The sequence below is a fragment of the Heterocephalus glaber genome, unplaced genomic scaffold (genome assembly GCF_053883595.1).
Source record: "Heterocephalus glaber isolate CG9 unplaced genomic scaffold, H.glaber_assembly_v1.0 deba00001461, whole genome shotgun sequence".
In the NCBI taxonomy this organism is placed as follows: Eukaryota; Metazoa; Chordata; class Mammalia; order Rodentia; family Bathyergidae; genus Heterocephalus; species Heterocephalus glaber.
In genome coordinates, this window is record NW_028258308.1 from 36,359,193 (window position 1) to 36,431,281 (window position 72,089).

The window sequence follows — 72,089 nt, forward strand, 5'->3', positions numbered from 1 at the left end:
CCCTGGAAGAATGATTCTTAACTGCCTCTCACCTGGGTTTTAGAAAAAGCAGAGGCCTGTCTTCCTTCGGGAATGGTCTGAATTACTTGTCCACTTGAGTGATGGTCCTAGCAAAATGTCTAATTGATTGAACTGCCTGGTGTTTATTATTCTAATAGTCCTGAAGAAAGTCTGGATGATTCTCCATTAACTCACAATGAAACTCTGGGGGAGCATTTCTACAGCACTTCAGAGCTTGTTAACCTAAAAGTAATTGGACATATAAATTTGGAGGGTCTTGTTTGTTCTGCCAGCATTAAGTGGAGGAAAAGAATGGACATATTTACCCTATTTAAATATTCCTTTCAAAGAAAATATGCTGAAATAATGTGAACTATCCTGAATCCTGAGAAGGAAAAGAGAGATTTTGGAAAGATACCACAGCTGTTATACTGCCCTTGTTCCATCACAAATGCCCATGTATCACTGGTTTGGCATTTGTATCCTTATATGTAATGACAAATGAAGCAACAAATGTATTAGTTATGTAAATAATATGCTGGGTCACTGTTTTACACAACATTAAGGCATTTCATATACTAAATGTAATATACACAGGGGATGGAATGCTTGGGAGAAAACATCACAACAGTAGGCATGCAAGTGTCAAGTCAGTAAAGAAAAGCATGTCAAGAACTAGGTAGACTAAGTGGGTAATGGTGTTATCAAGGAGGAGCGGGGAGATTCTTAGACTGGGGCAACCATAAAGAGAAACGAGAAAGGAAGGAGAATTGGGAACAGCAGAGTACTTGGCATTAGAAATGATTTGCCATGATTTCATCCAGATCAAACTCTGCTGATTAGTGGTAGTGTGATTGCTGTTGTATTTTTATTTTATTCATAGCTTGTGTTAGGCCTTTGCCTCACCTGAAAGTGTTCTAAATAGATGTAACCTTTTTGGTACAGGCTTCCTCTTTCCTTTCTGAGATGTTGCACACATCCTACAAGGACAATTACATAGGTGCACAGTGGTTCATACAGTTGAGCCCCTGATATGATTAATAAGTGTTTTGCTTGGTCTCACTGCTCAGAACTAATCGTGAGTGAGCCAGATTAGGTGTGAGCATGATGAAACTCACCTGTTATAGAAGACACTTCTAATATTTTACTTTAAACTTTGTTGACTTCATCTATTTCTGGGCCTTTTGGTCAAATTTTCCAGGTCCAGGCATCCTATGATGACAACTTTCTGTGGACTTGAATATCCTGTGCATATGTCTCCAAAGCTCTTTGATACATGCCTCCCACGTGTCCGTCAGTTCCACCCTGGAAGCTTCCCTGTTGATGCTAACAGATGAGATGTTGCAAGGTTGCCATGTACCTTGCTGTGTACCTCCTGTGTATGTGTAATCAGGAAGTATCACAGAGTTATTATCCCATGGGATAAGCTTTTGACTAATAGGAAATGGGTTCGAGTTGATGAATTTATTTTTCAATCTTCTTCAATGACAAGTACTTGAAGGATAACTATAGGTGGTAGAAAGTACTAAGGATAAAAGCTGTATTTACTGGAAAAAATAAAACCTGAAATTTGAAGTATAACATGGACTGGTGTTTTCTTCGCTTTTTCATTGCTGGGACAAAATAGCAGATACCCACAAAGTTAAAGGAGAAAAGATTTATTTTTTCTCATATTTTGTAGAGGTTTCAGTCTATAGTCTGCAAATGCCAAGGCAGGGAGACATGGCAGAAGGGCATCACAGAGGTGAAAGGGCCATGCCAGGGCAGAAAGGAAGGAGAAAGAGATCAAGGGAGGAGGAAGGCAGATAGATCCTTCCAGGTTATGTATCCCATGACCCACCTCCTCCAACCAGGCTTAATTTCCAACATCACATTTAGCTATAAACTCATCAGTGGGCTAATCCAGTGATGAGTGCCATGTCCCCAAGAGCTAACCCACTCAAAAAAGCCCCACCTAGGAGCACATGAGGCTACTGGGAAGGGGAGAAACTAGATATAAGCCATAACAATTGCCTTAGCAGAGCACTGGAGGGCATTGTGAAGCAATTCATGTCATCCTATTACAAAATGTTTCATCTTAAGTTATTTCAAATGTTTGCTTTTATTCTTTCAGATTTTAGAAACATTTATTAATATAACCTCTACAAAGATCTACAATAAGGTTTATTTGATACCAAGTAGAAGCTCCCTTGATAAAATACCTTACATTGACCCATTTCCATACTCTGCTTTACGTCTTTTTCTTCTTCACTTGCTCTCTAGAATTTCACTTTCTAATAAATTAGTAAGATAAAAGCCTTTGCCTCAGCACTACACTAAGTTACTAGGACACATTCATCAAGGTCTGCAAGGAAACTGGTAGAAGATCATCTTACCATGTATATTGCTGACTTAAGTAACTGGAAGATAACTCCAATGATGGGAAATGCTAGCCACAGAAACTATATTTACTGAGAAAAAAAAGAAAGTAAGAAACTTGAGGTAGCATCATAAGCTGGATTATTTTAACAGAATACTGCAGGGGGTTTCAGCTGATTTATATCTTCACATGAAGCAGAATATTTTGGGAATTGTCTTGGACTATATAAGTTATTTGCCTTTGTTGTTAGATAATTAGCAATGTGTATATGGTTTCTGGTTTAGAGGTTTCTAAAAGGGTATACAAGAAACAAAAGGCTGAGAAGTCCAATCCCATTCCATGCAAACCCTGAAGATTTATTGCAGAAGGATCACAGCTATCTCAGCTCTTTGATGCTCCAAGTAAAATGCCTCATTTTGTAGGAGGAAACTCATGAGGGCCAAGATGGTATTATGCTTCTGAGTTGAGAAAAAGAGGTATGATATATTCTGTGATATTTTTTCTCAGGATTCTTAGGATTTGGACTTTTTGAGTTTCTTTTTAATTTTTATTTTTTAATTGTAAATTGACAAATTATAGATGTATATATTGATGAAGTACAAACTGATATTATTTATGAATACAATGTGGAATAATGAAGTCAAGATAAGTAATATATCTATCATCTCAAATAGCTATCATTTTTCATGGTAGAAATTTAAAATTTACTGTGTTAGAGATTTTGAAGCATATAATATATTACTATTTATTATACTCTCGTGCTTTGTAATATATTTGAATCTAAAAAATATTCCTTCTCACTAATTGAGGCTTGGTATTTTAACTGCAATTGGCATTTTTCTAGCCTTTGGTCTCTTGTGACCACCATTCTATTTATTTGAGTTCAATTATTTTAGCTTCTACATATGAGAATGGAAGGTATTTGCCTTCTTGTGCCTGACGAACTTCACATAACATAATTTTTTCCAGTCCTATCCATGTTGTTGCAAATGACAAAATTTCTTTCTTTTTTTACTGTGGAATGATATTCCCTTAAATGTACATATATCATAGATTCATATCTTTTTTTATTTTTATTTTTGTACCAGGGATCGAACTCAGGACCTTGTGCTTACGAGGCAGGCCCCGGAACCACTGAGCTAAATCCCCAGCCCATAATTTCATCTCTTTGTACAATAGGTTGATTCCATACTTTGGCTAATGTAAATATCACTGCAATGAAACACAAGACTGCAGATATCTTTTCAACGTGCTCATTTCAAATTTGGGGGTGTGTACTCAAAAGTAGGATTGCTGAGTCATATTCTTATTTTAATTTTAGTTTTTCAAGGAACTTCCATGAAGTTTTCAATAAAGGCTATTCTACTAATTTACATTCCCATTTATAGTGTACAATATTTCCCTTTCCTCCAGAAGGCTTTTTGGCTTTTAGAGACAATTTATTATATAAATTACTGGTCATGTATTGTGTTACTTTGTAGCTGTTCAAAAAATTCAGTTGACATCATTTAAGATATTAAGCACATTTACCTTACTTTGGAGAATTCTGGAACCCTAAAATCATATACTGTGATAATATTCATGTTGAAGATGATCTCTAGGGAAGATCATCCAAGTCTGACTCTGGATTAACAGCAAAAGCATCCAAAAATTTTACACAGCTGGTTCATATATGGGAGTTATCATTACATACTTGGAGGCAAAGATTTCAAGGCAGACAATCATTCTCTGTGATAATGATTCCATAGCATTTGAATAAATAGAAACCCAGAAAGAAAATCAGCATGGCAGTCCTATTTGTGAACATTTAGAGTAGTTCAGAGTCAAGAATTATTTGTAAAGGTGATTTACTGGTATAAGTAACTTAATTTCTTGGATGTATGATAAATTTAAAGAAGTCATTACCCTTTAATCCTGCCTCCAGTTAATGTACCTTATCTAGGGAATGGTGTCAGATTAGGATATTGCCATATTAGCTTGATCTTTTCCCAAACATTCATCAAGAATTATTTAAGACTTTGGAAGTCAACATTGGGGTCATCTTAGGTAAAGATGATGTTGAAGACTCTCCTGAAAATATTTATCTCTTTGGAAAGGAGGTGGGGCATGTCAAAATAGGAGTTGCTGTAAAGTGGTACTTTTGTTCTTTATTTATATTTTGTTTTCTTATATAAGAGAAACAATGCATCATTTAAGCTTGTTTTTCTGATTTATTTCATTTAATATTATGATCTCAAGGCTCATCAATTCACCTACAAATGCCTGAACTTTGTCCATCTTTATGGCAGTGTAGTACTCCATTATGTATAAATGCCACATTTCTTAAACCATTCATCTGCTGATGGGCATAGAGGCTGTTTTTAAGTTTTAGCTATTACAAATATTCTACTGTAAATATAGGTATGCATATATCACTGCAATATGATGACATTAACTGGGGAAAATATCTAGAAGGGTAAGAACTAGGTTAAATGGAATTTCTACTGCTAGTGTTTTGAGGGATTCTCCATACTAATTTCCTACTGATTTATGCTCAACAATCACTTTCCATACTGATTTTGCTTGTTCTAGTTTACATTCCCACTGACAATTAGAAGGATTCCTTTTACCCCCTCACCCTCAATAGCAACTGTTTGTATTTGATTCCTTCTTTTTTTTTTTCTCCTGGTACCAGGAATTGAACTCAGAACCTTGTGGTGGCCAAGTAGATACAGCACCTCTGAGCTAAATCCCCAGCCCCTTCTTTGGTTTCTTGATGACTGACATACTTTCTGGAGTAAGATGGTATCTCAGTGTTTTAATTTGCTTTACTTGAATGCCCACCAATGTTGAAGATAGGTAATAGGAAGTAGGGAGATCTTTTCTCAACTGGGAAAAGCAACAAGAGATGGAAGGGAAGGGGAAGGAAAGAAGGGAAAGGGAGTGGGAAAAAAGAATTGAAGGAAAAAATGGAACTAGATCTTTTGCAAATGGGAAGAGTACCAAGCATTGGAAGGAGTAGGGAAGGATAGAAGGGGTAGGGAATGAATAAAGAATGAAGATGTGTTATGTACAAGTACCAACTCCCCACAATAATGTACTCATTATGTACTGCAAACACGCACTAATGCAAAAGTAGTACTTTTGGTTTCCTTAGTGACTGAGGGTGTAAGAAATGTCTGACCATGCTTTAGAAGCCTTAAGGGGTATAAAGCGAAAGCTAAAGATAATTAAGAAACAAAATATTAGGCACGAAGTAAAGTCAAGGAAGTATTGGATTTTCTTCAAGTCCTGATCAGTTATCCTGTTAACCAATTCTAAGATTATATTAGTGACTATTATCTGCTTTACTTAAAGATTACCGAAACCTCAACATTGCCTAATAAATTTCTAGATTTTTCAAAGTTAGTAGTTAAATAACTTTATATATTCATGACACCAGTACTTCCCTTTAATAGTACACATTTAGTTTCTAATTGACTTTCTTCAGTGAATATTTTCCACTAGATCATAATTTACATGAGTAGTTTGATAATGTCATTTTCATAAAGCCATACACTGGAAACGTTATTAACAAATATTTGTGGGATAAATTAATGAAGTAAATTAGTGTGCTATGGTAATTATCTTAAAGTTGGGTCATTAGAGAAATACAGTCTCATTGAGATTTAGAGTAGCTCTTTGTTTCCTCAATTTACCCATTTTGGTAATTTTTCAAATATTTGTTGAGAATTTTTTTGTTTTACTGAGTGTCATGTGAGGTTATAGGAATTCTTCTGGGAAACAAAACCAGCACACAAACCAAACACTGAAAAATTGTTCCTGACCTGAGCTTCCACTGTAGAATAACATGATTTTTGTATCATGAAACTTGAAAGGAACCCCAAAGAATTCAGTTATGACCAAGTTTAGAATATTCATTCACATGTCACTTCATAAATCCTGAAGACATTACTTAGGCTTTAGAAATTAAGAATCCAGTTATCCTTCAAAATATATTCTTCCTGTCCTTTAAGTATAACAACGGTCCTAATGTTTAGTAGATCTTGTGTTTGTTCAAAAGTAAGAGCTACCCTATCCTTTGCAATCAATCTGTACTCGTCTAGTAAAACAGTATGAATACAATGTGAAAAACTTTGAAAGCAAGGGGTATGCACTTCTCATGACCTGTTCCCTCTTCCTTATGTAGATAAAAGTAATGTGTTATGGAATCATGTGCAAAAAAGTGATATTGTGTAGATAGTGAAGCCCTAATTGAAACATAACTAATTTCTAAATCTGAGGAAGAAACTTTAAAAACAGAAAATCATGCACAAATATTCCTTATAAATATGTATGCAAGTATTCCTTACAAAATTATAAACAAACTTCAGCACTACATAGCAAGAATATTATGTCATGACCAAGTATCATGTATACCAGCAATGCAAGTTTCATTTAACATTTGAAAGGAAAAGCAATTAATGTAAATCACTGTATTAATAGAATAGGAGAAAGTAACATTTGTTGCAACAGATTTGGAAAAATGTACAGTACACAATTCATAAAATGATTGTATTTAAAACATGCAACAACATAGAAATACTAGAAAAAAATCTTCAAAATGGGAAAATTGAACTATAACAAATCTCTAGCTCATGCCACAATTAAAGATAAAAGAGAAAATGTGTTTTTCCAAATATTACAAATGGGGAAAAGCAACTTTTACCACTCCTAATCAGCATTGTGCTATAGGGACTAGCCTTGGCACTAAGGACTTACAGTGAAGTAAAAGGAAATTTAGAGATGAAAAAAGCATATTTGTGTTGTTTCCAGATGGCATAATTTTGGGGGCAGAAAATTTCAGAGAATTTGCAAGAGAGTTGATAGAACTAATACATGAATTTTATAAGGTTTCAGAAATATAAGATATAATGAAATATCAAATATATTCTTAGAGATTAGCAATAAATAATAGGAAATTTTAAAATAATTGCATAAGTAACCTAGTTCTACAAACTTTTAAAATATTTAGTACTCAATGTAATAATATGTGTCTGAAATATCAACAGGGATAATAAGGAAAAACATTTAAAACTAGATTGTTATACTGTGTTCATAGTGCAGTATCAAAAAAATTCAGTGGAAAATTAATGACTTTTCAACAATTCTTGCTGCAAACTGGTTATGAGCAGAATTACATGGATACTTAGCTAACTGGGTACATCAAAATTAACTGAAAATATATCAAAGTCACATATATAAATCTCAGCATCATACATTTTTTAGAAGAAAACAGGAGACAGATATTGTAAACCTGGGGAAGTTAATAAATTCTTAGAACAGAAAAAGTATGAACCATAAAAGAAATAAAAATACTAACTTGGACTTCATTCAACTTAAAAACTCTGTGCTTCAGAGGACATTAAGAAACAGAAAAAAAAAATAGACGAGCCACTGTTTTGAACAATGATAATATTTGTAAGATTACATCTAACAAAGGTCTTCCAACCAGAAGATGTAAAGAACTATTTTAACTCGACAAAAACAAAAACAATCTGAGAAAGAGTAAAAAGTTGATCAGATAAGTCACAAAAGTGTTTACAATCACCTAAAATGATGCTAAGTATCCTTAGTCATCAGATAAATGCAAATCAAACAAGTCACTACAGTAGTCACCCCTTGTCCTTTGGTTTTATAGTTCTGTTACCTATGATCAACAATGACCCAAGTATATTAAGTGAAAATTTTCAAAAATAAATAATTGTGTTTTAAATTCCATGTCATTTTGTGTAGCATGACCAAATCCTGGCCTGTCCCACTCCATCCTGCCCAGCACACGACACATTCCATCATTCAGCACTTTGGATATATACAATCACTCTCCTACTCATTTCTCAGTTTCCCTCTCACTTATAATATTAACTGTCATGCTATTGCCATGCTTGTGTTCAAGTAACCCTTAATTGTACTTAGCAATGGCTCCAAAATTCAAGATTAGTGATCCTGACACCTCAGATATGGTGACAGGAAGCACCAAAATTCTTCTAAAAACCCCAACATTTTCAACTTGCTAAGGAATGAAAAAAATGCATCCTGAAGTTGGTAAGATCTATGCCAGAGGTGACTAGGAACAAACAGTATGTGCAAAGTTTGGGATTCACAGCTTTAGCCATGCATTAGGGAACTTAGCACATATTCTCCAAGGATAAAGGGAGACTTCTGAGCACACATATTAGAATGGCTAAAATTTAAATAACTGACCATGACAAGTCTTGGTGAGAACTTGGAGTAACTAGAATTCATTTAATCCTCATGGAAATGTAAGCTAACCACTTTGGAAAAATAATTTGACAATGTCTTACAATTTACATACTTACTACTAAATCAGTTATTCTTTTTCTAGGTATCTACTCAAGAGAAATGATAGCATCTATCCACACAAAGACATCTATGAATGCTCTTAATTGTTTATTTTTAGTTGCCTCAAAATAGAAATAACCCAAATGTCCATTAAGAGTAAATGGATAAACAAATCATACTATTCCAATATTCTACAATCCTATACAACATTCAAAAGTAAAAAAAAATTCTAAAAGCACACAATGAATATTGAATCATTACCCTGCATAAAATTAGCTGGAATTAAAGACTGTATACAGTGATACAAATTTATATCTTTTGTTGTTTAAGGGTGAGAATGAGTGAAGGGGTAGATGAAGAATTTCCATAAGGGAATGTTTAGGGATAATGTCAGTGTTACTATACGTACTTTAGTGATGAAGTCACATTTTAGTGATATGTCAAAACATAAAATTATGACACATATATATGTACATGAGCTGAAATCTCAATAAAGTTGTAATATTGTGGTAAGAGTAATGAAATCACAAAGCAAAGGAATATAGCACTTTTGAGAAATTAAGGAAGTATTTCTAGATGAGGCAGTGTGTTTATGTTTAACGTAAAAAGCCCTATATTTTTAGAAAATTGTAGTTGAGTTAGTGTTTGTTGTCGTGGTTGGTATTGTTGTTTTTGTTTTCTGGGCACCACACTTCTAAAAGATATAAAAGTAGGTAAATAAAATCTATCCTGGTTTCTGGGGTGAGCCAGGAGGAAAAGGAAAAACTATGTGGCTGCAGATCCATAGATGAGCCAGGCTTAAGAGAATCATTTCATTTCTTTCCAATTTCAGATCTAAGAAGAGATGATGAGACAAGACCTCACAGATCCATCAGAGGCACTGATGAGGCATAGATGTAGCTTCTTGCTGGACAGCTCAATGAGGTGAGGACAAATACCTAACGTCACTGGGTTCATATGGTTAAGTATACCTGAACATCTCATCACATTAAGGGCTTTCCTTAGGTTTTCTTATTAAAGAGTTTAAATACCTCTCTGAAATCTGAAATAATAATAATAAATATCAGGGCACTTCAAGTTTAGATCCCCACATGGCCTTCCTCTCCCGTGTGCTCTCTCAGCTCTGGACTTCCTTTTTTTTTTAACTTTTTTTTTTTTTTTTGTACCTGGGATCAAACTCAGGACCTTGAACTTGCGAGGCAGGCGGCAGAACAACTGTGCTAAACCCCAGCCCTCAGCTCTGGACTTTCACCAGGTTCCTGCAGCGCTCTAGTTGGTGGAGAGCCAAGGCTGGCATCCAGTGGGGAGATGCCAGCTTCTTGCTACCTACTGAGGTTACCGTGATCTTGCTGGATATTGAAAGTATCACCACCCTGATTTCTTTTCTGAAGGACATTGTAGTTCTTTACATCAAAGAACATTTTAAAGAGCATCTGCAGAGAGTCTGGGAAGGAAAGGAGTGGCAGGAGAATGTCAAATTTTTGAGGAAATAGACTGAGGGTGTGCACCCGGAAGGAGCTGTTCCCATCCGTGCAGGGCCTGAGAATGGAATGAACGACCTCCTCCCGACCCCGGCTTGGGGCAGGCAGTGGATGCTGGCAGGTGTCTCTCTCTGAAAGGCTGCAGCGCTCAACAGCTTCAGGGCCACATGTGGAGGGCAGCATCGGAGCTAGGTGCAGTTCTGGTTTCATCAGTGAGGAAACAGAGAAGGGGGGATAAGCGGTGAGGGCGACCCTTTCAGAGACCAAGTGCCCAAACTTCAATCCCAAATCCATTTATTCATAGAAAAGTACCAACACTGCAATTAAACCCAAATGCTGAGGTTTTAGTTTAGAAAAAAACACAAAAAAATCTCATACATTAAGAGCTTTTGTCTTAGAATACAGTAACACATGTAGGGAGTGGAGAGGCATGGAAACTTTTATTTGGGGATTCTACACTTCATTGATTGCTCATTTTAATACCAAGATTGCACAAAAGGTGGAGAGTGATTACAAACAGCATCTTGTTTTTGACAGATGTTTCTTGTGGGGCCAGTGCTGCTGAGGAAGCACATAGGCCTGCAACCTTGGGGGTGACCTGGAAGTGCAGGGTGAGAAGATGAGGAGAAAACTCACTATCACCTCATGGCCTCTTTCAGTGATCTGTACCTGCTTTCCTCCACGTAGAGGGGGGGTTTCTAGGAAACATAGAGTGTGGTCCACTGGGTGTCCAGTTTTATGCTAATGGTAAAAGTAACTTATACATACACACATATATACATGCGAGCATATGTATGGGTACACAAACTAATTTCCAGGGCCATATAAGTAAAAAAAGTCTTAACGAAGATAAATTTCATGATAATAAACTTATTTATTTTATTGAAAATAATAGTTATTTCAATAGTTTTATATGTAGAAATTATTTAAGGGCAAAATGTATAGCTAGAAAAAAATACTAAAGTAGAGATCTAATATGTTAGATTTATCAAGTCATACACCAAAATTGAAAGCTCGTTTTGAGAAATTATTCAGAAGCCTTTTCACTTTAAAAACTGGACAAAATATATATATATTGTGTGTATATATTTACACATGTATGTATATGTATACACTTCAGGAAAAGAAAAATTTATATAAATATTTTAATACTAAATTTTTGAGATATCATGAGATTAATACAAATTACTTTGGGGCTCTACAATTACAAAAGGTGCTCAGAGTGGTGCCCATTAGCTTCCGGACATTTATTAATAGGGTGAACTGCTGCAGATTGTTACATATGCAATTTCAATTTCTCCTCTAAGGGCACGTGTTATAATAGGATTTCTGTGATACACAACATCCTCTAGGGTCCTCCATACAAGGGTATCACCATCTGTTGACAAATCATCGTTGTATTTTTCTTTTTCTGAAGTGTGTATACATTATTTTGGCTGGATACTTATTCACATTACCTCCAAGTACAATTGTATTTCTTCCTTTTTGGTGTGACTGTCACTTCTAATGTTATGCTAATAGAAGTCATGAACATGGGTAACTTATTTTTTTGATGATCTTTGTAGAAATGATTTACCTTTTCTCCCACAAATATGATGTTGACTATGACTTTGTCATATATGACCTTTACTGTGTTGAAGTACAATCCCATTTTTCCTAATTTGCTGAGAGTTTTTAATAAAGATATGTTGAGTTTGATTGATTACTGTTTTCTTCATCTAGTGTGATTTTGTCCTTCATTTTGCTAATGACACACACTACATTTGAACATTGCATAGTGTTGAATAATCCTCACATCTTAAGGATACACCTCGCCTGATCATGGAACATGGTCATTTCGGGGTACAGGTGAATTTAGCTTGGAAGTATTTTCTTGAGGAGTTCTACAACTGCAGTATCTTTTTCAGGGTTTGATTTCACAGTAATATTGGCCTCTTCATATAAATTTCCAAGAATTTATTCATCTTAAAATTTTTTTAAGAATTTGAAAAGAATTGATGTTATTTATTTTTAAATATATGGTAGAATTTATCCTTAAAACCATATGGCCCCAAGCTTTTATTTGAGGGAATTTCTGTGTTTGCTTGTTCTGTTGTTTTTGTTTTTAATGGTTTGATATCTTTATTCATGATTTGCCTGTTCATATTTTGTATTTCCTCAAGATTCACTCTTGGTAGGTTGTATGTTTCTAAGTATTTATCCACATCTTCTAGGCTGGTCAAGTTTGGATTATATATTTGTTCATAATATTTTCTTATGATATTTTATATTTCTTTGATCTCACTTTGATCTCAATTTTCTCTATCATTTATAAATTTTAGTGTTCTTTTTTTCTAAATGTCAGTTTTCTTTGTCATTTCAAAAATCAAATTCTTTGTTTCTTTGTTCTTTTCTAGTGCCTTCTAGTCTCTGTCTCAATATTGTTTTGATCTTTTCATTTATTTTATGCTACTAACCAGGAAATTTGTCCATAGATTTTCTAGTTCCTTGCATTACAATCTAGGTTGCGTATTCAAGATCTTTAATTTTTCTTAATGGAGTTCCTTATTGCTATAATTTTTCCTCTTAAAACTGATTTTCTGAATCCCATAAGTTTTGATATTTTGCATTTCTATTTTCAGTAATCTTAAAATAGTTTTTACTTTCCTTTTGATCACTTTTTGATGTATTGTTTGTTCAAGAGTATTTAATTTTCAACCAGGTTTGCAATTTCCCTGTAAAATGATTTATAAATTCTTCTCATTGTAGTCAGGAATGATATTTGATATGAATTCAATCTTAAATTTGTTAAAACTTCTTTTGCGATTTTACATACCATCTGAAGGAATGAACCATATACCCTTGAAAGAATATGTTCTGCTGCTGTTAGAGGGAATGTTCCATATTTCTGTAAGATATATCTTGTCAATAATTTTGTTTAAGTTTGATATTTATTTTAATTTTCTTTGTAGATAATCTGTGTATTTATGAAATATATATCATTTGCAATTATTATGTCTTCTCTATTAACTCCTTTTCATTATTCAGTAAATTTCTGTGTCTCTGTTAACAGTTTTTGACTTAAAGTATTTAGTTTTCTATTAAAGCTAGCCACTTCTGCTTGGTTTTGGTTACCTTTTGTATGGAGTATCTATTTCTGTTCCTTTATTTTCAACATATGAGTATCTGTTACGGTTTAAATTTAAAAGTAGCTTCCAAAGCCTCATTTGTTTGGAAAGTATCTTAGTTACTTCCTTGTTACTGGGACAAAATGCCTGACACCCAAAAATTAAGTAAGGAAAGATTTATTTTATTCACAGTTTATAGAGGTTTCAGTCCAGAGTCAGCTGGCTCCAAGGCAGGGTGGCACATGGCAGAGGGGCCCGGTACATGAGAAACCATTCCAGGCAAGGCAAGCAGGAAGCAGTGAGTCACCTTTTCCTATTTATCCCATTCAGGCTACAAGCATTTTGGATGGTGCCACCCACACCCAGGATGGGCCTTCTCGTTACTCACACCCAGAACAATGCTAAACCAGTCAGTGAACTAATTTAGTTAGCACATCCTTAATCCACATTTACTCAACTTTAATCCATATTCACACACCCTAGAGCCAGTCGCCTACATACAGCCCCATGTATGAGCCAGGAGGCTTTGGGGAGACATCTAGATACTAACTACAAGAGAAGGTGATTAGATCATAGAGGCACTGTAGCTGACTTGTTGATTGAGAGTTGTTCAGAAGAGGTCTGTCTCTGGGGTACTTGGATCCATATGAACTGGATCCTTGGCCCACTGAAATGGACGCTGGGTCCACTGGAATCTGGGACTATGGCATGGATGTTGAACCTGGGTCTTTGGATAACAGCTTACATAAGTTGCCTCTTCTGTCTGGACATTCATGCCTGGCCTGGAACATAAGTGCGTGGATGATGACCTGATGCGTGAGGCTGTAGGACAGGGGCTGGGACTGTGGAGTGCAGCCTGGTCCTGAAGCCCCTTGCATAGGCCTAGTGCTAGTGCCCATGGGGGCCAGCCTGTCCTGTCAATGGTCTCATAATCTGAGTCTGCAGGAGCTGTCCGGAGCCACAAGGGTCAACCAGGTGGCAGGGGTCTCTGAGCAGGCCAAATGGTGGGGTCACTTGCCACATCGGTTGTTGACTTTACTTCTCATACCCAAAGAGAGGTTTCCTATTTTGCACTCTGCTGCCTGGGCTTAAAGAGAACGAGATGCTGGTAAAGTAAAAGTGTTCTTCCTGCCCTATTCAAGGCATCTTTTTTAAATTTATGAGCAATACTCTCATGTCTAAATTATTAGCTTTTGTGAATTTTTTGAGTGCAGATGGTTTTCCTAGTTGGCATTTCTGTCAGGGACAAGCGGTAGGAAGTTCTGCTTTGTCATTTTGTTGACTTCACTGGTAAAGTAGAAATTTTTAAATTATGCATTTTATTTTCACTATATTACGGTATTTCTTTAAACATATATATGGTTGTAGAATAGTCCTTTAAAATATGTTTAAATTTTCAAGGGACCTTTCAAAATACATCAATTTTAATAAGTATAAATATATCAATAAAAGGGGTAATGCAAGTTTTTCTAGAGCTTAAGTGGTATCATGCCTTTTAAATTTTTTCTGATTCAAATCCTAGGAAGTTCTTGATCCTTCAGGCAGAAACTGAAAAAGAAATCAACCAGGCATGAAATAGTGTCTCTTACTTGTCCATTAGACTAACAAGTGATGTGAATGTAAAATATCACCTTACAAACTGCCACTCTTTTATTCCTACAGATAGTGCATTAGATAGGTAGGTGACGGTATCTAAATAAATTTTATTTTAAAATCTAGACCTGAAGAAAGACCACTCCATGCTATTGGAAGGGCTAAGCATGACCTCAGTATCCTGTTTAAGAAGTCCAGTGGCCTCCTGGGAGTCAGAGTTCGTTCCCTGTTGTGGCTCCTGGCTCAGTATTGGAGAAATAGGGACCACTCTGTAAATACTCGCTGAGCTGAACCTGGTTATTATAAAGCCACATATAGCACAATATTTTCAAGTATTATTCTTCTTTTTCAACTCTGATTGTTTCCCAAAGAAAATATTTTCTTATGAAAGGGACCAAGTGTGAGCTATTTTTAATTATATTTTCATTTCTATTGGTACATGTTGCAGTACACAATGACTACAGACTACCTTCTTCTAGGGAGTTAGTACATGTACATAACATATCTTAATTCTTTTTTGTCCCTTCTCTCTCCTCTTTCTAGTACTTTATTTTCATCTCTGATAGAGATTCAATTGACCTTATACAAATAACAATATCTCCAAACTTTTAAAACATCTGTCAAACAGCAAGAATTCCTTTCCCATTTACAGAAATATTACTGTACATAAAAGAGAAATTTTGATGTACATTTCCTTTGAAAATTGTTCAGGCATGACATCAATATGAGCAACAGTATTTCAATATTAAAATTGCATACTTTTTGTGATCTGATCCAAAGTATTCTAAAATATGTGCAACACATAATATCAATGGGAGCTTTTCAATTTAGTGCCCATGATATTTGTTAGCACTGATAAAATGTGAAAGTAAACAAGTCAGGTAGATAGTTATGAGTTTGTTAAATAATAGAATAGGTGACTTGGCAAATGACTTTTCTAATTATGAAATACCTACAGCATGAATCACTGGATTCTCACATCCATATGAAAAAGAAAACAATGCTTCTTTTCAGTTATAAATAATAAAGTGGTTTTCTTTGGCACTAAGTGAAGATTTAGGGATCAATATGAATAAGGAGACCAATTAGGAAGTCAAAAATTATTTTTTAAGCTTAACATGCTTTTATTGTGAGTGACAAATATGTTAATCATGAGAGGTTTTTGATGCCAGGCAACCCTGGTCCCAAAGCAAGGCTGTGGTCTTCTGAAAGGTAAAAAAAGAAAAAAAAAAACATAGTCACTTTTCTCATTTCTGAGACAAAATACTCAACACACACAAGTTAAAGGTAGAAAGGGTTATTGAAGCTCACAGTTTGTGGATGTTTCGGTTCATAGTCAGCTGGGTCCAAGGCACTGTGGTATGGCAGAGGGGCGTCAGGGAGAAGAAACAGTTCATAGGAAAGTATCCAAGATAGTCACCCTTAGGGCAGGCAGCACTCACACCCAGGGTGGGGCAACCTTAATTCTAGCATCACACTATGAATCAGTCCCAGCATTGCATCCTTTTAAATTTTTTAAATTTTTATTTTAATGTAATACAAGTAGATATTAATAAAGTATAAAAGACATTCTGTGAAAAAATAATTTTTCATAATAAAATAGAGAATAACAATGGTAAATACACCATGTATTATAATCGTAAAAGAATACAGATCCATTTGCTAATCTATCTCTCAACCCATTTCCAAGTATTTCACACTCAATATAATTTTGAAAAATCTCTTCCTGTTTCTGTTCCTGTTTTTTTGTCTATTATACTTTTTGATCCTTATTTACACTTTCAATTTCTCACACCAGAGAGATGATGAAATATTTACACACGTGTGTTCGACTTATTTCACTTAAGAGTATGGTTTCAGGGTGCATCCATTTACCTAGAAATGTCTCAAGCTTACCTTTATGACTGAATAGTACTCATATATATATATTCCCACACTTTTTTACCCATTCATCAGCTGATGGCCATTTGAGTTGTCTCCAAGATTTAGCTATTGCAAACTGTGCTGCTATGAACCTGGGAGTGCATATATAGCTGTGGTATGATATTCTAATTCTTTCAGAAAGATACTGAAAAGGGGGATAGCTGGGTCAAATGGAGCCTTTAGTCCTAGTTTTTGAGGAATCTCCACACTGGTTTTCACAGTGGTTGCACCAGTCTACACTCCCACCAGCAGTAGAGAAGGGTTCCTTTTTCCCTGCAGCCCCTTCAGCATTTGTTGTTGGTTAATTTCTTGATAACAGCCATTTTTTCTAGAGAGAGATGGAATCTCAGTATTGCTTTAATTTGTATCTCTCAAATGATCAATGGTGTTGAACATTTTGTCATTTATTTATTTGCCATTTCTACTTCTTCACCTGAGAAGTGTATATCCAACACAGATGCCCATTTTTGGATTGGGTCTTTAAATTGGGAGGGAGTGATTTTTTTTGTTCAATTCCTTATATGTTCTAGATATTAGTCCTTTGTCTGAGGAACCACAGGCTGAAACATTTTTCCCACTCTGTGTGTTGTCTTTTCACTCTGTTGGTAATTCTTTTGCTGTGAAAAATATTACCAAAATTGTTATACAGATTTAATGCAATCCCAATAAAAATAACATTAACATACCTTACAGGACTAGAGATATCATTCTAAAATTCATTTGGAATCAGAAGAGATCTAGAATAGCAAAAAGAATTCTGGGAAACAAAGGCAAAGCAAGCAGTATCACAAACCCTGGCTAAAATTATACTGCAGAGCTACAGCAATAAAAACAGCATGATACAAGCAAAACAAACAAAAAACAAAAAACAAAAAAAACAAAAAGACCAGAGGATTACTGGAATAGATTAGAAGATGCAGAAAGAATCAAAAACACACTCAGCCACCTTATCTTTGACAATGGGGCCAAATACATTCACTGAAAGAAAGAGAGCCTCTTTAATAAATGGTGCTGGAAAAACTGGCTTTCTACATACCAAAGACTGAAACTGGACTCGTGTCTCTCACCATGCACTGCCCTAAAATAAAAATAGATGAAAGATCTAAATATTAAAACAGAAACACTATGTTGGCTGGAAGAGAGAATAGATGCTTGAGGACATAAGAGTAGGCAAAGACTTTATGAACAAAACCCAGACAACATGGGAAATATTACAAAGAATCAACAACTGGGAACTCATTTTATTAAACAACATCACATCCTTGATCATAGAAGCACACACTCAAAATACAGACAACACTGAAAAGTCTAGTCTAAGACTGCATGAGGCCTTATTGAGACACCTAGATATAAGCCATAACAATATATTTCTTTTGTATTTCTTTCAAAAATCTATAAAATAAAGTAGTGTAAAATACTTTCTTCTCAGAAAAAATAGAATAAAGAATGCTGAAAGTTAAAATTTCATGAAGGAAAAATTATACACATATACTTTTATCATTTATGAAATCATCTAAAACATTACTGAAAATAAACTTTAATCTTATACTTTAACATAGAGGTATTTCTTTTTTTTGTATTAAATTCTTTTATTGGTACATTGTAGGTATACAACACAATTACATTTCTCATTGGGAATTGTACCTTTATATAATGCATCTTTGTTCTTATGTTTTCCCCATTCCTAGCCCTCCCTTCATGCCCTCCACCCTTCCCTATTTACAAAGACTTTATTTCCATTTTTTCCATTTCTCAGCATTTTTTCTTTTCCCTTCTTTCCTTTCTCCTGCCCCTCCCACTACCCCTACCCCTTTGGACCATTTCTTCCTATTTTACATTATCGATTATTCATTCTAATCATTGGTACATTTTAGGTATACAATATAATGACATTCATCAGTGGAAATTTGCACCTTTACATAGTCTCTCTTGGTTCTTATTTTTCACCCTTGCCCAGCTCTCCCTTCAACCCCTCCAGTCATCCCTATTTACAAAGATTTTGTTTCTATTTTTCCATTTTCTCATATTAATCCCATTCCCTTCTATCATTTACCCTAGCCCTCCCACTTCTTTCCCCTTTGCCCCTTTGCTTCCTATTTCACATTACCTATTATACATTTAGTTCTTATGTACACTTGCAGTTTCTCGCACCAGAGAAACTATTCGGTATGTACACATGAGTGTCCTATTTATTTCACTTAAGAGTATTGCCTCAATGTGCATCCACTTAGCTATAAATGTCTCTAATTTCTCATTTTTTATGGCTGAGTAGTACTCCATTTTATTTTTAAAAGCCACATTTTCTTTATCCAGTCTCCAGTTGATGGGCATTTGGGCTGTTTCCAAATTTTAGCTATTACAAACTGCCCTGCTATGAACATGGGTGCACATATATCACTGTGGTATGATTCTTTTAATTCTTTGGGGAAGATCCCCAGCAGTGGAATAGCAGGGTCAAATGGGACTTCCAGTCCTAGTTCTTTGAGGTATCTCCATACGGATTTCCACAGTAGTTGCACCAGTCTACACTCCCACCAGCAGTGGAGCAGGGTTCCTCTTTCCCCACAGCCCCTCTAGCATTTGTTATTGGTTGATTTCATGATAGCAGCCATTCTTTCTGGAATGAAGTGGAATCTCAGCATTGTTTTCATTTGCATCTCTCGAATGACCAGTGATGTTGAACATTTTTTCATGTATTTATATGCTATTACTACTTCTTTGTCTGAGAAATGTCTGTTCATTTCAGATGCTCATTTTTGGATTGGGTCTTGAAATTTGGGAGGTCTGATTTTTTAAGTTCTTTATAGATTCGAGATAGTAGACCTTTGCCTCAGGAACAGCAGGTGAAGATTTTTTCCCACATTGTGGGTTGTCTCTTCACACTGCTGGTGGTTTCTCTTGCTGTGCAGAAGCTTTTTAATAAGAAGAGATGCCATTTGATGATTGTTTGTGCTAGTTCACAGGCAACTGAGGTTTTGTTCATAAAATATTTTTCTACACTGATGCCTTCAAGGGTTCTACCTAACCTCTGTTCCAACTGGTTCAGAGTTTCTATTTTAATATTTAGATCTTTAATCCATTTTGATTTTAGTTTAGTACATGGTGAGAGATACAGGTCTAGTTTTAGTCTTTGGCAAGTTGAAACCCAATTTTTCCAGCACCATTTATTAAGGAGGCTATCTTTCCTCCAGTGAGGGTGTTTGGCTCCTTTGTTGAAGATGAGATGGCTGAGTGTGTCTGGAATTGTTTCTGCATCTTCTAATCTATTCCACTGGTCCTGAAGTCTGTTTCTTTGCCAGTACCATGCTGTTTTTATCACAGTAGCTTTGTAGTAGAGTTGCAGGTTGGGGATTGTGATACCCCCTGTCATGTCTCTGTTACCTAGAATTGCTTTTGCTATTCTGGGTCTCTTCTTGTTCCAAATGAATTTTTGGGTTGTTTTCTCAAGGTCCATGAAGTATGCTGCTGGGATCTCAATTGGAATTGCAGTGAATCTATATAGCAGTTTTGGAAGTATGGCTGTTTTCACTGTATTAATCCTTCCTACCCAGGAGCATGAGATGTCTGTCCATTTTCTGATATCATCATCAATCTCTCTTTTCAGAGTGCCATAGTTTTCAGAGAAGAGGGCTTTGATTTCTTTCATTAGGGTGATTCCTAGGTATTTCAGTTTTTTGGATGCTATTGTGAAAGGAATTATTTGCCCTATTTCTCTCTCAGTGAGCCTGTCATTGGTGTAGAGGAAAGCTATTGATTTTTGTGTGTTGACCTTGTAACCAGCTACTTGACTGAATTTGGTTACTAAGTCTAGAAGATTTTTGGTGGAGTTCTTGGGGTCTTCTATATAGAGTATCATGTCATCTGCAAATAATGACGATTTGACTTCTTCATTACCTATCTTTATTCCTTTTATTTCTTTCTCTTGTCTAATTGTTGTGGCTAATGTTTCCAGGACTATATTGAACAAGAGTGGTGATAGTGGACATCCTTGTCTTGTTCCTGATTTGAGTGTGAAGGATTTCAGTTTTTGACCATTTAGTATGATATTGGTTGTTGGTCTTTCATAGATGGCTTCTCTCAGTTTGAGCTAGAGACCATCTATTCCAATTTTCTGTAGGGTTTTTATCATAAATCCATGTTGGATTTTGTCAAATGCTTTTTCTGAGTCTATGGAGATAATCATATGGGTTTTGTCCTTGGCTCTATTGATATAGTGTATTACATTAATTGATTTTCATATATTGAACCATCCCTGCATCCCTGGGATGAATGCCACTTGATCAGGGTGTATGATCTTCTTGATGATCTTCTGCATTCTGTTTGCCATTATCTTATTAAGGATTTTTGCATCTATGTTCATTAATGAGATTGGCCTATAGTTCTCTTTTTCAGTTGGTTCTTTCTCTGCTTTGGGGATCAAGGTGATGCTTGCTTCCAGGAAGGAATTTGGGAGTATTGCTTCCCTTTCAATTTCATTGAAGAGTTTAAACTGTAGTGGCAGCATTTCCTCTCTAAATGTCTTGTAGAATTTAGTAGTGAAGCCATCAGGGCCCGGGCTTTTCTTAGTTGATAAGTTTTTAATTGCATTTTCAATTTCATTGGTTGATATTGGGTTGTTCAGAGTTTTTAGGTCTTCCTCGTTCAACTTTGGTAATTCATATGTATCTAGGAATCTGTCCATTTCTTCTGTGTTGTCAATCTTCTTGGCATATAGGTTCTGGAAGTAGGTATTGATGATCATCTGGATTTCTACTGGGTCTGTTGTAATTTCACCCTTTTCATTCCTAATTGCATGGATTTGGGCCTTTTCTTTCCTTTTTCTGACAAGGTTGGCTAAAGGATTGTCAAATTTGTTGATTCTTTTGAAGAACCAACTCTTGGCTTCATTGATTTTTTTGTATTGTTATCTTAGTCTCCATTGCATTGATTTCTCCTCTGATCTTTATAATTTCCTCCCTTCTATGAGCTCTGGGGTTGTCCTGCTTTTCTTTTTCTAGAAGCTTGAGGTTCAGCATCAGGTTGTTTAATTGGGCTCATTCTGTTTTCCTAAATGTGTATTCACTGCTATGAATTTCCCTCGTAAGACTGCTTTCATTGTGTCCCATAGATTCGATATGTTGTATTGTCATTGTCATTTAATTGAAGGAAATGTCTGATTTCTTCTTTAATTTCCTCTGTGACCCATTGGTTATTCAGAAGTGTGTTGTTCAATTTCCACATATTTATGAAATTTTTCCAATTTCTTTTGCTATGGATCTCCAATTGCATCTCACTATGGTCTGATAATATACAGGGGATAACTTCAATTCCTTTGCACTTACTTAAACATGTTCTATGTGTGAGTATGTGGTCTATTTTGGGAATGACCCATGTGCAGCTGAGAAGAATGTGTATTCTGATTTTGTGGGGTGAAAGACTCTGTAAACATCTGTTAAGTTCATTTGTTCAAGAGTTTGATTGAGTTCTAGCATTTCACTACTTATTTTTAGTCTAGTTGATCTATCTATTTGTAACAGTGGGGTGTTGAGGTCCTCCACTACAATTGCATTAGTGCATATATGACTTTTCATGTCCATTTGTATTTATTTTATAAAGTTTGGCACACTAGTGTTTGTTGCATAAATATTTATGATTGTCATCTCTTCTTTTTGGATTCTTCCCTTTACAAGGATGTAGTGTCCTTCTTCATCTCTATTAATCAGTGTTGGTTTGAAATCTACTTGATCTGCAAAGAGGATAGCTAGTCCTGCTTTTTGAGGGGTTCCGGTCACATGGAGTATTGCTTTCTGCCCTTTAACTTTCAGTCTATGAGTTTCCTTTTGAATTAAGTGTGTTTCTTGTTTGCAGCATATTGTTGGATTTTGCTTCTTGACCCATTCTGCCAGTCTATTTCTTTTGATTGGTGAATTGAGACCATTAACATTGATGGTTATAACTGAAACATATTGACTTGTCATTGCCATGACTTTTTCTTTTTGTTGGGTTCTCCCCCTTTCCATTTAATTTCTTGTCATGCCAGATGGGTTCATTCTGCTTTGCTTTCTGGTGTTGTGGTCCTCAATGTCTGTTCCTAAGCTATTGTGTAAACTTCTTTGGAGTGCTGGTTTGGTATTCACGATGTTCCTAAGGTGCTGTTTGTCATGAAAGTATCTTATTTCTCCATCAATTTTGAAAGATAGTTTTGCAGGGTACGTCAATCTGGGTTGGAGGCTGTTTTCTTTTAGGGCTTGGAATATGTCATTCCAAGCTCTTCTTGCCTTGATGGTTTGTGTGGAGAATTTTGCTGTGATTCTGATGGGCTTTCCTTTGTATGTGATTTGTTTCTTTTCTCTGACTGCTTGTAGAACTTTGTTCTTCTGTTGTGTTTCTGGAATCTTAACAATTATATGCCTATGTGTAGATTTCTTTTGATCAAGGCTATTTGGAGTCCTATATGCCTCACTTATCTGTATGTCAAACTCTTTTCCCCTGCTTGGGAAGTTTTCTGCCACTATTTCTGTGAAGAGATTTTTTATGTCATCTGCACTCTCTCCTCTTCCTTCATTGAGCCCAATCAGTCTTCTGTTATTCTTTTTTGCATCATCTAGCAGCTGCTGGATTGATTTCTCATGTTCCCTTATAATTTTGAAGCAATTATTTTTTCTTTTTCTTTTTTTTTCCTTTTCTTTTGTTTTCTTTTCCTGGTCACTAACTGCAATCTTATCTTCTATATCTGAAATTCTGTCCTCACATTGGCTCATTCTGCTGTGGGCTGATTCTGCATCTCATAGAATTTATATAAGTTTAACAAAGGTACTGGCACATACGTAACTGGTTCATATATTTTTAGATGTAAGTATTTAATTCCTTTATTTTACCTTCTTTCTGGGCTCATTTAGCTGCTGCATCTTGCCTAGGGGTATATAAATGACATTATGTAAAAATGAAACACCAGTTCTGATCATGTTTCAACCACAGTTTATCATTATACCACACCTTAAACATATCTCAATACCCTTCCTTGGCTTCCAGACAGATTCCTAGCTTTGATCACTTTTATAGGTAGAGGAGGAAGAAGAGGAGGAGGAGGAACAGGGAAGCAGTGGAAGTGAAGAAGAAGTAAAAGGGAAGGGGAAAAGGAAGGAGAAAAAGAAAGAAAATGAAGATGAAGATGAAAGAGGAGGAGGAAGGGAAAAAAACTAGAGGAGGGAAGGAGGAAGAAGAGAAGGAAAGAAGGGAAAGGAGGGGAGGAAGTGGAAGACGAGAGAAGGAGGGTCTTGAAACACACAATGTGAATCAGGCCTGCTGTGTTGACCATTATCCTTACCACTATGATGCTGGCTTCTATTCACCCTGAACTTATATATTATGTATATCATCCTGTGGGCTACATGTCCTGGGGAAACTTTGAGTGAAGATTTCCCTTTGTTCTGCTTTGGATCCTGGATGTCATTTTTGCTGGATCCAAATAGTTCTGAATGGCAAACCCATTCTAGACAAGAAAGATCTTGTAGAAACTATACAATTTTAACATTGGACTACCTACACCTCATAAACAATTGTCAGGCACAGGGTGAAAATCTAATTTTTCTGCTCTAGTTACTGCCATAAATGCCATCAGTGCCTCTGATCACTGACAGAATGTTCCTTGTGGAAAATACTTGGGCCAATTAAGCTTTCCAATTTTTAATATGCAAAGTTATGGGACCTTTTGTTAACCTGTCTGTCAGAGAAAATGTATATCTTTGTTTGAAGTTATGCACCCTCCTTCAAAGGCATTTGTATTGATGCTATAATGGATTTGCATCTTCTGTACCCATTGAAGTTCAAGTACTATGTTGCTGGGTTTCAGTTGCTGGTGTAAGAACATTTTCAGTAATAACGGCATCTTCCTACCCAATTACAGGAAAAGATTCTGATCTTCCTGTCATTACTACAAAGACAAATGAGCTGCTATAATGTTGCTATTTTAGAACCAGGTGTTAAGCACCCACTCATCATTAGTGTTCCCAGTTATGAACTATTGCCCTGTCTTTTCTGTGTGCCATTACCTATTTGACCCCTTCTTATGACTCCATTCACAGCTGCAATCAAAGAATTTGAAACTTCACACTATTTTCTGGACGATGACCACAACTGTTCTCTTTGATTGCAATTCAGATTTAAGTGTCTGTTATCTAATCCCAGTAGTTCTGGATAAACATTCAGTCTATTATAATCCAGACCTTGAATTTCCTATCTCAGCACCATTTTCTTCTCTTTTTTAAACTCAGCCCAGCTGCCAAGTTTAGTCAGGCTGCCCAAAGTAAAACCTTTCCATAACATCCATGCTCTTACCTTCTGTGTTCTTTCCTGTTTTGTGCAACATTCAAACTTTGTCTTTATGTACTCACATCACATACTCAGGCAGCTCTTTCCAGCTCGCATTTGCTTGCTAATAGTATCTATGTGTTCTGCATTCATGTTGAGAGAGATGTGGGACCAGGTGGATGACTAGGTGAATTAGACAGTTTCAAAACCAAAAGGCATAATTTCTCCCCAGCAGAAAAATAACAAAAAACAACATCAAGAAAACAAACAAACAAACAAACAATACTTGAAAATATAACATCTGCTAATGAAGTTAAGTAACCTGGGAAAGTTGAGCACTGCCATCAATCTTAGCCCTCTTAGGACAGAAAGAATCCTTTCCTGGTGTTCTGGATTAGATTTGCTGAAGGAGACTAAAATGAGTCCAGTTTCTCTGAGTCAAGAAGCTGAAATAGAAGCTATCTGAAGAAGGAAGTTAGGCTCAAGAAGAAGGCAATTTGGCTCAAGAAGGATCCAGATTCCCATATGAATAAAATACAGTCATTTTCTTTTCCTGGAAAAGTCATGAATTAACACACATTGAAGTCCTCATATGGTGACCTGAAACATAGATAAAAGATTTCAAGACTTTTCAAAATTAAAAGATATGATTTTAAGCTGTTCAGCTAGTAGGAAAGAACTGTCTTTAGCAGGTATATGGAGGATTAAAAAAAAGAAAGATGAAGCATAGGAGGCAGATGTAAGAAGCTGTGTTTTGAGTATGTTTATTTATATGCCCATTACACATCCAAACCATCATGTCAAGTAAACAGTTGAACATAAGTCCTTTGTTTTTTCCTTTTGTAATAAAGGAAAAGTAAAACATAAAGTAGGATCAGAAATCTTATTTCCCCCAAATTTTTGTACTTCTGAGTCGCTCTTGGATCATGCCAGGACACTTTTCAAAGTGATAGAAGACGGTGACATACTAAGAGCACAGAAATGCCTAGAACTTCTTGAAATGACAGTTGATTATCATGAGATTTTAAAGTTTTTAGTTCTGTGTCATATTATCTGCTGAGATCAGTTTTATGTCAGAGAACACACATTTCCACAATGCTTTTATCTTTCAATATTAGGCATCATTATGTCTGATTGTAAAGATTAAAAGTCATCCAGACCCTTGTTTTGACTCGCTGACAAGCAAACTGAGGCCAAAGAGATTCCTGGATTTATTTTTTCATTCAGTGGTTCTAACTTCCTGACAAGCTGGAAGGAGATCATGTGACATTCAAGCTGCAGTGCTGAGCCTTTCCCTGTCTCTGAGACAGTGAATAAACAGGGACTGTGTGACTCAAAGCAGTGTTCACATCTTCTTGCTCATTAGTCTGCTTGCTCCAGAAAACACTGCTTGGAATGTCTGTGGCTTGAGTTGCTTCTCTCTTGACTCTTCTCCTAAAGAGTCAAACAACAGATTTTCCAGTGTGTACTGCCACTGTTCTGCTGTCAGGACTCTGAGGAATGGTTCTGCAGGCCTCTGAATATTTTACCTGGGAAAGTGTCCCATTTGTAGCAATTTGTAGGCTCTGATGAACAGTCAGTTTTTCATCATTTTTAACAAATAGCAATCAGTTCCCCTCCAGCAGATCATTTTCCCCCACTTATTGCCTACCTACGTGACCTTCAGACTGCATTAGCCATTTGTATTTTTAAATTGCATTTTATTTAATTGTAAAGCACCAATGAGATGAATAAATTGTTTTGTATTTTTTCTCTATTATACTGCAGCAATATTTCTCAGTATTTTATTCATTATTCAGAAAGAAAGGAAACATTTACACATTTTTCTCCCTATTACCCTACTCCCATACAATTTTAATACCACAGATGTACCACACATCAGTTTGTAGACTATGGCTTCTTAAAGTTACAGTGAAGGCTTCTCCTCAGTAAAGAAGCAGTTTTTACCTCCTTTGGGCACAATATATTCCCAGCTGGGGATGCATATATGACAGGAGTTCATCTTCAGAACTGATGAGAAAAAGTAGGAGGGAAGGAAAGGAGGTGAGTGGTATCCGCTGTTGACATGGCTGCCACTTTCTTTTCTTGGGGAAGAGACTACACACTCTCTTAGAAGTTATGATATGCACACATCTTTGTGAACCAAATGTTCATTTACACCAGTGTAATGTCACCTGAGAAGAGTAAACCTCACACTTTAGTTCATTTTCTAGTTTATTTCATCCAGTAATACTTTTCCTGAGAAAGAGTTCTCATTAAAGGTAAGTTCATAAGCTACTCAGGCACACTGTAGAAACAGAATTATTCCAGATATTTCTTTGTCATTTTTCCCAGAGATGCATTATAACAGGTCAAACAGACAAAGGGTCAGTAAAAAAATGACAAGCAATAGAATTGGAACAAACTAGTTGATTTTTTTATGTCAACAAAACATGACATTAGTGAAATATTCCTACAAATGCTATATATATGTACCTGGATTTAAAGGGTAAAGAAGTTGGTGCGATGCTTTACTACCCCATAATGTATTGGCCTTTATGTCTTCCTCTGTGTTTTCAAAAATTCTTCTATATTCTCCATGTTTATTATTTGAATAATTATTTCTAGTTAAAATTTTTATGATTGTGACTCTATTACAAAAGCCTTTATAGAACCAATGTGAATAACATAGTTTAAAAATAATTTACATGCCTATTATTTATAGATTTATATAGAAATACCTCTACGTGGGCTGGGAATTTAGCTCAGTGGTTCCACCACCTGCCTCTCAAGCAGAAGGACCTGAGATTGATACCCGGTACCAAAAAAAAAAAAAAAAGTAATCTGTGCAGGCGCTAACAGCCCCCTGGCCCAGTCAAAATGAGAGAACACATAAATAAGTCTCAAAACCAGACTTCCAGATCACCTACAGCAACCCCAAAGGGAAACGATATGGAACACTCTGATACTCAATCACCTGGACCCACTGAACTGCCAACAAAAGGGGATCTGGAAAAAATGAAATCAGAAATAATTTCTCAGATAACAGGAGAAATTGTGCCTCTAGTGCAAGACATGATTAATAAATCTAGAGAGGAGCTCAGGAACATGATGGAATCCCAACATAAGAAACAAATGGAATCCATAAAACAGATGCAAATAGATTTCCAGGACATGAAATACTCCACTGAAAGTCTACACAGCAGAATGAGCCAATGTGAGGACAGACTTTCAGATATAGAAGACAAGATTGCAATTAGTGACCAGGAAAAGAAAAATTGCTTCAAAATTATAAGGGAACATGAGAAGTCAATCCAGCAGCTGCTAGATGATGCAAAGAAGAATAACAGAAGACTGATCTGAGTCAATGAAGAAACAGGAGAGAGTGCAGATGACATGAAAAACCTCTTCACAGAAATAATGGCAGAAAACTTCCCAAGCAGGGGAAAAGAACTTGACATACAGATAAGTGAGGCATATAGGACTCCAAATAGCCTTGATCAAAAAAAAATCTACATATAGGCATATAATTGTTAAGATTCCAGAAACACAACAGAAGAACAAAGTTCTCCAAGCAGTGAGAGAAAAGAAACAAATCACATACAAAGGAAAGCCCATCAGAATCACAGCAGACTTCTCCACACAAACCATCAAGGCAAGAAGAGCTTGGAGTGACATATTCCAAGCCCTAAAAGAAAACAGCCTCCAAACCAGATTGATGTACCCTGCAAAACTATTTTTCAAAATTGATGGAGAAATAAGATACTTTCATGACAAAGAGCACCTTAGGAACTTTGAGAATACCAAACCAGCACTCCAAAGAAGTTTACACAATAGCCTAGGAACAGACATTGAGGATCACAGCACCAGAAAGCAAAGCAGAATGAACCCATCTGGCATGACAAGAAATTAAATGGAAAGGGGGAGAACCCAACAAAAAGAAAAAGTCATGGCAATGACAAGTCAATATGTTTCAGTTATAACCATCAATGTTAATGGTCTCAATTCACCAATCAAAAGAAATAGACTGGCAGAATGGGTCAAGAAGCAAAATCCAACAATATGCTGCAAACAAGAAACACACTTATTTCAAAAGGAAACTCATAGACTGAAAGTTAAAGGGTGGAAAACAATACTCCATGTGGTAGGAACCCCCAAAAAAGCAGGAGTAGCTATCCTCTTTGCAGATCAAATAGATTTCAAACCAACACTGATTAAGGGAGACAAAGAAGAACACTACATCCTGGTAAAAGGAAGAATCCAAGAGGAAGAGATGACAATCATAAATATCTATGCAACAAACACTAGTGTACCCAACTATATAAAACAAACACTAACGGACATGAAAAGTCATATATGCACTAATACAATTGTAGTGGGGGACCTCAACACCCCACTGTCACAAATAGATAGATCAACTAGACTAAAAATAAGTAGTGAAATACTAGAACTCAATCAAACTCTTGAACAAATGAACTTAACAGATGTTTACAGAGTCTTTCACCCCACAAAATCAGAATACACATTCTTCTCAGCTGCACATGGGTCATTCCCAAAATAGACCACATACTTACACATAGAACATGTTTAAGTAAGTGCAAAGGAATTGAAGTTATCCCCTGTATATTATCAGACCATAGCGAGATGCAATTGGAGATCCATAGCAAAAGAAATTGGAAAAATTTCATAAATATGTGGAAATTGAACAACACACTTCTGAATAACCAATGGGTCACAGAGGAAATTAAAGAAGAAATCAGACATTTCCTTCAATTAAATGACAATGACAATACAACATATCGGAATCTATGGGACACAATGAAAGCAGTCTTAGGAGGGAAATTCATAGCAGTGAATACACATTTAGGAAAACAGAATGAGCCCAATTAAACAACCTGATGCTGAACCTCAAGCTTCTAGAAAAAGAAAAGCAGGACAACCCCAGAGCTCATAGAAGGGAGGAAATTATAAAGATCAGAGGAGAAATCAATGCAATGGAGACTAAGATAACAATACAAAAAAAATCAATGAAGCCAAGAGTTGGTTCTTTGAAAGAATCAACAAAATTGACAAACCCTTAGCCAACCTTATTAGAAAAAGGAAAGAAAAGGCCGAAATCCATGCAATTAGCAATGAAAAGGGTGAAATTACAACAGACCCAGCAGAAATCCAGATGATCATCAATACCTACTTCCAGAACCTACATGCCAATAAGATTGAAAACAAAGAAGAAATGGACAGATTCCTAGATACATATGAATTACCAAAGTTGAACGAAGAAGACCTAAAAACTCTGAACAACCCAATATCAACAACGAAATTGAAAATGCAATTAAAAACTTATCAACTAAGAAAAGCCCGGGCCCTGATGGCTTCACTACTGAATTCTACAAGACATTTAGAGAGGAAATGCTGCCACTACTGTTTAAACTCTTCAATGAAATTGAAAGGGAAGCAATACTCCCAAATTCATTCCTGAAGCAAGCATCACCTTGATCCCCAAAGCGGAGAAAGACCCAACTGAAAGAGAACTATAGGCCAATCTCACTAATGAATATAGATGCAAAAATCCTTAATAAGATACTGGTGAATAGAATGCAGAAGATCATCAAGAAGATCATACACCCTGATCAAGTGGGTTCATCACACGCAAATCACTCCATGTATCACATTATATCAATAGAGCCAAGGAAAAAAACATGATTACCTTCACAAATACAGGAAAATATTTGACATAATCCAACAGGCAATTATAATAAAAACCCTACAAAAAATTGGAATAGATGGTCTCTACCTCAAACTGAAAGAAGCCATCTATGAAAGACCAACAACCAATATCATACTAAATGGTCAAAAACTGAAATCCTTCACACGAAAATCAGGAACAAGACAAGGATGTCCACTATCACCACTCTTGTTCAATATAGTGCTGGAAACATTAGCAATTAGACAAGAGAAAGAAATAAAAGGAATAAACATAGGAAATGAAGAGTGTAGGGGGCCCTGCCCCCCCCCGCTGGAAATCTTGAGTGCCTTTTACGGACATATCCGGGCCCGCTGCAAATCTACCCGGCAACAAGGAAGTAGCCCCAGTACCCTCCTCTTGCTCCTCCCCTCTAGCCCTACGGTATATATGTTGTAACAGCTTCTGCAATAAACGAGACTTGATCAGAAACCTGTCTTGTCTCCATCTCTCGTGTCCCCTGTCCCCTCTCATCCTCGCTCCCCCTCTAGGGTCTCCGTTGACTTACCCGCGGGCCGGGACAGAAGAGGTCAAATTGTCATTATTTGCAGATGACATGACACTCTATATAGAAGACCCCAAGAACTCCACCAAAAGTCTTCTAGACTTAATAACCAAATTCAGTCAAGTAGCTGGTTTAAAGGTCAACTCACAAAAATCAGTAGCTTTCCTCTACACCAATGACAGACTCACTGAGAGAGAAATAGGGCAAATAATTCCTTTCACAATAGCATCCAAAAAACTGAAATACCTAGGAATCAACATAACGAAAGAAATCAAAGACCTCTTCTCTGAAAACTATAGCACTCTGAAAAGAGAGATTGAAGATGATATCAGAAAATGGACAGACATCCCCTGCTCCTGGGTAGGAAGGATTAATATAGTGAAAATGGCCATACTTCCCAAACTGCTATATAGATTTAATGCAATTCCAATGGAGATCCCAGCAGCATACTTCATGGACCTTGAGAAAACAATCCAAAAATTCATTTGGAACAAGAAGAGACCCAGAATAGCAAAAGCAATTCTAGGTAACAGAGACATGGCAGGGGGTATCACAATCCCCAACCTGCAACTCTACTACAAAGCTACTGTGATAAAAACAGCATGGTACTGGCAAAGAAACAGACCAGTGGACCAGTGAAACAGATTAGAAGATGTAGAAATAGCGCCAGACACACTCAGCCATTTCATCTTTGATAAAGGAGCCAAACACCATCACTGGAGGAAAGATAGCCTCTTTAATAAATGGTGCTGGAAAAATTGGGTTTCAACTTGCCAAAGATTAAAACTAGACCTATATCTCTCACCATGCACTAAACTAAAATCAAAATGGATTAAAGATCTAAATATTAAAATAGAAACTCTGAACCAGTTGGAACAGAGGTTAGGTAGAACTCTTAAAGACATTGGTGTAAGAAAAGGTTTTATGACCATAACCTCAGTTGCCCGTGAACTAGCCCAAACAATCAGCAAGTGAGATCTCTTCTTATTAAAAAGCTTCTGCACAGCAAGAGAAACCACCAGCAGTGTGAAGAGACAATCCACAATGTGGGAAATAATCTTCACCTGCTTTTCCTCAGAAAAAGGTCTACTATCTTGAATCTATAAAGAACTTAAAAAGATCAGACCTCCCAAATTTAAATACCTAATCCGAAAATGAGCATCTGAAATGAACAGACATTTGTCAAAGAAGTAGAAATAGCAAATAAATACATGAAAAAATGTTCAACATCACTGGTCATTGGAGAGATGCAAATGGAAACAAAGCTGAGATTCCACCTCACGGCAGAAAGAATGCCTGCTATCATGAAATGAACCAATAAGAAATGCTGGCAGGGCTGTGGGGAAAGATGAACCCTGCTCCACTGCTGGTCGGAGTGTAGACTGGTACAACCACTGTGGAAATCAGTATGGAGACACCTCATAGAACTAGGATTAGAGGTTCCATTTGACCTAGCCAGTCCCCTGTTGGGTATCTTCCCAAAAGAATCATACCACAGCAATATATGTGCACCCATGTTCATAACAGCACAGTTTGTAGTAGCTAAAAATTGGAAACAGCCCAGTTGCCCATCAACTGGAGACCGGATAAAGAAAATATATTGCTTTCCATCAAGCCTTTTTTAAGTAAAATGTCACTTGACATTATATGTGGTTAGTTAATCTGGTGAATTTCTAAAAGGTGATACTCATATTTATTTGTACAGTTATGTATATTAAAACATTCTTTCTCTTTTTAAAAATGAGGAAAATATAAACAAACTCCTCTCCCATTCAACAGTGTATCAGGGTCTGGGAAGGCAGGTCTCACCTCACTGCCAGGCACCATTCCAACATTACCAACTGTCCTCAATATTCACGAAGTCCTTTTAGGGTTCTAAGCCTTTGTCACACTTTATCTTCGTTCATTATTAACTTTTAATTCTTATCCAGGGCTTTATTTCTTGACTTCATTGTCGGACCTTTTACTTTTATTTTTTAAATTTTTTTCCCATTATGTTTATTGGTGCATTTTAGGTATAAAATATGGTTACATACATCATTCTGATCTTGTACCATTACATGAGTATCTTGATTCCTATTTTTTCCCCTTCCCCTGCCCTCCCTTCACCCCCTCCACTCTTCCCTATTTGCAAAGACTTTGTTTCCATTTTTTCCTTTTCTCACATTTTTTCTTTTCCTTTCTTTCCTTCCCCCTACCCCTCCCACTTCCCCTGTTCCTTTAGACCTTTACTTTCTATTACCCAATATCAATTATACATTTTTAAAATTACAATATCAAGATCTAGGAGACATTACCACAGATTTTACAGAATTTAAAAGGATATAAAAAGCATATTAAAAAAATCTGTTTTGAGGGCCGGAATTTAGCTCAGTGGTTTTGCAGCCTGCTGAGCAAGCACAAGGACCCAAGTTCATTCCTGGTACCAAAAAAAATCTGTTTTGACATAAATTTCACAACTTCTAAGAAGTACCTTGGAAGACAAATTAATGAAACTGACTCTGGAGGAAATATAAAATTTGAATAATACCTATTATAGAAAGTATATTCCTAGCTTGAAATCCTACCTATATAACAACAGGCTCATATATATTTTAACTGATAAATTATAGCAAACATTTAAAGCAGAAAGAAAAGGAACACTTCTCTCCTCATTTTCGGAAATCAACATTGTGCTAATCCTGAAACCAGATAAAGATAGTAGAAGAAAAATGTATGAACATAGATAGAAATTTGTTTAACAAAACAAACTATTAGAAGTCAGATCTGGCAGTATGTAGAAAGTGGTTTTGCTATAGGCATGGGAGTGTTGGTTCAGCATTGGAAGATCCACCCCCAAAAGTCATCATTTTAACAGAGGAAAGGAAAAGGCCATATGATCCTGTCACTAGTTGGAGAAAAAGTGTTGGACTAAATTCTACAGCTGTTCATGGTAAAAGCTATCAGGAGACTAGAAGTAGAACAGAATCATCTCAACAGATTAAAGACATGTACTCCATACTTCCAGCGAGAATGCCTTATATGAATGGAGAAGATACAATGCTTTCTCCCTAAGGTGGGGAACAAGGGCAGATATGCCTACTCTTCATCTGTCCATTAAACTTTGAAACATGGGCACAAACCAAAATAGTCTGGCAATAAAATGACACAATTGGGATAGGATTGGCAAGGTAGAAGCAAAATCTTTATATGTAGATGAAATAATCGTCTACAGAGAAAATACTAAGAAATCTCTAGGAGCCCCTAGAACTTGTATTTGAATTTAGCAGGATTAGAAAACACAAGGTATATATAAAAATTGAGGTGTATGTATATTTGCTATAAATGAAGAACTGGACATTGAAATTTAAAAGTTATGTAGGAGTACAAAGGACCTAGAAGAGTAAAAAGAAAAGAAAAACAGTTTGGAAGATGTTTTATACATAATTTTAAGACCTCCTCTAAAGCTACAGTAATCAAGGCAGTGATGGTATAAGGAAAGACATATAGATCATTGGAATAAAACAGTGAATCTAGAAATAGAACCGCACATATATAGTCCACTGAATTTTTTACTTTTATTATCAAGGGTCTAGAAACTTTTTACAAAATACCTGTTCCTCCCTTCTGACATTTTATTTTAGTAATTGTTTCGCTCATGTTTCTCCAACATAATTCTATCCTTGGCTCTCCTTCATCACAATATTCATTCATTTAGTTCTCAAAATTTCCACAGGATGTGACTTTGATTTCCACTCTAGTCGTATCCCCAACCCCATCCCTTGGCTGTGTGCTTTCACTACCTATCTCACCTTAGGGAGGGCATCTTAGGAATTAATATTAAAATACATGCTATACATATATACATATATATACCTATTTCTCCATCTGCTATCAAAATATGTATTTATGCCAAAGGAATTATTATAATGCATAATTTCCCCTAACGAATTTTATATTTTAACAATTCATCATACATTCTTACCTTCAGAGACACTACATTCTAATTCTATCAATTCTGCATTCACACTATTCCATTTATATTCTTTCATTCACTCAATAAATATCTCCAAACCACCAAGTAGGGGTCTGATCTTCTGAGATGCTATTATGTGACAGGAAAAATCAGTAGACCTATTCCTGGTCTCGGGGTTGTAACATGTTGCTATAAAGTAACCATGAAACCATGTAAGCATTGCATAAAGGTTCAAATTTGAATATTACAGTGCTTTTTGAGAGTCTCTTCCCATTAAGAAGTTTCTTTTTTTCTGAGAATGGAAAAGGCTCTATACTAAGCTACACTAATAGCTATCTTCTTTTTCCTTTACTGGGAGGAAAATAGTACCCGATCTGAAATATTGACACTCCTTGCTGGCAACATGAAAGCTCGAATCAACTCTTCAATCAAAATTTACAAAATAGAAGTTATATATTTTAAAGGCAGCTGCACTGGATTCACTAGTTGTCAGCCTCAACATTTGCTGTTTGTATGACTATGACTGTTTACACCTCAACTTTCTTATCTGGAAAGGCAGAGAATTAGTATTTACCAGTAGCTTGTTATGAGGAATATGAATATTGGCCTATGTACAGCCTTTTATACAAGGCCTTGTGTGTAGGAAATGCTATATGCATTTACTGTTATTATTAAATAACCTGATGAAGACTACATTCAAAAATGAATCCCCTAGTGACCTCTATTATCAAATCAGACCTGTACGTTTTCACGAAAAAATATAAGCCTGGAGATATGACAAAAACACATTTTTAAAATTCAGCAAACTTTTTAAAATTACATACATAAAGTAAAAAGAATAATGATTTTCTGATGAAGTATTAAAACAATACTCAAAACGAATCATTGAATATGAATGTAAAAGCAGCCAGAAGGTTATTGTTTTTCTGCATGACAAGCAAACAAGACTAGAGGGGAAAAAAGACAGTGAAACCCTTCCTAGCTCTGAGTACTGAGCAATAAGTTATTATGCGCCGCTCCTGAACATCTCTAAGCAGAATAGTGACACTCTGAATATTTACAAGCTGCAGGCTGCTTATGTCTAGGAAAAAAAAGTGGTCTAAACTGAAGGAAAAGACTGAAGCTGAAATCTTACTGAGGTATAGAATAACAAAGGGGCACCATTGCAAAAACAACCAGTTCAATTCTTATAAGACTCTCCCAGTGTCTTGGCAGCATCTGTGGCCTTTGATGAGAATGACATGAAGGGTTTATCCATCTCCCTATCATCTCATTCACCTGATTTCCTGCATTACATTTGCTACTTTGATTTAATGTCTTGGTTCTGCTAAAATGTTCTCCCCAGAATGGGCCTTTCCTGAAGCAACCAGCTTTGCCAAGTTCCCCTTTAAGTCTAGCTAATGCTGCAAAGCACCTGAATTGTGATTGCATAAACTCTGAGAGGGCCTCTGCTTTTATGATACCCTTCTGTACCTGCTTTTTCTCACGATTATCCCCCACCCCCCAATTAGTAAAGTACAAAGATTTCCAGGATAGGGTACTAAGTGGCTTATTTTGTCCTAATGGAAAGGGTGTCTCAGGCACTGGGAGGATGCCAGGACATCAGTGTGGAGGGCATGAGTGGATGAGGTCAACCAATCCTGGAGAAGGGGGAGGAGTGCTACAGAGGAGCCAGGGCTGCTGTGGACGTGAAGTTTACATCCAGCATCAACTCTGCCAGGGGTGTGATGCAGCCAGATACCTCCTGGGCACCAAGTGTGAACATCTCTTTCCATCTCCCTGTCATTTGTACCAAGTAGATAGTTTGAATTATAAGGGCATTTTACCATAGAATTTGGCAAATAATGCAAAACAGATCTTTTCTTTTTTTGTTTCTTCTCTTTTCCTTCCTCCTGCTTTCTTTCCTTCTTTCCTTCCTCCTCTTCCTCCCTTCCTTCTTTTCTTCCTCTTTCTTTTCCTTCCTTCCTTCCTCCCTTCTTTCGTTTTTTTTAGTACTAGGAATCAAACCCAAGAATGCTCCAACATTGAACTACATCTTTAGTCTTTTCTATTATTTATTTTAAGATAGAAGTCTTAGGCCCTTGCTAAATTATTCACTGATTTTGAACCTGTGCTATTCCTGCCTCAGGCTTGATAGTTGCTGAGATAACCATCACACACCACCACATAGATTTTTCTTTTCACTTTTTTCCCAATGGCATTAGTTTTTAAATATTTACCTTTACACAACTTACCATGACTAATGATAAATAATACATGTACAAAGTACTAAAACCATCTAATCTGCATTCATTTATTTGAAGAGATGAAACACAGGACAGGTAAATATTGAATCAGTCACAAGTTATTTAGAAATGACAATATATGTTACTGTTTGAAGGAAAAATTTGTTTTTCTTTAAAAAAATCTTTGTACTTGACTCTAGTGATTCCTCTATCATGAATTATAATCTACTTGCCTATGTCTGGTTTGTCCATGAAATGATAAGCTCTTTTCCGGTAAGACCATGTATTATTTATTTTCATTTATTTAGTGTTTCATTGTGTGTAACAGATGCCTGAAGTTTCTTACACTTGCTACTTGATGATCTCTTTACTTCTAAAAAAATGAAAATATTATCAGGTCCAAGAATACCTTGTGATTTTTGAAAGAATCAAACAATAGAATGTAATAATAGCCACTGTCCTAATTAGGAACCTCATATATCATTTTTATAGTGTCCTATAAAATGCAGAGAATTTTAACTTTGAACTTGAAACCAGACTGAACTGGTCACATGTGTTGCTTAAAATTCAGGGCTGAACATCTTGTGTGTTTTTAAACTAGAACATATACTTTTCAGGGGGATGTGTCAGCTATCTCCACTCCAAATAAAGACACTAGGTCCCCTTCGCTGGGGGAGTGGGGCAGTAATCACATATCCAGCCCCTAATTTGCCAGATGTGGAGAATTTTCCAGTGCCCACAGTATAGAAGATTCCAGACAGGAGCCCACAACTAGACCTTTTTGTTGGAGTGGCCAGTTTTCTCTATCATTACAATGTACTATTTTTCCCATTAAAGAGTCAAGGATTAAAAAAATATAATGAGAAATATATGAATATCAGTAATCTTTGTTATTTGCAGAAAGCTAGACAGTGTCAAGAGTGAGACACACTTTTGTCACAACAATGATTTTTTGCTTCCTAACTGTATATATAAAACCTTTAGGAAAATCATTTAACTCTTCTGAGCCTGTCTCCATGTTTTATATATATGCTCATGCAAACAGAGGCCTTTCAGTTTGTATAATTCAAGGAAAAATTTTCCTTAAATCTACCAGGTGTCAAGCTGTGTGTGCTTGAGAGACAGACTGGTTTTCTCCTTCTGGATCCAATATGTGAGTGCAACTAAGCAAGCTCAGGGCTCTCTTCTTTTCAAAACAAGGATATAAGAGTGAGACCAGAGCAGAGTAAGTGAAACTCTGGCCAACATCTCTATTAGCACCATTTCTTGGTCTTTGCTTTACTTATAGAAATTTTACTCTAAATCATCTAACTGCACTGATATTGAAATGTGCATAGTGAATTAGTTCTGATGACTGACCCTTCTTTGATGCATATTTTCCAGATCCTTGGAGTCCATGACAGTTTATTTGCCCCCACCCAATCTTACCCACCATAATCTATGTAAAAAGAGACATCAGGCCGCTTCATTAAATTTCAAGATAACATGCTGGTAGAGTCAATTGAATTATATATTTGTAAACAAATTTTTGCCAGTTCAAAAGCAAACATAACTTTTTCAATTTTAAAAAAAAGCAATGTCATTGTCCTGTACCTTCAGTAGTGACCAATGTTTAGTACAGAAATATTTTAAATATTTTTACGGGCTTCGAAGTTCCTCGCATATGCAATAATGAATTTATGTCTTTGTCTCCTTCACTAACTTGGTGCCTTTTCTAGGCCAGGAGCTCTCATAGTCTCATTTCTCTGCTCTCTGGACTTAAGAGTGGTGACTAATGCATAATATATGCTCAAAAAATGTGTTTGTTTACTTAAGTCCAAGTCCAGAAGGAGGGTCTGGGAGAAAGATGAAGCCTAGCGATAACAGTATACAAATCTTGGGTGAATGAAGTTGTGATCACCTGTATCTGTAATATCCCTGAGTTGATAGTTACCTCCCAGGGCACCTCTTGGCTAATTAGATTAACCGTTACTGTCAGAGCTATCTAATTGCTTGTACTGAAGAAAGCAAATCGCAGACAGTAGATATCGGTATAAAATCAAACAGAAAACAGGTGTTTGCTAATTAAACCTGAGATTTTAATGAATGACCCATGCAGTTTTGGTGAACAAATACCACTCCTGGCATCTGCTGTATAATTAGGTTTTCTCTGTCTCTCTTTCTTTCTTTGTCTCTGTCTTTCTGTTTGTCTCGTTCTCTCTGTCTCACCCTCCTCTTATCTCTGAATGAAAAACATCGTAGTAAAGAATTGTGAAATGAGAAGTTAAAAAATTGGTATGATCGTTACCATTTGTAAACGGAATAAAAGGAGATGTTTTGAAACAAACCAGTCAAAATAAAACAGAATACACCTCATTCATATTCACATACATAGGCACAGAAGCACAGATATGAATTTATCTGTTCATACATCAAAAGACATAATATATTGGTAAAAGAAGTGGCAGAACTGAGAAGGATGGGGAAAGATCACATTAAAACATTTTAATCCCCGAATTGGTCACAGTACCCTGGGGAAGGCTTATTATTATGAGCTCTGGTTCATCTACCATTTGAGACTTTTATTTTGAGTTAATTGGGCTTCCTGCTGAGATGACCTCATCTGATGGATGTTGCCTTTTGCTTTTCCATCCATTTGAAAGGGAAAGAGGAGAAGCTAATTTTAAAATATAATAATGTCTGTAGAATATGCCTGGTAAGCAGGTCTAACTGTACAGAAATGCTTTGATTTTTTTATGAAAGGTAAAATGAGGAAAGAAACTTAGAATGTCTTCATAGAAAGGACACAAAAAATGGCAGGGCATTTTGTTGAAATCATCATTGTGGAAACATTTTCCCACCAACAGTCTTTGTGAGTTTGAGGGCTCTGGTAAGTGACTTTCTAATTGTAGCTATTTTCGGCAATTAAACCTGCCTGCAAGATCTCAGTCCTGGTAGATGTAGACTTAGAAAAACTACTGAGTGGTGTGTCAAATAATAAACAATCAAATGTGTTGAAATCTAAGGACATCAAGTAGCCTCTGGTGCATGTGCTGCTGAAGTGAGCACACAAGTACCTTTTTGAAATGTTTTTTTTTAACTCATTCTAAGGTGTGAGACCACAAGGCCATAGGCTAAGACACAAGTAGCATACCTTGTAGGCCAGCAGTTTGGAGTGATCTACCATTTTCTTTCAAGAATGAAACCTGAGGGCTCGGCAGGACACTTGTCTAGTAAGCAGGAAATCCTAGGTGCAATCCTCAGCACTGAAAAAAAAAAAAGACATATATGCATGATTGGGAAATAAAATGTGCTGCTAGGCTCTTAATGAAATATTTTGAATAAGTATCTGTGACACATATCATACTTCATTTGCTTTTTAATATATGCATATTTTGGAGAATTTTACAAAATTGCTTCTCTTCTAAAATAGACAAGCCACAGCATTGAACATAGTCACACACTATATATTGTTCAAATGTGTTAATGTGTGTGCTCTCTGTATGTATAAAATGCAAACTGACCTATAGGATTGTGGATAAAATACACTTGTTATGATATTTCAGAGAAGAATGTCACCTTCCTTGAGGTGCTTTGCTATACTATGTATGGGAGTTCACCAGTGATTGCTTTAGATGGTCCCCGAGTCCCAGTCTCCTTTTTCTTGGTTTGTAGGTCCCCAGCAGAGGTCCATACTACTAGGGACACTGACAGCATCCATCAAGAAAAGATGGTGTCTAGGCCTCTGTACCACTGGTCTCAGACTTTCATTTTCAGAATGCCAGAGGAAAGCCAGGACTAAACCCTGGTATTGTTTCTCTTCATTTCTGGGACATACACTGTCACCTTGGGCCTGAAGCAGTGAGTTTTGCTTATACTTGAAGTGTCCCCAAACCCCTCATTGAAATAATTTAAGCAAGGACCCTCAAATCTCAGACTCCAAGGAGCCAGGGCCAGTCTCTGGATGAGTGGAGAAGGCTCTGTCCTCCTCCTTCCTCCCCATTTGCCTCTTCTGCTGTTCTTTCCCTGACAAAATTCTCCCCAATCCAGCTCATTTCACTTTATAACTTTCATTTTAATTTTAAAAGTTCTATATCAATTACTTACAAAAGGTGATTTATATTGATATGTAATTTACATAGCACAACTACAATTAAAAGAATGTGGGTTATTTATTAAGAAAAGAATATTAATCCTTTTGAAGCGTCTCATTGCAGAGATAACCATCTCTCTGAACTATTTGTTTTCTCCTTGTTTTCTCTTAATGACTTTGATACATATATATTTATCCCTAAAGGATACATTTATTAGTTTTGTTCATTTCAAACCATACATCAGCAAATCTTAAGACACATGGTCCTTTTTACATTATTTATTTTATTTTTCATTTGTTTTGAAATCTGACTCAATTTTAATGTGTTGAACGACACTGTTACCAAATGATATCAGCCTTATTTATCTGGGGAAACAAACATGGTCATTATGCATTGCACTTTTTATATAATATCGAATTTGGTTCTGCCAACATTATTTTCAAGATCTACATATCTTTATTCATGAGTGAACTCAGTTCCAGTTTTCATATGATTCACATTTTTGTCTTGTGTCGGGATCAGTAATTGCAAATGTCTCCTTTTCTCTTCTCATCTGAATGATACTATTCATCGTGGTGTCCTTGCTTTTCTTGTTGTGTTTTCCAAGCAGATTTAAACTAGTCATTATTTGTTTCTTTCAGGAATCGTTTGCCACAGGATGAGAATCCATTTTTTTTTTTTATTAATGCAGAGAGACTGACATAACTGAATTCTGGATTTTCAGGTGTGAGCAGTAAACAGTTGACGTGTTAGATTGTCTTCATTGGAGAGGGGCATAAGAGTCCTTAAAATGTGGAGAGAATAATGAAATGCATATTTGGTGGTCAGAGACATGGCAGTGTGCAAAACTTATAGATCAGTCATCGAAGTTATTTCCTCTTCTTTTCAGCACCTAGCTATGTTTTATTTTTTTCGTGTGGCCTGTTTTTTAAATGTTTGCCATTTCTTTACATTATTATCTTTATTTTGTTTTTACTTTCATTAATCCATGTTTGTAGTACATAATGATTGCATTCACAGTCTGGGATTAGTACATGTATGTAACACATTTCAATTCTCTTCTTTTCCCCCATTCCTTTGACCCCCCCTTTATTTTTCCAGTATCAGATTCTTTTAATTTATCTTATATAACCTTATAAAGTTAATGATCATACATATATAGATTAAAAACCAAACTAAAAGGCCAAAGAACATATAAAATATGTAAGACAGTTGTACTGAGTTAAAGTACACTTTTAGATACATTGTCCATGCTGGATTACAATACTTTTCTTTTTTCTTTCTCTTTTTTACTTATTATTTGTCTATTATTTTGTACCTTATTTTATATTGAATTTTTCATATAAGAGAAACCGTGTGATATTTAAGCTGGTGTGTCTAAGTTACTTCATTTATGGTATCAAGGTGCATCAATTTTTTTACAAATGACTGAAGTTTATCCTTTTTTAAAGCAGAGTAGCACTCCACTGAGTATAAATACCACATGTTTTTATCCATACATCTGTTGATGGACATATGTGCTGATTCCAAGATCTAACTATTATGAATTGAACTGCTATAAACATGGATATGAATACATCACTGTGATATGAAATTGTTAACTCTTTTCAGAAGATACCTAGAAGGGAAATAGCTGGATCAAATGGAACTTCTACTTCTAGTTTATTGAGGAATCTTCATACTGATTTCCATAGTGGTTGTACCAGTTTACAGTCCTAACAACAATGGAGAGGCTTTCTTAAAGCCTCACTAGCATTTGTTATTGATTGATTTCTTGATGGTAGCCATTCTTTCCGGAATGAGTTGGAATCTCAGTGTTTTTTTAATTTGCATTTCTTTGAATAGTCAGGGATGTCAAACATTTGTTTATATATTCATTGACCATTTGTATTTCTTCATCTGAGAGATGTCTATTCATCTCAGGTGTCATTTTTTACTTAGGTCTTTAAATTTTTTGGGGGGGTCTATTGCTTTGAGTTCTTTATATATTCCAGATACTAGTCCTTTGAAGAGTAGCTGGAAAATTTTTTTTCCCATTCTGTAGGTTGTCTGTTCATTTTGTTAGTGTGGTAGCTTTGCTATGCACAAGTTTGGTTTTTTTTCATTAAGTTTATTGGTACATTTTAGGTATACAATACAATTACTTTCATCATTGGGATCTTGTACCTTTACATGACTTATCTTGGTTCTTATTTTTTCCCCATTCCCATGCCCTCCCTTCACTGCCTCCACCCTTCCCTATTTACAAAGACTTTGCTTCCATCTTTTCCTTTTCTAATATTTTTTCCTTTTTCGTTCTTTCCTTTCCCCTCCTTTCCCACTTTCCCTGCTCCTTTAAACATATTCTTCCTACTTCACATTACCAATTATACATTTTGAACCTTATTTACACTTTCCATTTTTCACACCAGGAAAATGATTCAGTATTTACATGTGTGTGTCCTATTTATTTCACTTAAGAGCATGGCCTCAATGTGCATCCATTTAGCTATAAATGCCTCTCATTTCTCATTCTTTATGGCTGAGTAGTACTCCATTCCATAGAAAAAACACATATCCTTTACCCAGTCTCCAATCAATGGGCAATTGGGCTGTTTCCAAGTTTCTAAGTTTTAGCTATTACAAACTGTACAGTTATCAACAAGGGTGCGCATATATTACTATGGTATGATTGTTTTAATTCTTTTGGGAAGACACTTAGGGTCAAATGGGACTTCCAATCCTTGTTGTTTGAAGTATCTCCATATTGATTTCCACAGTGGTTGCACCAATCTGCACTCCCACCAACAATGGAGAAGGGTTCCTTTCTCCTCAAAGCCCTGCCAACATTTGTTATTGGTTGATTTCTTGTTAGCAGCTATTTTTTCTGGGGTGAGGTGGAATCTCAGTCTTGTTTTCATCTGCATCTCTCGAATGACCAGTGATGTTGAACATTTTTCAAATATTTATTTGCTGCTTTTACTTCTTTGTCTGAGAAATGTCTGTTCATTTCAGATGCACATTTTTGGATTGGGTCTTTATATTTGGGGGTCTGATATTTTTTAGTCCTTTATATATTCCAGATAGTAGATCTTTGTCTGATGAACAGCTGGTAAAACTTTTTTTCCCACATTGTAGGTTGTCTCTTAGCTCTGTTGGTGGTTTCTCTTGCAGTGCAGAAGCTTTTTAATAAGATGAGATCCCAGTTATTGATTCTTTGTTCTAGTTTCCGTGCTTCTGAGAGTTTGTTCCTAAAGTCTTTTCCTATGCCAATGTCATCAAGAGTTCTACCTAATTTATCTTCCAGGAAGTTTAGTGTTTCTGTTTTAATATTTAGATATTTAATCCACTTGGATTTTAGTTTAGTGCATGGTAAAAGATAGGGGTCTAGTTTTAATCTTTGGCAAATTGAATTCCAGTTTTTTCAATACCTTTTATTAAAGAGGCTATCTTTCCTCTAGTGAGGGTGGTTGGCTACTTTGTTGAAGATGAGGTGGCTGAGTGTGTCTGTAGTTGTTTCTGCATCTTCTAATCTGTTCAACTGGTCCTTAGATCTGTTTCTTTGCCAGTATCATGCTGTTTTGTCACAGTGGCTTTGTAGTATAGATTCAAGTTGGGGATTGTGATACTCTCTGCTATGTCTCTGTTGCCTAGAATTGGTTTTGCTATTCTAGGTCTCTTGTGGTTCCAAATGAATTTTTTAGATTGTTTTCTCTAGTTCTGTGAAGTACACGGTTAGGATGTCAGTCGGGATTGCATTGAATCTGTGTAACAGTTTTGGAAGTATGGCTATTTTTCCTATGTTGCTTCTTTCTACCCAGGAACAAAGGATGTCTTTCCATTTTCTTATATCCTCTTTGATCTCTTTTTTCAGAGTGTTGTAATTATCAATGTAGCGTGCTTTTGCTTCTTTCCTTAGATTCATGCCTAGATATTACATTTTTTTGGATGGTATTGTGAAAGAGATATCTTTTCATTTTCTTATATCTTCTTTGATCTGTTTTTTAAGAGTGTTACCTTTCTCAATGTAGAGGTCTTTTGCTTCCTTCATTAGATGGGTTCCTAGATATTTCATTTTTTTGTTTGATGTTATTGTGCAAGGGATTGTTTCCCTAATTTCTGTTTCAGTGAGTCTGTTATTTGTGTGCAAGAAGGCTATTGATTTTTGAGTGATGATAGTGTATCCAGCTACTGTACTGAATGTGTCAATTAAGTCTAGAAGTCTTTTGCCAGAGTTTTTTTGATTTTTCTATGTAGAGTATCATATCGTCAGCAAATAATGACAGTTTAACTCCTTTTCCTATCTTTATTGCTTTTATTTCTTTCTCTTGTCTAATTGCTGTGGCTATTGTTTCCAGAACTATATTGAACAGGAGTGGTGATAGTGGACATCTTTGTCTTGTTCCTGATTTTAGCATGAAAGTTTTCAGTTTTTGACCATTTAGTATAATGTTGGCTGTTAGTTTCTCAGAGATAGCCTTTATCAAGTTGAGATAAAGACTTTCTATTCCATTTTTCAGTAGGATTTTTACCATGAATGGGTGTTGGATTTTGTTGAATGCTTTTTCTGCATCTATTGAGATGATCATTTTGTCCATGACTCTGTTAATATAGTGTATTACATTTATTGATTTATTCATGTTGAACCATCCTTGCATCTCTGGGATAAATCCAACTTGGTCAGGGTTTATGTTTTTGATGACACTCTGTATTCTGTTTGTCAGTATCTTATGCAGAAGCTTTTTAACTTGATGTGATTTCATTTGTTGATTCTTGGTATTATTTCTTGTGCAACTGTGATTTTGCTCAGAAAGTCTTTCCCTACACTTATGTTTTCAAGAGTTGCACCTATTTTGTCTTCCAGCAGATTGTTTCTGTTGTAATATTTACATCTTTGATCTATTTTGATTTTACTTTACTGCATACTGAGAAATATGGCTCCAGGTTCAACCTTCAGCATGTGGATAGCCAGTTTTCCAACACCGTTTTTTAAAGAGGGTATCTTTCCTCCAGAGAAGAAATTTGGCCCCTTTGCCAAAAATAACATAGCTGGTAGGCCTGGAGTTATTTCTATATCTTCTATTCCATGAGTCTGTTTTTTGTTTGCCAATGTAGTTTTGTAGTATAATTTAAAGTCTGGGATTGTGATGTCTTCTGCCTTGCCCTTGTTGACCAGAATTACTTTTGCTCTTCTAGGTCTCTTTTGTTCCTGTATGAATTTTAGACCTGTTTTGTTCAGTCCTGTAAGGGATATTATTGGGATTTTGATTGGGATTTTGATAAATCTGTATAATAGTTTTGGAAATGTGGTCATTTTGACTATATTGCTTCTGCTCTTCCAGGAATAATGAATATCTTTCCATTTTCTGATTTCCTCTTCAATCTCCTTTTTTCAGAATACTATAGGTCATATTAATTGTTTATATCTCTATTCCTTTTTTAAAGTTCCTAAAATAAATCTTAGGCTTTCATATTTTGCAGTCATTTTTTCAAAATGATTATAATCCTTTGTCTGCTGACTCTTCCTTACAGTAGCTTATCTACTTGTGTTTGTGATGATTATTGTGCAAACTCATTTCCTCTGTACCTTTACCTTTGTTGCTTGATTTTCTGTATCTAATGTGTGTTCTCTGACACAGAATTTGAATTCACTTCTGTCTGGTGTTTGCAGTTACCAGCACCACAAAATAGTTTAAAAGTAAGCATCCAATTTAATTTTATTTCAGTATTTGTAGGAGAAAATGGATAATATTAATTTACTATTAAAAGTAAGCATAGCTGGTATTGTATGATCCCCATTTTTAATTCTTTTCCTTTATTTCACCTCCCTTTCCCACAATCCGGATTGACAGGCAGTTCTTTTTCTGGTTCTTTTTGTAGGAGGGGTTGTGTTCTTGTTACCTACCACATTCTTTATAAGTTTCTTTGTTTTTCTTGATAAGAAGGTAGAATGGAATGGAGGAATCTCAGACTTATGTGAGAGCCCTTTATTTTACCTACTTCCCTTGCAGCTTTTGTCTCTGGCCTCATCTTGCAGAGCCCACTAAAATGAAGCTCGAGTCCTCACACCAGCAAATACCTGGAACAAATATTTCCTTCTTGGGGCCCTCATATTGCTCTATTTCCATTTTTGGATTGAGCTATCATTTGTATATTGTAAAAAAGTGCTGTTAATACCTTACCCAGGTTTTTCGATATTTACTCCCATAAAGTTTCTCATAAGCATCTTACTTGTTTATTTATTTTTTATTTTTATAAACAATTTTACAGTCACAGTCAAACTGAGCAGAAGGTACAATTTCTTATATCCCCCTTTCCTCCACACACTGCACAGCAGTCTTTCTTATTATCAAAATCGGCCATAATCACTGAAGCCCATAGTTACATGGGAATTCACTCTTGGTGTTGCAAATTGTATTGATTTTGACAAATGTGTAATGATATTGTTATTATAGCATCAAAGTCAGTAGTTTCCCTTTCCTGTAAATTGGCTTTCCTCAATCTATTCTTCCCTCCTTCACCCAACATCTGGCAACCCATGATCTTTTTATTGCCTCCATGGATTTTTGCTTTTTCAAGATGTCATAGAGTTGGAACTGCATAGTCAATGCCTATGCTAATCGTTTTCCACTTAGTAATATGCATTAGGCCTCTTCTATGTCTTTTTATATTTAATAGGTCATTTCTGTTTAGTAATGAATATTACTTTGCTGTAATATCACATTTTATATATCCATTTGTCTATTGAAAGAGATCTTGGTTGCTTCCATGCTTTGCCAATATAAATAAAAATGCTATAAACAACCATGTGCATATTTTTGTGAGGACATAATTTCTCAAATCATTTGGGCAAATATCAAATGATACAAATGATGGATCTTATAGTTAGACTGTTTTCATTTTTGTAAAATAAAACCTACCAACTGTCTTCTAAAGTATAGCAGTTTGCATTCCCACCTGTAATAAAGAAGGGTTTTTATTGCTCCACATCTTTGTCAGCAATGGAGTTTCCAGTGTTCTCGATTTTGGCCATTCTGATAGGTATGTGGTGAAGTTCCTTATATTTAAAAAAAATGAAATTTCCCCTCCCAGTCTCAATGGATGATAATAGCTATGTGCAGTGTTACAGCTTCAGCAAAGTCATCCACACTATGCTGATAAACACACACAAATTTATATTTGTAGAATTTACCTTTAGATACTATCAAATGGATTAATAGAATGACAACTCTGCCTAGAGTTCCCATAGTGCAGAGCCATTAGGTAGAAAGCACTCAAGAAGTATTGAATAATGATAATGTTGATTATTACATTGCTGGGCTGAATAATGTGATCATGGAATCTTGGTAAATGCAATGTGTGGAGTAAATGCAAACCTTTGTGAGTATAAAAATGATTCAAGTTTGTTCCCACAGGAGGGATTATAGAAAAATGCACAAAAAGAAATACTAGTTAATATCAAGTTACTCAAAAAACTTCAAACCTGGTGGGAGAGAGAAAACGATTTAAATGTGCTTTGAACATTATTTATAACCCACATTGCTTCAAAACATATTTTAGTCAGGATGTTCAATTTTTTTCTTTACCTATACCTTGCTAAATAAATTCAGCTATTAGCATTGGACCTGGAAAACAAAAAAAAATATTTTTCTTTCCATCAAAAAGGAAATTCGCTGCTGTTGACTTTTTAGCCCAAAATACAATCTACTTACTTCGCAAAACTGGGAGCCTATCTTTATTCTGACAGTGTCCACTTTCAAAAAGTCTCTCCTGATATTCCTGACCTTTCTTTGTGAGTGACTATCAAAAAAGAGTCGGCCTCATTAAGCTGCCATAAGAGATTCTGATTAACTTTAAGGAAATAACCTCTTTTGATGATGCTTGCACATGGGAATCATGCTGGACCATTGCTCATCAAAGCCACATTCTTGCTTTGTTTGGCTCATGGAATATGCAGAAGACATACAGAATGTAATGAGAATATCTAATGCTGAAAGTGTGCTAACAAGCTTGCATACTAACAATAAGATTTCTCTCCAGGCAGACAGCTTCCAGGTACTCTTATTTTCCAAGGCAAATTGGAAAATTATCAAATTCAGTGATAACGTTTACACGGCATGGAAGCATCTAGTTTAGGACCTTGTTCTTTTCCCCTTTATGCATAGGAATATTTTAATAGTGAGAAGAGGGGAAAAAGATCCTGCTATTTCACTGCTTGTGGCAGCTTGCCAGCTCTCCCATCTAAAGTGATCAAAGATTGTAAACACTTTGTGAGAGATCTTTTTTAATAGTAAGGCTTTTCTGTAGTTTCATGAAGCAGTAAAACTGCAGGCATCAGAGATGAGATTTGGGGAGCACTGGGGTCATTTTTATCTTTCAGGTTCTAAATGACAAGATGAAAAGGGAGTAACTTCATAAAAATTCTAATTTCCCTTCCATGACCACACCAGTATCACAGGAAGATTTAGCTAGCCTAATATTGAAATTTTCACCATGAACCCTGTACTCATCATGTAGCCAAGGAAGGTCCTCATTAGTACAAAATCTGGTCTTTCATAGGTTAAAGTAACATGTTAATCATTGCCAAATTGTATACCTTACATGAGCCTTACTGGAGCATATTGTGTTAAGGATATAAACTATGGAAATGTTACACATGCATTTTTATATTTGTTTATGGAACACACAGTGCTTTTGCTGACTATGGTTTCTCTATGATAAACATCCTGAAATATAATTTTTAAGTATATTTCTGAATGCCCCGATTCAAGCTTGCAAAGATTATCACTGTACTCAGGCTCTCTAGGAGTAATAAAAGATTTGTTAATCATAGTAACAAAAGGAAGAAAATTGTAAGATAAGGAATTTAGGTGGATCTGCAACTCATAGCTTAATGGTTCTCCCCATTGATTCTAGTTAATAAATTTAGGACCCTGTTTCATGATTTCATGATGCATCTTAGATGGTATGGGATATTTCATTTGCTAAGACATATAGGGTCGGGGAGCATGGGGGAAGGGTTACCAAAACTGATTGCGATGCAATATAGATATAGATAGAGATATATATAAATCCACCAAGATGATTACAATTTTTATGAATCACATGTATACTAAAAAAAGAGAAAAAATGTATTGTCTTTGCACGGCTATGTCAAATATGGCATAAACTGCATGTCTTAAAATACCAATAACTTATTTTTCATCATCTGGAGATTGTGAAGTCCAAGAAGAAGTTGCAAGCAGAGCTTGTGTTCCTAGCTTGTAGACAGTGGCCTTATTGATTTGTTCTTATGTGGTTCTTTCTTTGTTTATACAAGGAGGGAGACCAAAGAATTAAAGAGCTCTGGTGTCTCTTCCTCGATTAAAAGATATATTCACTCTTCTAGATAGAATCCAATCCTTCTGGCATAATTAAAACTTAATTATCTGCACAAAGGACTGATCTCCAAATCTGTCAAAGTGAAGGATAGAATTTCAACCTATAAATTTGGAGTTAGATGGGGCATAATTCTGTCCATGGGACTATTTCACTGAAACATCTCTGTTAACTACCATTCATAACTTCCACTGTCATTCTTGGATTGTGCCTCTGTCCACATCATTTAGCATAGTCAATTACTCTGTCTTTCTAGAAGCACTTCTTTATATTTACTACTGTTGTTGTTATCAATTTGCATTATTGGAGAATGAACCCTGGGACTTTGCACTGAGATACCTCTCCATCCTCTTTATTTATTATTATTATTATTTTTTTTAATTTGGAGGCAAGGTCTCACTAAATTTTTAAGTTGCCCAAACAGGACTTAAACAAACAATTCTGATTCAGCCTTGCAGGGCACTAGGATTACAGGCACACCTCCCAGTTGGTATTTCAGTTTTTAAAATGTTTTATTTTTTAATATCTCACCTTTCCTTCTAACATAAGAGTAAATCAAACAGAATCAAAGTCACCTGTTAATTAGTTGGCATTAAAATGCAAATTTTTCATTATTTTTATGCTTGACCTACTTAATTTCATGGAAGTCTTTGACATTCTAGGCTAGAAATTGACAGAGAGTCTCGTGAACCCTCAGCTGTGCTCATCATGACATATGAGTGCAAGGAAAGTATATAAAACTTTATATTTACTTTTATCTTAAAAAGAAAGTAGCCATTAACAAATTAATTATCTAGACTTCCTACAGACCACATCAGCTTCCCACATCCTGTAAGATCAGGAAGTGGAGATGACTGTGAGCACTGAAGCTCAGCTTGATGCCCCCTCTCCAAGGTCTTGAGAAATTATAATAAAATCCACCTAAGTGGATTTAAGCATTACATACATTTTAGGTGTTAGAAATTTGGCAATGGTTTACAATGAGATAAAGACTATTTGCCAAAACTTACAGAAGTTGTTTGTTTAATTTATGGTAAAATACTTCAAAAATTTTTCTGCTCATAAAAGCCTAACTATGAAAGAATGTTAAAAAATTCATATTATGCCTCAAACAGTTGTTAGTGCACACATACACACACACACACACACACACACTTTCTGTCAAAGATAAGCTATGATTTTTTACGAGAAGCAAAAACAAAATGAGTTTTTCCAAAAACGTTCATTCCATGAAAAAAATCTTTTAAAAATGAGTTGGAAATGTCTTCGTAATTAAATGACTTAGTCACTGAAAAAATGTAAATTTTTTTACCTTTAAAGCTTTGATGTCTGAAGTTTAAAAACTAATTTAGAAACAGAATGTTCTAATATGCTCACAAATCTTCTAAATAAAAAGGTGCAGTTTATTTAGAATCATAATTGCTAAATGACATTGCAAAATAAGTGTTATAATTTACAAAGTACTACTACTATGCATTAGTCCCTTTCCCGTCCCTGGGACAAATTCCCAACACCTGATACTTGCAAATTTAACTCACAGATTCACTGGATTCAGTCCATGATCAGTTGACTCCGGAGCAAAAATGGCATAGCAGAAAAGCATGACAGAGGAAAGCTGTTCACTGCACAGTGGCCAGGAAGCAGAAAGAGAGAGGAAGAGCTGAGGGTAAGAAAGCATCCTTTCAAGCCAGGTTTCACCTCCAAATATGAGAGTTTTGGAGGATACTTTATATCTAAACTGTAGCATTCCATCTCTAGCCACTAAAAGAATCATCTCTTATCTGAAATGCACTAAGTCCATATCTTGGGTTGCCAAAGTCTTAACAGTTTCAATATTGCTGAAAAGTCATAGTTCAAAGTATCCTCTGAGTCTCAAAGAAAGCACTTAGCTAGGAGGTCCTTGTAAAAATTTTTTCAAAAAGTTAAACACTTCCAAAATATAATGATTCAAGCCAAGCATTCTCAGTCCAAAAAGAGAAGAATGCAGAAAGAGAAACTGGGTCTACACAAGACCCAACCCAGCACGGCAAACTGCAGCTGCATGTCCAGCACCCCGGCCAAGTTGTAGAGAGAGGTGAGTATCATAGAGTTCAAGAACTGCCTCCGCAGTCTTGCTCTTTATGCCCACATTGATTTCTCACAGGCCAGCTCTGCTCACTGCCTATGACTTTCTTCAGCAGACAATCATGTTCCCGGCCTCTCCAACGTCCTGCCCTTTCAGCTTTACTCTCATAGCTTCAGGCACAGACCTGTTGTGAGCTAATGTCACATATTTGTTCCTGCCCCTTAGGCCTTCTTATAATCTGGGTGGACGTTTACATGACCCCATAACTCCCACATTCTGTATGCCTGAAAGCCAACACTATGTTATAACACCAGAGAGCACTACCAGCTTGAGCGAAAGCTACATCCCCTTGGATCATGGCTGAAGCAGCCTCTTAGTGCCTGGATGGCTAAACTCAGGGATATACTTCCCTAGGTAGCTCTGAAAGAGCAGGGAGTCTCTCCTCATATGAAAGATTTACAGTATCACACCATTAAGACTGTAGTGGGTTGGGTCTTGCTGATTTCTGAGTTGCCTTCAGGGCATCTATCCCATTGTTTTTCTGCCAACTACTCAGCTTCTTGGTTCTTCACTCAGGGTAACAGACAACCATACCACACTTTTTTAATGAAAATATTTACTTTAGTATAACAGTTGCCAGGTGTGCATCTCAACAGCTGAGTTGGGGAAATACAGTAAGCAATCTTTGTATACACCCACTTGGTAAAACAAATTGCAAGGTGTATGCACGTGTATCAAAGTGTCAACAGGTGAGTTTTAATCACATCATGGGCCGTGTTATATTTTTGTGTATTTATAATTTGTTTTATTAAATGTTTTCTTTTGATTTTTCCTATAGAATTAGCCCAATTCAGTACAACTTTGCATGAAAATCTACTTTTACAACTTTAGGAGGATACTGAAAGTGAGGCATCAGGTGACTTGGCTACCAATGATGATTTGGATCATGTAAGCCAAAGAAGTTGCAACAGTGAGACAGCATGATATGTCAAAGAGAGAAATAAAGAATAAAGACTTTGATTCAGATGAAGAAGAAAACAGTAATGTAAATAAATATTGTAATAGTCAAAATGCTGCAAAGGGGTTATACTACCTGAACGATTCAACATTAGAACTAGATCAGAAAATGTTATTAGGTTCTTGCCAGGGATGAAACTTATTGGACAGAATGCCAGCACTGATTCAAGGTTGCAAATTGTAATGGATGATATGCTACAAGACGTCATGAAATACACTAATAATGAAATACAAGTAAAGCTTTCTCTCTGTGCGGCAATAGTAATAGTCAAAATTATATTTATCATGTTCCAGTTGATGGGCACTTGGGCTGCTTCCAAGCTTTAGCTATTACAAACTGTGCCACTATGAACATGGGTGAACATATATCACTGTGGTATGATTCTTTTAATTCAACTGGAAACTGGATAAAGAAAATGTGGGGTTTTTTATAAAATGGAGTACTACTCAGCCATAAAGAATGAAAAACTAGAGTCATTTATAGCTAAATGGATGCATATCGAGGCCATAATCTTAAGTGAAATAAATAGGACACATGTGTAAATACCGAATAGTTTCTCTAATGTGAGAAATTGATACTGTAAACAAGAATTAAAAAGATTAAAATGAATAATTGATAATTTGAAATAGGAAAAAAGGTCCAAAGACAAAGGAGTGAAGGGAGGGGAAGGGGAAAGGAAAAGAGGGAAAGGACAAACCATGAGAAAAGAAAAAAAATGGAAATGAAATCTATGTAAATAGGGAAGGGTGGAGGGGGTGAAGGGCACACAGGTAATGGGGAAAAAAATAAGAACCAAGATATATCATGTACAGGTACAAACACCCTATGATAAATGTAAACAAATTGCATACCTAAAATGTACTAATAAAATTAATTTAAAAATAAAAAATATATTTATCATGATACCTCACTATCCAAACTAAAAACCTTCATTAACAGGATTTTATCATTCTAATGGTCAAAATCTAAAGAATGTATGGAGAAGTGACAGATGTGGTGTTGAGATTTTTGGAACAATAATGACACATAAGTGATTTAGTTTCCTTCAAAACTGCCTAAATTTTGATGACACAAAGACCCACCAAGAAAGAAAAAAAAATCTGACAATTTGGCTGCTATTTGTTCATTTTTTTTAAACTTTCTTTTGAACTGTCAAGCAAATTTTACAACATCCAAATACATGACAATTGGCAAACAACTTGCATCATTTCATGGTTGTGGTAGCTTTCAGCAATATATGCCAAATAAAGCTTCCAATTAGAGTATAAAAATATATCCTCTGGTAGATGTGAAGACATGTTATACCTTGAATTTAGAAATTTATACTGGAACTCAGCAACTAGGTCTTTATTCATCCAGTAATAAATCCCATGACTTTGTGAACAGACTAATTGCATCTACATAAAAAAGTAACCGGAATATAACATTCAACAATTGGTCCTCTAGTTACCTATTGATGCTATATTTGCTAAAAGAACATCACTTTACCAGTGCAGGAATTATTAACAAGAACAAAGCAGAGATTCCTGAAAATATGTTGCCAGTTCACAATAGAAAAACGTATATCATAATTTGGATTGCAAAAGACATAACACTGACCTCACATATGGGGAAGAAAAACAGTATTGATACTGTCAATGTTACACTATGGTGATAAGATTGATAACAAAGCCCAGTATGGTGGTACATACCTATAATCCAAGGGAATGGGGGAAGGAAGGAAGGGAAAAGCAAAACGAATAAAAGAAGGAAAATGAAAACAAAGCTTTTTTATTAAAGGAGTGAAGAGAGGTTGCAGTGAGGACAAGGGATTGGGGAAAAAAGAAGAATCACAATATACTATGTGTGGGTACAAATTCCCTAAGATGAATGTATACCTATCATTATGTTTATCTTACATGTACCAATAAAATTAATTTTTAAAAATTACTCATAAGAAATATTGAAATATTACACAGGAAAAGAAATTCTTAAGAGATGATGTACTACGTCTTTGAACATAGTGGTTTTATATCATGATGAAATTTGGATTCATTTACCTTATTAATATATTTACATCAATTTATTTAGAAAATATGATAGCTGGAAAGTCCCATAATGACATTTATTCATGTTTTGTGTCCTGTTTTTGATCCACTATCTACTTTAATAATATTATCTATCAAGAAAAAATAAGAGCCAGGGATTTAGCTCAGTGGTTTCGCTGCCTGCTGCACAAGCACAAGGACCCGAGTTTGAACCCTGGTACCAAAAAAAAAAAAAGAAAAGAAACTGGAGCCAGACTGAATGTTATCTTTGGGCTGAGGATTTAGCTCAGTGGTTTTGCCGCCTGCTGTGAAAGCACAAGGAAGCGAGTTCGGTCCCAGGTATCAGAAAAAAAAATAATAATAATAATTATTTTGCACCTGCTAATATATTTTTATAAATTATGTGAGAAAATAATTTATTCCAAAAGTACTTAGGGACTACTCATTGATACATAATTACTTCAAGAAATGAGTATTAATTCTGAAAAGTGAAACCTCGTTGCTTGCCAACACGATAAAAATAAACCATAAAAATTTGATTTTGATGAAAAAAATCCCAGAATTCAGGAGGCTGAGGGAGGAGTATCTTGTGTATTTAAAGTCAGCCTGTACTACATAGTGAGTTCCAGGATAGCCTGGACTATATTATAGCAAAACAAAACAAAGTAGTATTGATGCCGTCAATGTTACACCATGATGATAAGATTAATAGTGAAGCTAGGAGTGATGGTGCAAGTCTTGCACTTGGACTTGGGAGACTGAGGCAAGAGAATCCTGTGAGTTCAAGGTCAGCCTTAGCTCCACAGTGGGTTCAAGGCTAGCCTGCACTACATAGTGAGATCCTGTCAAAAAAAAAGATTAATAATGGACCCTCAACACAAATAAAGCCAGAAATGGTCACATTTCATAAGAAAATGAAAGGTAGAGTAGATGTTGATGAGTTATGTAGCAACTATGATGTCACTGAGAATACAAAACATTAGCCAATGGTTGTGTTTTACTCCATCCTAAACAGATCAGGCATAAACATTTTTGTATCCTGCAAAGAAAATAACAAGGGCAAAATATCAAGGAGAAATTTTTCTTAGAGGATTGGGACTGGAATTATAAATGATCAACTACAACAGAGGAAGAACAATATATATCTGTCCAAAGAACTCTTCAAAAAATTTTGGATTAGACCAGAGAACAGACAGGTGAAACATCACAAGAAGCTCCAAAGAAAACAAAAAGACAGCAATATGCCAAGTATGTCCTGCCAAAAAATGATAGGAAAGCAAAACATACATGCTGTCACTGTAGGCAATTTTTGTGTATGGAACATGCTGTTTTAATGTGTGAAGACTGCCTTAAGTGTGATAATTGAAGTAAAGATTATTTCTGTGGTAAAGTTTTATTTGTATTTCATTGTAGCTCACACAGGAATTTATTTCTGTTGTTTTCATAAGTAAGTAAATAATTGACATTGAAAATATTGATATTTATTCTAAAAACTCAGTACATATTAACAATTTAATATTTTATTTTTTGATATTTTATTTTCCTATTAAGTATACATTGTATAATACAATAGAACTCATATAATTAAAATAAATAATTCTTGAATGGAAATCTTTCTAAAAAATAAATATGCCCATTGTAATGTTCCTTTAAAAAAAATTTATGTTGTGATGTCCCCTCCTGCTAATATTTTCATCTATCCCATTCTCCATGGCCCTAATCTTTCAGCTACTTTCTTTCTAACAAAACTGCAAACTTTTTATATCTGCTTTTTGATCCTCATTCTCACAGAAGATCTGACTAAAAGCAGCAACCAGTATTTATTACACAGTCTGAATGTTGGGCTACCTTGAAATTTCCTTCCTCAGATTAATTAGCCCAACACCCTTAATCTCAGTCTCCTTAAAAGTGTCAAAACATAGGTAAAATGTGGACAAACGTTTTGCTAGAATGTAACATGCATGGCCTCTAGTATCTTTCCCAGGAGAATCCTTTTCCCAAGTGAAAACTCCTGAGTCTGCCCTTTATTGTCCACATTCCTGTCAACATTCTGGTCTTCTGAGCTCTGACTAGAATCACTTGTCAAGCTCTACTTACTGAAGTCTAAGCCCTTTCTAACCTACTGCTCCAAAATTTTCCAAAGTTCTTCAGCAAACAATTTACACAGACTTCCAAACCATATGGTCAGGTACAGTAACACCTTAATCTCACTTCTGGTACCAATTATCTATATAAGTAGATAATGTGTTTATGGAAAGATACTAAACATTGTTCATCATTGGTGAGATGATAGTCATAAGCACGATGAGATTATACTTCACATTGTGTAGGAGAATATAGTCACACTGACCATAATTAATGTTGGTAAGTATGTAGAAAAACTGAAACTTTCATTTACTTCTTTTTTTTTCCATTAAGCTTATTGGTACATTTTAGGTGTAAAATACAGTTTCATTCATCATTGGGATCTTGTACCTTTACATGACATATCTTGGTTCTTATTTTTTTCCCCCATTCCCCTGTCCTCCCTTCATCCCCTCCACCCTTCCCTATTTATAAAGACTTTGTTTCCATTTTCTTCTTTTCTCATATTTTTTCTTTTCCCTTTTTTCCTTTACCCTACCCCTTCCACTTCCCTTACTCCTTTAGAGCTTTTCTTCCTATTACACGATATCAATTATACATTTTATTTTTTATTACAATATCAAGATTTAGAGGACATTTCCACAGATTTTACAGAATTTAAAAAAATATAGAAATCATATTACAAATATCTTTTTTGAAATAAATTTGACAACTTTTGCGAAGTACCTTGGAAGACAAATTAATGAAACAGACTCTATAAGAAATTTAAAATTTGAATATCACCTATCAAATAAAGTATATTCCTAGCTTGAAAACCTACCTATATGACAACAACACGCTCGTATATATTTTAACTGATGAATTATATCAAACATTTAAAGCAGAAAAAAGAAGGAACACTTCTCAGCTAATTTTAGGAAATCAACATTGTGCTGATACTAAAACTGGATAAAGATAATAGAAGAAAAAAGTATGAACATAGATAAAAAAATTTTGTTCAACAAAAAAAACAATTAGAAGTCAGATCTGGCAGTATATAGAAAGTGGATTTATTATAGGGACAGCAGTGTTGATTCAGCATTGTAAAATCCACCCCCATAAGTCAACATTTTAACAGAGGAAAAGAAAAAGCCATATGATCCTATCAGTAGTTGCGGAAAAAGTACTGGACTAAATTCTACAGCTGTTCATGGTAAAAGCTATCAGGAGACTAGAAGTAGAACAGAACCTTCACAACAGATCAAAGACATGTACTCCATACTTCCAGTCAGAAAGCTTTATATGAATGGAGAAGATACATTGCTTTCTCCCTAAGGTGGGGAACAAGGGCAGATATGCCTACTCTTCATCTGTCCATTAAACTTTGAAACCTAGGCCTAAACCAAAATAGTCTGGCAATAAAATGACACAATTAGGATAGGAATGGCAAGGTACAAGCAAAATCTTTATATGTAGATGAAATGATCATCTACAGAGAAAATACTAAGAAATCTCTAGGAGCCCCTAGAACTTGTATTTGAATTTAGCAGGATTAGAAAACACAAGGTATATATAAAAATTGAGGTGTATGTATATTTGCTATAAATGAAGAACTGGATATTGAAATTTAAAAGTTATGTAGGAGTACAAAGGACTTAGAAAAGTACAAAGAAAAAAAAATAACAGTGTTGGAAGACATTTATTACCTAATTTTAAAACTTTCTCTAAAGTAATCAAGGTAATGTTGGCGTAAAGAAAGACATATAGATCAATGGAATAAAACACAGAATCTAGAAATAGAACCACACATATATGGTCCACTGATACTTGAAAGATTATTTTACATTTACATTTTATAGAGCACAAATTCAACTCAAGAATAGAGGAAAAAATGTTTTCAACAAATGGTACTAGAACACCTGGTATCTGTATGTAAAAAATTAACCTCAACGCTTTATTTCCATACATAAAAATAACTTGAAAGGATCTACGAACCTAAATATGAAAAGACTGAAACTATAAAACTTGAAGAAGAAACTATAAGGGAAAATGTTCTTGAATTTAGGGTAGGCAAGAATTTCCTTTGATACAAAAACATGATGTATAAAAGAAAAGAATTGATAAATGAAATTCCATTTATGCAAAATGAGGTAGGTACTCTGTAAAACTTGATGAAAATACCTCAAAATATTAACATGGTCCAGAATCTCTCTGTGAGAGATACACAAATGATTAATAGATAAATATAGAGCCCGCTGCACACAGGAAGGTCTGTGCACACCCTACCGAGGGAGGTCCTGAGTCATGTGGAAGACACTGAATTAACCTGCTACAGACTAGCAGCCACCTGGATCCACACTACAAAGATGCAGAGGACACCAGACCACCAGAACAAGGTATTGAGTCCCACTGTTCCCGGCCCAGAGGTAGGGGCTTCTGAGCCATCATCCCACTGCTCCTGGTCCAGAGGAAGGGGGTTCCTAGTCACCATCCCTCCCACTGCTCCCAGCCCACAGTAAAGGGCTTTTGGGTCACCATCACTACCACTGCTCCCGGCCCCTGTCCCACCTCATCCAGCTCAGAGGAGGTAATCCATGCAGGCGTTAACAGCCCTCTGCCCCAGTCAAAATGAGAAAACATGAAAATAAGTCTCAAAACCAGACTTCCAGATCACCTACAGCAACTCCAAAGGGAAATGAGATGGAACACTCTGATACTCAACCACCTGGAACCACTGAACTGGCAACAAAAGAGGATCTGGAAAAAATGAAATCAGAAGTAATTTCTCAGATAACAGGAGAAATTGTGCCCCTAGTGCAAGACATGATTAATAAATCTAGGGAGGAGCTCAGGAACATGATGGAATCCCAACATAAGAAACAAATGGAATCCATAAAACAGATGCAAATACATTTCCAGGACATGAAAAACTCCATTGAAAGTCTACACAGCAGAGTGAGCCAATGTGAGGACAGAAATTCAGATATAGAAGATAAGATTGCAATTAGTGCCCAGGAAAAGAAAAATTGCTTCAAAATTATAAGGGAACATGAGAAATCAATCCAGCAGCTGCTAGATGATGCAAAGAAGAATAACATAAGACTGACTGGGCTCAATGAAGAAACAGGAGAGAGTGCAGATGACATAAAAAAATCACTTCACGGAAATAATGGCAGAAAACTTCCCTAGCAGGGGAAAAGAGCTTGACATACAGATAAGTGAGTCATATAGGACTCCAAATAGCCTTGATCAAAAAAAATCTACACATAGGCATATAATTATTAAGTTTCCAGAAACGCAACAGAAGAACAAAGTTCTCCAAGCAGTCAAAGAAACAAATCACATGCAAAGGAAAGCTCATCAGAATCACAACAGATTTCTCAATACAAACCATCAAGGCAAGAAGAGCTTGGAGTGACATATGCCAAGCCCTAAAAGAAAACAGCCTCCAAACCAGATTGATGTACCCTGGAAAAATATCTTTCAAAATGGATGGAGAAATAAGATACTTTCCTGACAAAGAGCACCTTAGGAACTTTGTGAATACCAAACCAATACTCCAAAGAATTTTACACAATATCCTAGGAACAGACATTGAGGATCACAACCCCAGGAAGGAAAGCAGAATGAACTCATCTGGCATGACAAGAAATTAAATGTAAAGGAGGAGAACCCAACAAAGAGAAAAAGTCATGGCAATGACAAGTCAATATGTTTCAGTTATCACCATCAACGTTAAAGGTCTCAAATCACCAATAAAAAGAAATAGACTGGCAGAATGGGTCAAGAAGCAAAATCCAACAATATGCTGCAAACAAGAAACACACTTATTTCAAAAGGAAACTCATAGGCTGAAAGTTAAAGGGTGGAAAACAATACTCCATGCGGTAGGAACCCCCCAAAAAGCAGGAGTAGCTATCCTCTTTGCAGATCAAATAGATTTCAAACCAACACTGATTAAGAGAGATGAAGAAGGATACTACATCCTTGTAAAGGGAACAATCCAAGAGGAAGAGATGACAATCATAAATATCTATGCAACAAACACTAGTGCCCCCAACTATATAAAACAAATACTAATGGACATGAAAAGTCATATATGCACTAATACAATTGTAGTGGGGGACCTCAACACCCCACTGTCACAAATAGATAGATCAACTAGACTAAAAATAAGTAATGAAATACTAGAACTCAATCAAACTCTTGAACAAATGAACTTAACAGATGTTTACAGAGTCTTCCACCTCACAAAATCAGAATACACATTGTTCTCAGCTGCACATGGGTCATTCCCAAAATAGACCACATACTCACACATAGAACATGTTTAAGTAAGTGCAAAGGAATTGAAGTTATCTCCTGTATATTATCAGACCATAGTGCAATGAAATTGGAGATCCATAGCAAAAGAAATTGGAAAAACTTCATAAACACATGGAAACTGAACAGCACACTTCTGAATAACCAATGGGTCACAGAGGAAATTAAAGAAGAAATCAGACATTACCTCCAATTAAATGACAATGACAATACAAAATATAGGAATCTATGGAACATAATGAAAACAGTCTTACGAGGAAAATTCATAGCAGTGAATACACATATTAGGAAAACAGAACAAGCCCAATTAAACAACCTGATGCTGAACCTCAAGCTTCTAGAAAAAGAAGAGCAGGACAACCCAGAGCTTACACAAGGGAAGAAATTATAAAGATCAGAGGAGAAATCAATGCAATGGAGACTAAGAGAATGATAAAAAAAAATCAATGAAGCCAAGAGTTGGTTCTTCGAAAGAATCAACAAAATTGACAAGCCTTTAGCCAACCTTGTCAGAAAAAGGAAAGAAAAGACCCAAATCCATGCAATTAGGAATGAAAAGGGTGAAATTACAACAGACCCAGTAGAAATCCAGATGATCATCAATACCTACTTCCAGAACCTATACGCCAAGAAGATTGACAACACAGAAGAAATGGACAGATTCCTAGATACATATGAATTACCAAAGCTGAACGAAGAAGACCTAAAAACTCTGAACAACCCAATATCAACCAAAGAAATTGAAAATGCAATTAAAAACTTATCAACTAAGAAAAGCCCGGGCCCTGACGGCTTCACTGCTGAATTCTACAAGACATTTAGAGAGGAAATGCTGCCACTACTGTTTAAACTCTTCAATGAAATTGAAAGGGAAGCAATTCTCCCAAATCTATTCCTGGATGCAAGTATCACCTTGATCCCCAAAGCAGAGAAAGACCCAACTGAAAAAGAGAACTATAGGCCAATCTCATTAATGAACATAGATGCAAAAATCCTTAATAAGATAATGGCAAACAGAATGCAGAAGATCATCAAGAAGATCATACACCCTGATCAAGTGGCATTCATCCCAGGGATGCAGGGATGGTTCAATATATGAAAATCAATTAATGTAATACACTATATCAATAGAGCCAAGGACAAAACCCATATGATTATCTCCATAGATGCAGAAAAAGCATTTGACAAAATCCAACATGCATTTATGATAAAAACCCTACAAAAAATTGGAATAGATGGTCTCTAGCTCAAACTGAGAGAAGCCATCTATGAAAGACCAACAGCCAATATCATACTAAATGGTCAAAAACTGAAATCCTTCACACTCAAATCAGGAACAAGTCAAGGATGTCCACTATCACCACTCTTGTTCAATATAGTTCCTGAAACATTACCATTGCAATTAGACAAGAGAAAGAAGTAAAAAGAATAAAGTTAGGAAATGAAGATGTCAAATTGTCATTATTTGCAGATGACATGATACTCTATATAGAAGACCCCAAGAACTCCACCAAAAATCTTCTAGACTTAGTAACCAAATTCAGTCAAGTAGCTGGTTACAAGGTCAACACACAAAAATCAATAGCTTTCCTCTACACCAATGACAGGCTCACTGAGAGAGAAATAGGGCAAATAATTCCTTTCACAATAGCATCCAAAAAACGGAAATACCTAGGAATCACCCTAATGAAAGAAATCAAAGCCCTCTTCTCTGAAAACTATGGCACTCTGAAAAGAGAGATTGATGATGATATCAGAAAATGGACAGACATCTCATGCTCCTGGGTAGGAAGGATTAATACAGTGAAAACAGCCATACTTCCAAAACTGCTATATAGATTCACTGCAATTCCAATTGAGATCCCAGCAGCATACTTCATGGACCTTGAGAAAACAACCCAAAAATTCATTTGGAACAAGAAGAGACCCAGAATAGCAAAAGCAATTCTAGGTAACAGAGACATGACAGGGGGTATCACAATCCCCAACCTGCAACTCTACTACAAAGCTACTGTGATAAAAACAGCATGGTACTGGCAAAGAAACAGACTTCAGGACCAGTGGAATAGATTAGAAGATGCAGAAACAATTCCAGACACACTCAGCCATCTCATCTTCAACAAAGGAGCCAAACACCCTCACTGGAGGAAAGATAGCCTCCTTAATAAATGGTGCTGGAAAAATTGGGTTTCAACTTGCCAAAGACTAAAACTAGACCTGTATCTCTCACCATGTACTAAACTAAAATCAAAATGGATTAAAGATCTAAATATTAAAATAGAAACTCTGAACCAGTTGGAACAGAGGTTAGGTAGAACCCTTGAAGGCATCAGTGTAGAAAAATATTTTATGAACAAAACCTCAGTTGCCTGTGAACTAGCACAAACAATCATCAAATGGCATCTCTTCTTATTAAAAAGCTTCTGCACAGCAAGAGAAACCACCAGCAGTGTGAAGAGACAACCCACAATGTGGGAAAAAATCTTCACCTGCTGTTCCTGAGGCAAAGGTCTACTATCTCGAATCTATAAAGAACTTAAAAAATCAGACCTCCCAAATTTCAAGACCCAATCCAAAAATGAGCATCTGAAATGAACAGACATTTCTCACACAAAGAAGTAGAAATAGCAAATAAATACATGAAAAAATGTTCAACATCACTGGTCATTTGAGAGATGCAAATGAAAGCAACACTCTGATTCCACTTCATTCGAGAAAGAATGGCTGCTATCATGAACTCAACCAATAACAAATGCTAGAGGGGCTGTGGGGAAAGAGGAACCCTGCTCCACTGCTGGTGGGAGTGTAGACTGGTGCAACCACTGTGGAAATCATTATGGAGATACCTCAAAGTACTAGGACTGGAAGTCCCATTTGACCCCGCTATTCCACTGCTGGGGATCTTCCCCAAATAATTAAAAGAATCATACCACAGTGATATATGTGCACCCATGTTCATAGCAGCACAGTTTGTAATAGCTAAAACTTGGAAACAGCCCAAATGCCCATCAACTGGAGACTGGATAAAGAAAATGTGTTTTTTTTATGAAATGGCGTACTACTCAGCCATAAAGAATGAGAAATTAGAGACATTTATAGCTAAGTGAATGCACATTGAGGCAATACTCTTAAGAGAAATAAATAGAATACACATGTGTAAACATCGAATACTTTCTCTGGTGTGAGAAACTGAAGGTGTAAATAAGGATTAAATGTATAATAGGTAATGTGAAATAGGAAGAAAAGGGGCTAAGGGGAAGGAAATGGGAGGGCTAGGGGAAAGCATAGAAGGGAATAGGATTAATATGAGAAAATGGAAAAATAGGAACAAAATTTTTGTAAATAGGGAGGACTGGAGGGGTTGAAGGGATGGCTGGGCAAGGGTGAAAAATAAGAACCAAGAGAGACTATGTAAAGTTGCAAATTTCCACTGATGAATGTCATTATATTGTATACCTAAAATGTACCAATGATTAGAATGAATAATCGATAACGTAAAATAGGAAGAAAAGGTCCAAAGGGGTAGGGGTAGTGGGAAGGGCAGGGGAAAGGAAAGAAGGGAAAGGAAATATGATGAGAAATGGAAAAAATGCAAATAAAGTCTTTGTAAATAGGGAAAGGTGGAGGGCATGAAGGGAGGGCTAGGAATGGGGAGAAAGTAAGAACCAGGATGCATTATATAAAGGTACAATTCCCAATGAGAAATGTAATTGTGCTGTATACTTACAATGTACCAATAAAAGAATTTAATACAAAAAAATAGATAAATATAATTATATACTGCAGAAAATAAATATACATCCATATAAAAATGTATACTAAATAGACACATCAATTTCATTCATGATAGCTAAAAAATGAAAACAGTTTGAATGTCTTATGCTGAAGAATTAATAAAGAAAATACAGTATAAGGATCTGGGGGAATATAATAGGACAGTAAATTGAAAGCAATTGCTGATATTAATTAAAGCATGAGTGAACCTCAAAAGTAGTGAAAGATGTCAGCCATAAAAAACCATATATGTTATGATTCAATTTATATTAAATATGAAAAATAGATATCAATTATTTTATTAATTCTTAAGTATTTATTGTTAATACTCAATAATTATTTATTATTTTTTGTCTAAGGAGTGTGGGTTACATAACTGGAGTTTCTTTTAGAGTGGGCAGTAGTAATCTAAAATTAGATTGTTGTAATAATTGTATAAACGTGAGAATATACTAAAATACTTAACTGTTAATTTTTCAGAGTAATTCATATAATAAATGAACCTAGAACCAAATATGGAGACTAGATATCTCAAATACATCAGATAGCTGTACTTAAAATTTTTCATGTTAAAGACACACAAGTGCTTTTTCTTTTAAAAGTCACATTAAATGGAAGGTTAAATGGTCCTTACTTTATATTTATCTAACTATTTTTAAAGATCTATTAAACAGAAAAATTGTATGTAAGGTACACCGTATGCTAAACATCAGAAAATGTTATAATTTTCTCTATTTTGATTTAAAAATGTAGAACAATGTATAAGATCATCTTCTCTTTTGGAATGCCTCACTTTCCCAATTGCTAGAAAGGAAGTCTCCGTTCTACTGACTCATGTCCCCATGTGGAGTGAAATTACTAAAATGATTGCTGTCTTGTCCTACATCTTGATGGAAGAGAGAATTATCTCCTTGGTGGATCTAGAGGACAGCTGACTGGTGTGACTAAAGATTTCCTGGGTGCCTTTTTCAAATTGTTTTTATGTATGAAGAAAGGTTGAATGCTGGTTTGTTCTCTACCATGTGAGATGGGACTTCGTTAATATTTAAGAGAAATGACAAACTTATGCATATGAAATAATACAAGGTATGATGGGGTAAAGTGCAGAAAGTATTTTGTGACCATTCACGGAAAGCATATTTTTCAAAACCATTTTTCACTTATTCTGAGGCTATTTTAAACTTTACGTCCATGTTTTATTTTTTCCAAATACTGGTGGAGAATAAGAAGAGCTATATTTCTTCAGAGTTCAGTAGCACTCAATAAAAGATTTTGTTTTAACTATAGTAAAAGCACGATTTCTCCCAGGAAAGAAAAGATCATTTAGGATTGGGCACTCTACCTTGGGGACTGGTAGAGTGGGAGTTAGTTAATTGCTGGTACAAAGCAAATGCAGTTGCTGTTAGTATGACAAAATATGACCTGCAGGGATACATATATGCACAACATGAAGTGACAGAATATCTACCTTGGGCTTGAGTTGGAAAATATGACAGTGACCAATACCTTTCTTTCCTTTTTGGGAGATCATGTTAGTAGTTCTAGAAACACAGTCAAATTTATCATAGAAGAAGCCAACCTCACAGAACCTTAAAGGTTGTGTATTTCTTGTATACATGGGATAGCAGAAATTCTCTAGTGGAATATTAGCTAGTACATCAATGTGAGGAAGTACATGAGAATATTTGAAGGAATAGTTGTGGGGACTTCCTTAGGAACAGAATACAGGGTACTTACTGTTCTTATCTCCAAATTTTAAAACCTGTACTTCACAATGAATCAGAATATACAGAGAGTTTTTGCCTTCCTAATAAGGAGGCATCAACTCTAAATAAAATGCTTTTCTGATCCCATCTTGTGAAGATTAAAAGCAAGATTTGAAAGGATAATTTGAAAGAGGGAATATAGTTGAATATAATTATGGACAGATTAGACGCTGCAGAAGCAAACACTAGAGAACCTGATATGAGAATAAAAACGATCAAAAATAAGATGGAGGAAAAATGAACAAAATAAGCAGAGTACCTGTGAGTTTTCACCATACACATAAATTACCTTAAAAGGAATTATAGTCCTAAAAATAAAATTCAACATTGTAAACTTTGCAGAAACAAAGGAACAAATATTTCTGATCTTGGATTAAAGCAAATATTTTTTTACATAAGGCACCACCACCAACAAAACATGCTCCATAAAAAAGTTGATACATATATAAATATATCCAATATCATAAGGATGAGTACATATAATAGATACTCACATATTAAATATCAATTTTTTTACTTTCTATGCAGTTTACTTTTGTCAATTATACTTAAAGCTGTTTTATTTTTTTAAGTTGCCATGGCGTTTTATAATAACTTCATCAGCAGGAGATTCAGTGCCACTCTGAAGATTAAAGCTTGACTGGAATAAACTCAAACTGAAATGAGAGGAGAGATGCAAAAGACACTAAGTGTAGCTGTGGTGGTTAAACAATAACAGTTCTCCCCTCTTCTGGGTACCAAAGAAGATGGTGATTCTTTGTTCCCTTGGACTTAGCATAGCCATGTGAAATAATTTGGTGAACAATCTATGTGTCAAAGTAAGATTTTATGTCTTATGGAAGGTACTAAATGCTGACTTTTAAGTTTAGTGTATTCCCCATCCTTGCTGAAAATGCAAACACAAAATGTTTACAGGTAGAATATGCTAAAACATCTCGGCTTGCTTTGTCCACACTTGGGTTTTTCCTACTGTTGCCAATACCCATCCCTAGCAGACTTCCAGTGAATTAAAAGTAAGTCCTTGTTGGGCTTAGCAACTCGATATTTGAGTACTGTCTTTTATTACAGCCTAACTAGTTTACTTTTACTGGTATGATTTTGACTTTGGGAAGTTTTGCTCTAAGAGACAATCAGAATTTGAGGCAGTAGCTGGATGAGAATGTAGACTCAAAGATAGAAGGTAAAATAGGAATTGTTGTAATACTTTTGCATAAAAGTTCTTGAGTAAGGTGAAGAACTATAAAATTTGTTACGCCTATTAACGCCTCTCAGAATAATTACTCAGAAACAGAAGGCCTTCTCTCTGGGCAAATGACTTTTAGCTCCATTACCCCTCAACCAGGCACTGTTGCGCAGCAAACAAATGACAAAATCATGCATATAATGGCCCAGTATTAAGATCATAAGAATGAAAGTTGGCCTTAGCAACAACAGTTTACCTACTAAATAGGATAAGCAATACAATATTTTATTAGAATTAGAGAAAGATTGCTAGATTTGTTGGTGTGAGAATTCATCATTTCACTGGATAAATGTTGTTTAGCATGGGCTGGTCTTTCTTTGTATGAAATGGGGGTGCAAAAGTGACCAAATGTTTTCATTACATTTGCATTTGAGTGAAGGGAAAGGTGGCAAAAGTAAAAGCAAACGTTAAAAAAGTACAATAGAGATAGAAGTGTTTTGTGGAATATTAGAGTTTCAAATTACTATAGAAAAATGAGAAAAAGTAGGAATATGAACCAAAAGAATGGTGTATGGCTTTTCTCCTGGTTATGTATTTTCCCAATGAAATTAGAAGCAAGAACATCAACAGAAATTAAGAGAATGTATTAAAATTGAGATGGGGAGGAAGCTGTGAGCTGGCAATCTGAGAATGTAAGTGAAATGATTAGGGAAAGAGGATGGGATCAGCAGGCTGCACTTAGGGAGCACTTGAGGCTTGAGGTAATAAAATTGGAAAAAGTCCAATCGATGTGATACACGCTTTTCTCAGGCATCATGAGCTGAATGGCCACAGACAATGAGCATGTGAAAAACTGACTGGCTTTGACCTATACCTGGGTCAGACAATTACTATCCTAATCACCCTGACTATAAAGCTCAGGGAATTTAAGCCCAGTTTTGTTAAACCTACTTTTCCTACCCAATTATTTACTAAGTTATTCAATTATTCATTGATTTGTTCAACTAGTGTATAAATGTCCCATAGTATTTGTGACAAATAAGTTCTATGATCTCTGAAATAATACCAAAGTCCATGAATGCCCAAGTCTTTTGTAGAAATTGATGTAGAATTTAAATATAACCTATGAACATCTTTCTATACACTTTTAAATCACCACTAGACTACTCATAATACCTAATGCAGTGTAAATGCTAGGAAATAGTTGGTACATTCTGTGCCTTAGGAAAAAGAGTAAAAAGAAAAAAAGTGTGTGCATGTTCATTACACAGGCATTGTTTTCTGAACATTTTCAGTCCACAGTCGGTAGAGCCTGTGGATACAGAACCCATCAATAGAAGGTGACTGTATACTGATCATTTATATTGTTCATGGTACTAAACCACATAAAAGTAATTTTTGTCCTTTTGGAACATAATAATATTATATAATGTAATGTAACCTAACTCAATATAATACCACAGCATAACATATGAAATTCAGTTGGAGAAACAAGCTTATATCTCCCATTTTAAGAATTGTAACAGAGGAACATACATAAAAGCCCAAAGGTACTTGGAGCTGGGGGTGGGAGGCAGGGGGTTACTTCCAGAGAAAAGACACTTAGGATGTATCTTGAAGTAATTTACTGGATGATTAAAGGCAGAGTGAGTTGCATGTAGAAAACATAATCCATGCAAAAGTGAGAGAAGATAGTATGATTAAGTTCACCTTTGAAAGATCAGGGTTTCTGCAATGGGAATAGCAACCACGAGGAAAGAATGATGATATGAACAGGCACTGGACAGTGAAGAAACACATCTCATGTAAATAAGTTATGATTTTATAAAACAGGTAGGGAATTCCTTTGAGGAGTCTTAAGTAAGGGACCAAGATAATCACAGCTGCATTTCAGAAAGATCATTCTGAGCATATGCAAGATGCACTGATAAAGACAAGACCTGTGGCAGGAAGAATTACTACTAACCTGAGCATCATTTGAGATTTCCAAGGGCTCATCTTCAATTTAGAGTAGTTCCTGAAGTTCTTGGTTTCATCTATGCACTTTATAATATCCTTGCTCTCTTTTACTCTTAAAGTCAACAACTTATGTGCTTTTTTTTGTTTGATTTATGTCAATACTAGCTCCTAGATTTTAATGCATACCTTCAGTTTTTCACTTTTATTATTTATTCCTTTTGAGTTTAATTTGCTTTTCCATACTGTGATGTATCCTTGAACTTACTCCATTAATGTTATTTCAAGTTCAACCTGTTTTTTATTTCTTTTGGAGCTTGACCTTATATCATAGGTGAGACTCAACTAGGAATGAAAAAAAAATCAAGACAGGAATTAACTCAGAAGTCATATTCATGCAACGCTTAACACATGTAATTTTTATTAAGTACTGGTGATCTACTGGACATATAAATTATATAAGAAAGCAGAATAGAGTTCAGTTTTAACAGGAAAATGTATGAATTAATTTATTGAAAATGGATTATATGCTGAAATATTTAATATTAAGAGGTAGAAACAACTTTTTAAGGGAAGGTGATAGATTGCAATTAAATAACTTTGTCAGAGTGTGCTTAGTAAACAAGTTAAGCTGAGGAGGAAAATCTTACTGCAAAATAAAAATATGAATGTTCTACACAGTGAAACAATGCTTCAGGGTAAAAATTGATATAAGACCACTTAACAAAAGTGTCAGTTAGATCTTTTAGTAATGGCATGGTTAAGAAATAGATGGGAATAGGTTACAGGGAAGTCTATAGAAGAGGAAGTGAAGATGAAGAAGGAAAACCAAAGTAGAAAGGAGTGTTGAACAGTGGCAAAGTAGCTCCCCTTACAGTCTCTTCTTCCTCCGTGCCTCTCAAATCAATTTTCTCTTTTCTATCCCATTACTTCTTCCCTTATTAATGAGATTAACCCATTGCTATTCTTTTCCTCTCAAATGTTAAATGCTCTCTAATTCATA

At 35.6% G+C, this 72,089-nt stretch overlaps 1 long non-coding RNA gene across 1 annotated transcript; it reads right to left on the reverse strand.

The window, feature by feature from the left end:
* Positions 1 to 15,990: 15,990 nt before the first annotated feature.
* On the reverse strand, positions 15,991 to 52,696 carry LOC147826797 (uncharacterized). Its single transcript, XR_015453412.1, has 3 exons — positions 52,449 to 52,696; positions 40,614 to 40,725; positions 15,991 to 16,066 (listed from the first exon to the last, which is right to left on the reverse strand). It is a non-coding gene; the product is annotated as an uncharacterized LOC147826797 (long non-coding RNA).
* Between the last annotated feature and the right edge of the window lie 19,393 nt (positions 52,697 to 72,089).